We start from the raw sequence: 72,089 nt of genomic DNA on the forward strand, positions 1-72,089 counted from the left end.
GCGACATGCGAAACACATCCAAGTGTGCCTATGACTCTAATAATCTTTGTGTCAGTTTTATTTGTTGCACACAAGAGAGGCTATAATAAACATAAAACAAAGACATGAGGAAATCTTCATTACAGAGTGTTTGTACTAGTATCTTGTACTAATAAACACAGTTGTCTATTTGGAAAGATGCCTTCAATCTGTTGATTTATTAGATATTAGCAGTGCCGCAAATGCCGGCTTCTCTGCTTTTGTAAAGCAAGCAACGGAAAGAAGGCTGCCTCACAAGAGAGCTATGTAATGTTGGCTTCTCTCTTTTTGTAAACACTGTTTTATGCCAGTCAAGTGGGAGATTATTCTGAGAAATCAAGAGAGCTCATTGTCTCAGCCTTTCTGTTTGCTCCTGCCAGGCCCAGCCCCAGTCCTGTTTGAACTGATGGGAATCTTCTCGCTGACTTCAGTAGCACCAGGGCATGGCCAAAAGCCTTTGGGCGATTAGATGTGATGGGTTATGGCAGCTTGTGACCTCCAGGTCACTCTGAACAAAACCTGTCCATAAATCTGGGCGTGCTGCAGCAATGCCCAGGCAAGTTGCAGGAGAAGTCCCCAGCCTGCGGCCATCCTGCAGGGCAGGGGAAGTGCAGCAAGGCAAACCCACCCAGACACAGTTGTGTTCCCTGTACAATAATATTCAAACCCAATGGCTTGCTCACCCACATGTGGAAAATCTGAGTGTTTTCAATTTTCCTGATTGTTTTTTAAGCCTAATCAGATTTTTCTCTTGAAATGAGATAATGAGGCAGCTCTGGCAGCCGCTGCCTGCCTACATGATCACCAGGGTGCGAGGAACAGGGCTGGGCTGCCAGCTGAGAGCCTGTCCCCTTCTCTAGGCTGCTTGGAGAGCCCTTTCGTCAGACAGGCCAGAGACCATGCTTCAGTTACAGCACTGATGAGCTTTTTCTCTTCCTCACAGCTCTTGGGTGGCTTCCTCAGACTGCTCTCTACCTACTTCTGTACCTCTCTGCTTCAGAGGATGTGAGAACATCTGTGTATGCTGGTATTATGGGGTGTAAGAAGCAGCATCCCAGGAAATGCAATTGGCCACTGAGGACAGAGACTGCCTGAGGTGATGCCCTCAATCTGTGGTAGCTTTTATCAGGAAGGATCATATATTTTTTCAATCTCTTGCAATTCTACTGTAAGTCTGAAGAAAACTGCTGTTTTTTTTCCATAAGACCTAGCCATGGCTGTTACATCACCACCTTATTGTGTTCATAGTCATAGCTCATTGTTTGAGAAGTAAAGATATGAGCGTCTCTTGAAATCTCGGAAGTCACTTGATAAGGAAGAAATGTGATAAAGATGTCTGCATGAACAAACACAGGGACAAGTGTATGTTTGGGAAATCCCTGCTAGACCTCACCAAAGTAACTAGTTTTCTTTTGTGGAAGATATGTTAATTTACACTGATCTGTTGGAACTGAAGTGCTCCCTGAGACAGACCTCAGCTCAGCTGCTGTGATCCCATCAGCTGCTGAAACAAAACTCAACCTGCTTCCCTGGTTCTATGTGACTACAAAACAACATCATAAAATGTTGCAACCTACAAAAACTGGATTTTTAAGCTAGTTTGTCATCCTACAGAGGATTTGAGGTCTGGGTGAGGTTTGCAGCTGATAATGTTAAGTGTATAAGGTTGTCTTTTTGCCCCTTGTGATGGTGGTCATGATGTCAATGGCCTGTGACAGCCCTTCAGCCTGAGAAATCACAGCTCCCAGCTGAGTCTGCATGGTGAGCAGTAATGCTGCCGGCGGGGAGCCCAGCTGATCACAGAGTGCCCCATCTCTAGCACTGAGCCGTCTTGAGTCAGAAGTAAGCAGTATAATTTCCTGTTTCTTTTCCTATTATCCAGATCTGGAAAATATTATTTGCACCTGAAATCAAAGAGATTTAACTTAGTGGGCTGGCCAGGTGGGCTTGTCATTAACCACAGTGTGCATGTGGAAGAGCAGACCACAGATGGGGCCCTTGGCTATAGCCTGAAAAGAATAATAATTTTATTTATTGTCCTAAATTTCTATCCAAAAAATTAAGACAGGGAACAGGTCAGATTTCTCCCATTTCTCCCGGGATAATGATGCTCAATCTCAGTTGTTTTTTTGTTTGTTTGTTTGCTTTTGTCTGAAGCTTGTATAATGATTTTTCTGGTGCCAACATGCCTAAATGCACCAAAATGATATTCCCTTATGCCACCACACAGGGAAAAGGTCCCCTTTGCAGTGCGCAGACCCACAGGTGAGCCTGCCTCTGAGCCCAGGAGAGACTGACATTTCCATTCATTGCCTTCTCCACTGCAGCACCTGTTCCTACAGTAATAGAGCTCTTTGTAATCCTTTGCTTCAATTGTATTTTTACAGCTGGATTTCATTATGTGTAATTCTTCTCTCCTTGACGAATATTAATTGATGCTATCTCTTCTTTCACAATTCCTAATACCCAATGTCAGATAATAAATCATGACCTTCCTAAGGTTTTTTTCATATTCATTTTTTTTTTCTATTATTTATTTTTTCTACAGTGAGGAAATTTACAGGAAAATTTCAATAACAGCTTCAAGCACTTTTTTTTTTTTTTTTTTTTTTTTTTTTTTAAGTGTGATTGCTTTGGGCTCAGAGAGAGAATGAAAGGACCCTATAAAGCACCCATATGGCAGCAGTGCCAGGCTGCAAAGATCAGGGCCTCCTGTTGCAGATACAGTGTGAAGACCGCGGGAAGGACAGCATCAACCCAGAAGATCGCACAGTTCAGACTGCTGCAGCAGGTGGAAAAGGGCTGCAAGGTTGTGAAATGGTGTGCTGGGTTTGTGTGCTCAGTGGCAGCATCAGGGATAGATGCAGGTGGAACGGAGGGAAATGGTGTGAACTGGGATGCCAGAACATAGCTGATGTTTTGTAGTTGATCCAGTTGAACCTTTACCAGCTCCTGAGCTCCCCAATGGGACATGATGTAGGTACATGGAGACTCCTGGGTCTGTAACCCAAAATTGCTCCATCCAAGGCCTTCCTTATGCCAATACCACAAGTGACTTTGGTAAATAGACTTAACCCTGATTTTAACTTCATTTCAGCCTGAAGGACTTCTGAGATAGGAAGCATGGAGTGGTGGGTGGGGGTGTTTGAAGGCATGTTTAAATATAGCTTTTCATACCTGGGCAATCCCAGAAAGCCATATAGCAGGTGATAACCTCAGATGCCAAACATTCTACTTGGCTGATTAAAGCACCCGGTGCATCAGAGCGCTACACTCATCCTGCCCTCCCTGACAGCTAATCTGCCCGCACATCAGGGCAGGGAGGAGCACAGCCACAGCCAGGGCCATTTCTCTAAGCTCTGGTTATGGCTTAGCCAGCACCTGGGTACTCGTGGTGCTGCTAGAAGAAGAGCAGAGGATACCTTAGTGGTTATTTGACACAGACCCCTTCATATAGGAGGAGTGCACACATGGGCTTTCCCCTTAGGTGCTATCAGGAGCAGACCAAAGCTCCCATTTCACACTCTAGGCCATCTAACCTTTTCCTCTGAACAACACCCACCAGGACAAAGTGTCCCTTGCCACCCTGGGCCTCCAGACACTTTCACCTGAATGCTTTAAGCACATTACACAGGTCAAAGACATGCATGATGTGACCTACCCCAAACTCCTGTACAGTGAATGAGGCAATGCAACCCAAAGGAGATGCTGGTCCAGGGCTCTGGGGTGGGTGACGGGATGCCTGGGTTTGATTTCCAAGCCTGTCGTTTCATGGCAGGCAACTTCGGGCAAGCCACATTAGCATCTTTCTTGCTGTGCCATTGATGAAAGAATTAAACAGTGGTAACGCATTTTTGTAGGGATCTGCCAATAAGAGAAAACATTGTGTAAGAACTCAGCATTGTCACTGAAAAGGAACTCAACGCAATGTATTTAAGTGCAGACACTTAGGCATTCAGGTATATATATATATATATAAGTTGATTATAGTCAGAGGTATAAAGTGCACATCCCTAGAGATAACTGTCTATCACTAATAATAGATGTGCTATAAGGTAATCACATTAAATGTTCATCAAGTAAGAGGAAGGTTTTAAAAAGTCAGGCTACAAGATATGAGAAGTTATTTCAAATAAACCACCCAAGTACATCTGTTTCCTTCCAAATGTTATCTTAAACTTCAGTGCTGGATTCTTTGGCAGAGGAATTAAACTTCAGGCGGACTTTGAACACTCAGGTATTATTTTCTTTTTGTTTGCTGAGCATGACCTTTTCTTATGGCAGTTTCAAGGAGTCTGAAGAGCTATATTTTGCTCTGTAATACCAAAATAATTATGTTGATTGCCACAAGGTGAACTCAGCCTTATTTGTTACATGACCTGCTTACATGGATGCAGAGGGCTGCCCAAGTGGTCAGTCCGTCACTGCCAGTAACATGGCTGTGGACACAGTCTTCCTGGTCCTGCAATTCACAGTCATGCAAACAGCTGGAACAAGTTGAAACCAACTAGGAGACAGTATTGTTACTATGTGTACTAATTATCTTGACTTATTTTCATTGAATAAGTCTTTAAAGGAGTTTTTAAGAATTCAAGGGTCATCAAGGACTCTGTCTACTTCCAGAAAAAAACAAAGACTACAGGTAGAAAGGGATATTTTAAAACAAAGTTTCAAATATTGTTTGTTTACCAGCTGGCATTCAAACATGATATATTTTTTCCTGTCTCTTTTCCTTTCTCCCTCCCAAAAGCCAGGATCAAATTCTAGAGACAAAACTTATAAGGAATAGAAAGAATACTCAGGCAAAATCATCTGAAATATGTCTGTTCTGTAGCCTGCTTCCTAGGAAGCAGGAAAATCTGAGACGAAAATCTGGGAAAATTTTTGTTTAATAAGTTGCTGGCAGATATGCTTTTGTCCAGCAATTAATGTAACTCTAGTGCAAACGTAGGGAGAAGACAAGTTGAACATCTTTAGGATCTTATGACAGTATATGATAGGCCCAGATCTGTGGATCTGACCAACAAAGCGTTTGTCAGAGCAGAAGAGCATAGAAGAGCACCAGGCGATATGAAAGACCCTTCCTCTTGGAAGTACAACTTCAGAGCCCATAGTGAGATATGAAAAACAGGATGAACCCCTACCTCCTTCTGGAAATTTAAACCGTGGCTCCAAATTTCAACTCATGGGGTTTCACTTTAAAGCTGAGGGCTCTGGGCTGTATTTCAGGACCCACAGAATTAACCCACAAGCTGGGCTTGTTTCTTCTCCCAAGAACAAAGAGGAAGCAAAAGCCTCGGGTGCAGGCGTGGGATGAGTCTGATGGGGCAGGAGGAGAGCCAGAGATCCACAGGGTATGAGAGGGAGCAGGACAGGAGATGAGAGCTTGCTGGTGGGGCTGCAGGCTGGTGCTCTGGCTGGAAAGCAGCTTTCTCCAGCCCTGAATGGAAGATGGGTCTTGATGCCAATGGTTTTTAGGACTAGAACAACAGATGCAGGAAGCTACCGCCACTGAACGTATGTGATGGTTTTCTGGGGACGTGCAGCCCCAGGGGTCTCCCCTAAACTTCTTGGCATTGAGCAGATCCTTGGGGCAGGCACTGCCACTTGGCCCAGAGTTTGCCCAGGAGCCAGTGCTAGGAAGATCTCACTGGGAGGAGGCCTAATCCTGCTGCAGGCACACGCTGAGCAGGCTGCCGTACAGACTGCTGCTGGTTGTACTAGGGACAGTCCTTCCCTTCTTCCAGAAGCTTGTTTCATCCTACTTGCACGTCTTACCCTAGCTCTCCACCAGAGCCACACTTTTGGCACAGCTACAAGTCAGGGGTTTGGATGGAAGTGCTGGCGGTGACGTGCTAGACCCCTCCTGCTCTGCTCTGTGTGAGTTAATGGGCGGATTCACCCTGGGGTTCCCTTCCTACCCTTGTCTGCCTGCAGTAAGGAGGTGAATTGCCATCCTTTTTTTAGGCTGTTTTGAATTAAGGGGTGCATAGACCAAAGCAGGACACCTCCCTTTTTCATTGTCTTCTTGCAAATCTGATATCAGTGGCAAGCTACTGCTGCCTTAACCATAAATAGGGTTTGGTCCATTATAAATAGGAGTGGTGTCAGTTTTAGAAACAGTCAGAAATGCTTCCTTCCACAGTTTGCCAAGCTTTGTCTCCTATTTTTAAGCTATTTTTCCATTCCAGTCACTGTTTTATCTTCTCTTTAATGTCTTTGTACAAAAGCCATTAATCTCCTGTATGGAAAACTGTCAAATGCTTCTGGAAAATCAAAATATTCTGCTACCCACTAAATTGCCCTTATCTGTCGTGGCAGTGGTATCTTCAAAGAATTCCAGAAGAGTAGTTAAGCATGACACGACCCTCCTGTGTTGATTTCCTCTAATCAAGCTGGGGCTTTGTCGCTGCTCTCCTACCACATCCCTTGAAACAGCTCCCAGGACTTTTCCCCAGAACAGATGTCTAACTCACTGGCCGTATTGCTTCCCAGATTGTCTCGTTAGTCTATTTTATTTTATTTTCTGAAACAATAGTCATCTTTGCCAATTCTCAGTTCTTGCATAGCATTTCCCCCTTATTGGGCCTTTTACAAATTTTACTGCTTCCCTGATTCCTGTGCACACTCCCTCATATACCATGGGATGTGTGATATGGGATCATGGTGAATTTCTGCCACTTATTAAGTCCTGGGGGCACTTCTAGGCAGAGCTGTCTTCTTTACACCTGGTCTTCTGATCTCAGACCTGAGCAGGCTTTTTTTCCAATGTAGCTTAAGCCCTGTACTTTCCTGACATAAATTATCTATTCTCTTAATCATTTCATGAAATAGCTAATGACTGTTTGCTTTTTTTTAGAAGACAATACATCCAGGGAAACTAAAGCCAACTTAAATGAGCTTTCCTGAACATCATTTCAATGCTCCCACCACCAACCAGAGGGTTGTCTGGGGGCGGGGAATGGTAATTGCCAGCCTATCCTGAAGCTGCTGCGTGGAGCTGGTGGCCCTAAGAAATCCTACACCAGACACTTCTGTAGATAGCTCTGTCTTGCTGCAAGAGGCCATGCTGGTTACTGGATGCCCAAGGCCAGACTGTGTTCAGTGCTCCATCTCAGAAAGTCCATCAGGGTGTACCGAGAGGGGAAAGGCATCAGTGGAGAACACTAACACCACTTGCCCTCATTAAGAATGGGGTTGCTCCAGATGATTAGCTCCAGGCTCCAAATATTGCTTAGTGCTGACACGAGTCAGGTGTGATCTTCCCCTCCCACACACGCATATTGCTAACATCTGTTAGTATTCTTCTGGTTCAGTTTCTCAACCCAGGAAGCGCTAACCTTGACACACATATTTAATTTCAATTGCAGCAAGATTGTTGATGGTAAAGCACTTACTGAGCCTGGCTGGATGAATACATAAGTTAATAGCTTTCTGTTGGACTCATGTATATGCATTATGTTAATGACAGCTTTGCAGGAATTCCTGTAGGGAAAGAGTGCACAGTCCATACGCATATACCTTCTCCATTGGAGTCTGCAAATTCATGTATTAATTGATTAACAGCAGCCAGGAGGATTGAACAACAAGAACATCAGGCCAGTTTTGGAAGTGCTGGCCTGCACATAAAGTGCTCGATGTATCTCTGTCTGCAGTGGACCCAGTCTTGACCTTACTGAAAGTAATGGTAGTTTTGTGCTTATTTCATCAGGAACAAATGGAGGCCCAAGAGCTGTACCTCAACAACAGGAAATCTAAAGAATGTGAATACCACAATCCCCATGCTTCCTAACTGGAAGCAGAGACATCTACATCAAGATCTGCTTGGCCAAAGCCCATTCAGAAGTATGAAGCTAATATTCACAGTGATAGTCACAAATCCAAAAAGAAAGAAAGAAAAAAAAACAACTCACACACTAAAAATAACAATAAAAAATACATGAGCTAAAAGCAAGATAGCGATTTCCCTCGTTTTAAACTAGTCTGTACCCTCCCCACACTCTCAGCAGACTGCTTTCAGCACAGAAAGCAGTTCTTGACACTTAAGCATACAGATCTGTTAGCAGTTTTAGATCTATTTTAGTATGGGAACATTTGCAGAATATGTATATATACATATATATGTATACCAATGTATACATATGTTGGTGTACACATATGTGCACAAATACAAGCACACATATAAAACCTTTTCCAAATGCCTGTAACAAGCAAATTGCTCTATGTCCACCTCATTAACTTTCCAGCTCATTAAAAGTCTGGAAACTGGTGCAAAGGCTTCAGTCCAACAGATGGGTTCAGAAGGAGGGAAAGTGACTGATGCCTCACCCTGCTCGTGGTGGGGCAGGTGGGGCAGAAGTCTTCAGTGGGGTTGTTTTCACAGGAGTGAGCTCTCAGCCCATCCTCAGCGCTGCCTTCTCCCAGGGGATTTGTGTGGTGCAATTTTCCTGGTTAAAATGAGTCAGCTGCAGGTGAGGACACTGCAGCTATGTCCATAGAGGCCCTGGGCTGGCCCAGGCTTGCCGTCTCAGAGGGTCACAGATAGGGAGCAAGCAGACGAGCTCACGAGCCTCCTGACACTCCCTCACTGCCTTTTTTTTCTAACCACCAGTGCCCTGCTGGAGCTCCCAGAGCACTTCTGTAATCCCTGAGGGCTCTTTTACACAGGAAGAGACCCTGGTTTATCAGGGTGAATGAGAGCCATTTTAGCCACCAAAACACAAGGACGAGGCCTCGCACGTCAGTGAAGCTGGTGTGGTGATTTCCACGGAGATACAGGTCTTCTGCCCTGGTGTTGAAGAGGGCACCATCCTGTGCTTGAAGCAAGCAAGTGCATCTTTTCTCTTCACCAGCATGCATCTGTTTGAGGGCCATCAACAGCAGAAGGAGCCTCTCCTGCCTTTGTTCAGTGTGTCTTCAGTGGCCCGTTGGTGGGGAATTAAAATTATGGTGCTGAAAGGTTTCTGAGTCAACCTCTTGCTCCTCTGCTGATCAAACCACTTCACAGCTCAGAAGGTTCTTCCAGCACTTCACAAACAGGGATTGTCTTCTAGAAGAAAGGTTGTGTATAAGGATTGTGTTGTAAATCATCTTTTTCATTACATGTCTAGTAAGTATGAGTAAATCTCAGGCAGAAATATTCTGAAAAAAATAATTAAGTGCCCCGTAGACTATTACTGGGCTGTTCAGGGCTTGTGATTGGGGTTTTTAATGAGATGCTGCCTTTTTTTCATCTCTTCATTCTCAGCCAAGAGCTGTAAAAGGCAGAAGACTTAAGGTATTTCCTTCTGAGGTTTGTGAGTTGTTAGTGAAGGCATAGGCCAACACTTTCTTAAATGCATAAATCCATCTAAGTGGTCTAGATGTTTCCCCAGCTTTTTGATTATTTCATTTACTCCTTGCTTACAAACTTTGCAGTTAGTGTTGGGTAGGTTTGGTTTGGCAAAGCTCTTTCAACAGATGGTTTTCAGTAAACTGTGAGCGTGGGACTGGCAGGATCATACAGTGGTTAAACACTGGACTGTCATTGAGGTGGGCAGGCAACAAGGTTGCTCTGCTGCTGAATTCCTCTTTGGCCTGGTTAAACCACTTACAGCCTGTCTACACTTGCAATTTTGTATGGACTAAGACAGGCTGAGGATTTAACATGTTCCTGAAGGACCTCATCTGTGACCATCCCAGTGACAGACAAAGAGCGTGTGTCCAGGGTGAGCTAAGCAGGCAGCCAGAAAGCCCTCTGGCTGCCAAAAAGGAAGGACACAGACTAAGTACATCAGGAACACTTCTGAGTTGCTCTGCTTCTTCAGCTCTTTTGGTCAATAAACAGAATAATGAGCCCCTTTTCTCCCATTCTTCGTACGTCTGGTCTGTACACACTGCAAGTTCTTCTGGATACAGACCTGCCTTGCAAGGGGGCTTTGATTTCACACAGAAGCTGGAATACAGATCGTAACAGAAAGAGCTGGCAGAAACTCTTAACCTGAAAAGGGTTTTTTTCATGTCTGCTAACTCTTTTTGTATGATGGGTGATTATGTTCTTTTCACTCTTAGCCTGTATGAAAGAAACATGCATACCTTTTTCTTTTTCCTTTTTTTTTTTTTTTTTTTTTTTCCTTTTAAATCCAAAGATGTGTTGATCCCTAGGAACTGTGGACTGATAAGCAATTTCAAGAAGCTACTGTTTTATTTTGATACTGCTTTCTATTTTATTGAAGGAAAGGCTTGCTGCTGGCTGCTGTTGGACTTCCTTAGTGACAGGGCAGATACTCTCTTTGTACAGGTAGCAGTGCATTAGATTTCCAGCTCTGCCTGCCCCATCTCCAGAGCAGGACATGCTGGTGAAAGCTTCTGGAGATCTGACAAGAGGGCACTGGCAGCAAAATGGTGACCAGCGCGCTCCCTGAGCTTACCACACTAGACCCTTCAAGGAGATCTCCAGCACTTCAAAGGCTCAGCTGGATTTCTTTTCAGCTACCACTTTTCTGCTACCATTTCACTTGATTCATGTTTTCTCAAGATTTAACACAGCCATTTTAAAAGCCTCTCCCCTTTTACAGTGGCTGAGAGTAGCTGCAAACCAGTTAATTCATTAGACTTGGCTGAGCTATCAGTCATTAGCTGCCCAGTGAACTTTTGGGTATACTTGGAGTACCTGTGTGTGCAGTTGCCATTAGTGCTAATGGGAGTTGCACATGACTGCAGGATGGAGAGCAAAAAAACTAGTCCTCCCAGAACTAATCCTGCTGCAGCAGAGGCCAACAAGCCTCTTGCCCGTCCTGTCAACAGTGGCAGGATCCAGCCTTGTGTAGGGTGAAACCATCATTTTTCACAAAGAGCACCGTGGCAGCCTGGCTGAGCACCAGCTGCCGACACCCAGCATCAGGGCAGGAAAGGTGAGCACTGCCTGTTTTGGGAAAGGCACAGCGACAGGCCCCACCAAGCTCAGGTGCGCTCAGACAGGCTTGTTTCACCCAGTCTCTGAACTGCCTGGTTTGTTTAGGTGGAGCAAAGGAGGAAAAGGAGGTTCTTCTGCCAAAGAATCCAAAAAGGGGGGAAAAAAAAGGAAAGGAAACCCAAAATGCTAATTAATAGAGCTGTTTCTGGGTTCTGCTGTAAGGAGATATCTCGTGACAGGGAACACACATACTTACCACCACTTCCTCTATCTTGGAAGATGACAGGAAGGACAAAGCCATTTTGCTTTGAGGATGCGCTAAGTTAAGCCCTTGAAATGAAACAAAGGCAATTTGTAGAACTCAGATAAAAATCCCTGCGTGTGGTGTAGAAACTTTCCACTGCAGACCAGTGGCTTTGTTATAATCTTATCACCTGCCACTGACTTATCCAAACAGCTGCCTCCTACCCACTTATCTCTCTGTAGAGGGGTGGGGAAAATCACAGTATATAACAAAGAGCTGCGGACCACACACACATGCACTCGGAAAGTCCTATATGTACAGGACTCTGAATTTCCAGGGTCAGAAAGTCTCCGATTAAGAAATGCAGGATTTAGCCTCAGCTTGTTCCTGCTCCTGCTGCTGATGCCAGATATGTCACAACCATGTGTTTACTCTCCACTAATATTTTGCCCAAGCAAATAAATAACTCCTTACCCAGCTGCTGGTAGCACAACTCCTACTTTTCCAGCTTTCTGGGAATTTGTTCCATGTAAAACCTTTCCTAATGGAAGCACCTAGGAAAGGGTGCTCCTAGGCCAGTTGCAGAAGTGGAGAAATTCACCTGAATGTTGAAAGCACATCTCCTAACCACGCTGCTGTGCAGAATCATGCCTCAGAAGGGATGCTTTGGGATGAAAGAGACATCCAGTGAGCTACCCAGTTCAGCCTTGCTTGGAGTAAGTGCTGGTATCTCACACAGAGAGATTCTCCTAGCTCAAAGTGAGCACAGGGGGTATGGCAGGCAGGAAGCCTGTTCTATATCATTGGTTTACAGGTTGCCCAGAGGGGAAGTTGTGGAGTCTCCAACTTGGAGATATTCAAAAGCCATTTGGATGTGGTCCTGGGCAACCTGCTCTAGGTGGCCCTGCTTGAGCAGAGGGTTGGACTGGATGGGCTCCAGAGGCTCTTTCTAACCTTAACTATTTTGTGATTAATTCTCTGGTACCTGCAGGGCCCTTGCAGAATTTTCTGGGTGACAGAACAGCTCAATCTCTACTCCAGCAAATCCCCAGTGCTTCAATGGCTTGAAGATTCTTTGGTGCAGTGCATAATCCATTCAAGTTGGCTTTGTGGCTGTGGGTCATGCAAGAGTGCCAAACACAGTTACGGCAAGCTAGGACCCACAGAAAACTGGATTGGGTGCCAGCAGCAGTGATAGTGTTCCACTGGGAGTCTCCATTAAGTGCTACCATTGAGCCCACTCTGACTCTGTGGCACTCTGCAACTTGCATTTTCCTTGGCTCAACAAGAAAAGTTTTCCTAATGTCTAACAAAAACATCCTTAGTCTATAGCTTTTTCTTCAGGCCTTCTTGCTCCTCTACCTCCTGATAAAGAACCGATGTAACCTGTCCACTTCATGTAGTGATGGTGTCTTTTTTTTTTTTCCCCCCATATTATTTACCAAGCCCAAGTCTGATACTTTGCCTTTGTCTTCTTTCCCAAGCTTTACTCCTGGGGTTCCTCTGGCAAACAGACTTGAATCCACTACCTCAAAACACAATGTAAAACAGTTCCCATATTTGAGACCTCATATTTTAAAGCCACAAATCAGTTTCCAAAGTCAGCGTAAGTCTCTAATGCAGCATGATTTCTCTCGGTCCCTCAGGACCTACATGCATGTGGGGCGGAGGTCAGAAGGGGGCCCAAAGGACCCACTCGTTGAAGGGAAGACTGTCAGGAATGCACATATGGTCCAGAACACCCTGGTGCACCCCGAGATGCTGCTCCCAGTCCTGGGGATCCAGTCCTATATATAGCCTATACAAGGTGTATCCATGTCTCTGGAAGCAGAAGTTGGCCCGGAGTGTTGGCTTTGTTGGGACAGCTGTACATAGCTAAGAGGTTTTCAGCTCATTATTCCCTTAAACTTCCAAATTGAATTTTACCCAGGCCAAAGGAAATTCACTGCTCTGGATTTGAGCATCACATTACTCCTTCCTGAGCAAGGCACTTCACAGTCCTCCTTTTTTAGCCCTTTCCTCTAAATCATCACAATCTATTTGACAATAAGGAGAACAATGGAGCTTTTGGGTATTTTTCCACACAGTTAAGTCATTTGCATCAGCACAGTTTGCTTTATGAGAGACACAGACTTCTGCAAGGTGCTGCTTAAACTTCAGTCTTTTCTGTGTGTCTGTGCTGTTCAAGATGACTCAAGTCCCATACTTTTGTTTTTGTTAATCTGGGAGCAGCTCCAGGTTCAGTTTAATCCAAAGGCAAAAGCAATCCTTATCTCAAAGAGGACTCTGAGCTGAAGAGCTGCAGCAGTCTCTTAGTACACAATATGTTTATTTTCCATATGAAGTGCAACAGATAAGGTACAACTTCTGATAATCCTTACTCTGAATGGGTGAAAAGACCAAGCTCAGAGGTGTCAGAGACTCCTTTAGTGATCTAGAATATAAATGCCTGATCCTGAGCTCTTTCTGAAAGACTCATGGCTTTTTTATTGTTTTCCTAAGAAGGTGGCTCTACAGCCATGTGAGTGCTCAAAGAGCTCCGCTTTCTGACTCCTGTGCATTGGGAAGAAGAACTAGCAAATATGAAACCTGAAGTTTCAAATGGTAGAGGACAAATAGAAAGGACCTTCAACCTTGTTATCCTAAAATCTCCTGGTTACTGGCCCTGACCCACTTGCAGTAAGCAGCACTGTGAAGGTTTATTCAAAGTCTGGACTTAGACAAATCCTCTGTAGAAGTCTGGTGTCTAGAAGGGTGCAGCAGGAGAGTGCAACCCCCTTCAGCCAGAAAGGTGATAGTGAACCTTACCTGGAAGGGCTTTCTTCCTTGATTTCTGCACTCACATTCAAGGGAGGAATACAGAGGAATTTCCAGCTGTCTGAAGATGGAGATGCTGTTTCAAATCTTTCACAAACATTGGATTTAAATGTTTGTAAGAAACATCTGCACCTATAAACTGAGTTTAAAAAATGGGAATGTTCAAACAGATCAGCAGAATCTAATAGGTTTTAAATTAAAGGGTTTGATATCACTGAAAATCTGCACAAACTGATGGGGAATAAGGATCCTCCCAGCAGGTGCTTTAGCCATGCTAGACAACTCTGTGAAGTGGAAGCAGACCTTGACAGTGCCATGCAATAGGCAGTTCTCAAAAACAAGTATTTTTCCCTCCCTGAGTAGTAGGACTATTCTACAGGTCAGCCTTGCTCTATGTAAATGTTCTCAATCCAACACCCTTTTTCTTAACCAAACCCAGTGTTTTCCTGATCACCGCCTTTTTAGCAAAGCTCTACAAAGGGTTTGCTGTGAAACACAAATCCTTCTGAAGCCCGCCTGGTTTCAGATTTCCTTATGAGCTCGAAACTCAACCCAGGTTCGTCCAAAAGTTCAATAAGGGTTCGTGAACTTTCCTAGCCAAACTGGATTGATTTATGATTTTGTGTCACAACTATACAAACCACGTGGCTTCAGCACACAGCAAAACTCGGTGAGCCTGAGCACCGAGCCAAGCAAATCAGAGCAGCGGCCTCTCCCCTTCCACCCTCTCCTGTTCCCATAAAGGGCGGATGCTGACTGTACATCCCCAGTGGCTTTCTGGGCCGCCATCTAATAAAAGAATCGATCCTTAAAAAGCTTCAAGGCATTTAGTTATGCTGACCTGTCAGAAAAACAGTCCAATATCATACGGACTTGTCCAAAATTAAAAAAAAAAAAAAAAAAAAAAAAAAAAAAAAAAGAACAAAGCAAAAAACAGATGCTCATTCTCAAGCATCTTAATTCTCATTCTGTAGACCAAATAGCTGGGCTGATCTCCACACGCAGCCATGCATACAGCAGCTCCTAGCTTTCATCAGAGCTATTGCTGAGATAAGCAAGTACAAAGAGGGAAATGCCTCACCCTGGTGCTCCTTGAACAGCCCCGTCCCTTCACTGTTGGCAGTGCTCCTGCCTGATGGCGGCTGGCACTCTTCCTGCTCACCAGCCTGGGGTGCCTGATCCAGGCAAAAATTGTTTTTGCAAGGTCACAGTGAGTGTGGAGCACCTCTCCTCCCTTAGGATGCTCTGTGATGTGCTCGGTGTCTCCACAGTAAAGTAGTGAGAGCTCACCGTCCTGTTACACAGCACCGTGTCACACGAAGCAGTGACACCATGGCATCCCAGGCATCAGCAGCCCTACTGCTATTTACCCAGCTGTAAATCTGGAAACTGCAAGTGGTGATCCTTGCAATAAAGCTGAGGTGCAGCATGCTGGTAAACGCTTATGGTCAAGCAATTTGGACTTTCTTGTAGTGGGCAGCTTGTGCCCCTGCCCCAGAGTCATCAGGCTGATGCTGTCCTTGCAGTGCTGTGGGCTCTGTGGGCTGCAGCCACTTGTCATGTTGCTGTCAGCTGCTACAGCCTCATGCGGGGTGGGTCAAAGCCAAGACAAACACATGTCATGAGCTCATTATGTCTTAGCTCACGCTATAGCTGGTGAGATATCTCCAGCTCAGCCACTGCCTTGGGGGCCTTGAAAGCAGTTCAGCTGGGCTTTCCAGTGTGGATTTTGGATTGTTTTGCTGTCTTCCCTGAAAAGAAATATATATATATATATATTGATTCAAAGGAAAATGTTGACTTGAACCACACTGAGGTCAGGGTATGATAAAAGCTTTGTGTGCAGAGCTCTGTTTATCTGCAAACTCCAGAATTTTTACGCAAGACCCCAGGGAATTAAATAAGAGAGGATTTCCAGCACTGGTACACTGAAAAATGCAGTATGCACTCACACATGTGAAAGGCCTGATCTTTTCAACGTGTTGGGGGGCTCCAGGGCACCCTCCTGACCACCTGTTCTGTCCAGGACCCTGGCACCCCACCTGCCAGGGCGGGTGGGAAGGCTGCAGGGGAAGCCTGCATGGAGGCTCTGAGCTGGTTTCTCCTGCTGGGTGTCAAGAGAAGAAAGCCTAATGGGAGCCACAGGCATCACTAGCATCGCGGAGTAGCCACAGAGACCAGTAAAAACAGCAGTAAAATGTCTGAAGATTTTGAGGCCTTCAGACCCAGTATGGGCATAAAGAAACAAGAATGAGCAGAGCTTGGAGGTTCCTCTGTATATGTGCAGACCGGTGCCTTGTGTGCAATGTGTTTGCTGGTCTCTCCGCAGCATCTTTGGCTTCCCAGAAAGAACCACGGTGGATTTCTGCACCATCTGAAGGGCTGCCTGGTCACATCAGAGGATAGAGCAGCTCCTTCTTACTCACCAGTGCATTCTGACCATGGGAGGAGGCGGCAGAGCAGGGAGAGCTGGGCTCCCCGTGACTGCTCAGAAAGCGAGCAGAGGCCATGGCCACCTGGGCTCCTGGGCCAAAGCCTTTCCTTCCACAGAGCACCCTGAATCTTTTCTCACACATTAGATTAAGGCTAGAATGGAATTTAAGCCTGTCGCTAGCCCAGTTCTGGTTTATTCTCTGGGCTTCTTCTCCTCTGATGGTACCACAAAGCAGCGTCTGCCATGCTGCCAAAGGTGGAGGAGAGTGGGCTCCAGCGTGCACAAACACAGGGAGCGGTGTCTTTGGCAGCTGGTGGAGCAGCCGTCTCAGGTTTCCTTTCATTTTAATGGTTCACATACCTCTCCCAACGTCTGTGTCTGATTTTCAGGGCACGACCTTGATTTTACATCAAACATTCCCTATGTCTCTCCTCATCCCACTGCTGTCTGGCTAGATTACCAATCCTAAAGCTGATCTTTCTATTAAAATGTTTGGGTTTTATTCTTTTCTAACCCAAAGCCCATCTAAAATGCAAAGACTTGCTCATCCTTTGCTCAAGGGCTCCTGCGCTTTGATCCCTCTTTCTCACCACTGCTGACAGATAGATGTGCAGAGTGTTGCATCCACAGGGGTTGCAGCTGAAGGCAGATGCCGTCTGCTGTGTGCTTACCAGTACCATAGGTAGCTGCTGTGACCCTCCTCTTCTTGCTCATAAATCAGCTCATGAACAGCCAGCATCTGGAGTACTTCCTATGGCATTGGTAGCCATTGCAAAATGAATGCTGCTGTTAGAGAAGTCCCGCTGACAGCACAGGTATGTCCTTGCCTGTGGGCACCTCGAGGCTTCTTGCAAACAGGAGCGAGGAACTGCCTGGCTGCGCACAAGCCAGTGGTTTTGCAGCTGAACATTTGATGCCTGACAAGGGTGAGGATAAGACAATTGGGACACAGAGGGTAAGTGTGGGCTGTTCTGTTTCTAACATAGGTTTCAGTCTCATCCTAGAAAGCTAGGTCCTTCCACACTGTGATGCCTAGCACCACAGCATCATTCAGAAGTCATTAGCACTGTGTTACTTCTTCAGTTTTCCAGCTTGAAAAACGACTGCCCCAAGCATGGTCAATGGAAATATTGGAAAACAGTGCTACCTCAGATCTCTGTCGCCCTCCTAACCCTCAGGCCACCTACTCTCATACTCTCCATAGTCTCCATCTGGGCCTTTACAAACTAAGCCTATCTCTGCCCCTGTGTGGCTCTTATCATGCCCTGTACCATGGAGGGTTGTACCCAGATGTCTCATGCAACAACATCCCTTTTTCCCCTGCCATGCTTTGAGCTTCTCTGTGCCTTTGCACAGCGGTGGTGTATGCATGTGAGTTGTGAAATGCCCCATGACCTCCTAGGGTGACAGGTCCTCTCTGGGAAACTTTCCTCCGGTTTATCTACCCACTGAGCACTTCCAGAGTGGAAGATGTAAGGAAGAGGCTCACAGAGCTAAATTTGTGCTGTTTACACATCGTCAGTGTACCTATATGAGCATTGCTCAAAGAAGTCTCCACTAACAAAGCCCCATGGTGAACTCCTGGTGCTGTAGCCCATGGGGTGACCTCGGTGAAGTTTAGCCTGGTGCAGGCAAGATGTTCTGGGCAGATTCCCCTCCCTGCCCCTCGGGGCCCTAGCGTGCTGTCACAGGCCCTTAATAATTGGATACATCTGACCTACCGGTGTCTTTGAAAGTTCTCCAAGGATCTGTTTCAAGAAACACATTTGGTTTCACACTGAATTTGCAGAGTGAAAGTTTTACCAGCTGGAGCGGTCTGAACCAAAGCTGATCTTTCCATAACGAACAAATCGCATATTGGATCCAGATCCCTCCTGGTTTCAACTTTCCTCTCCACTTATTCCACTCATTACCTTCAGGGGAAGAAAGAACGGAAACTGTAAAGCCCTGAAACCCTCTGATGAGGGAGAGAGATTATTAAAAGATAAACAAGCCATCACCCTGTTTTCTTGCTCCAAAGTGCTTGTGTCTTGGATGGATTTTAAACAAATTTCAAGCCAAAAGCAAATCAGTTAGCTGAGCTACTGCAAGTGTGAAGGCGAGGTGGCACCCAAAGAAGAGGCCTCCACCAACCAAGCACACATTAACCCAGGCCATTTTAACCTTCTTCTTCAAAGAGATGCCTCTAAAACCTCCTGAGGGCAGAAGGCTTCGTTCAGATTTCCTCTTCCACGAATGCTGAGCACTTCCTAGAAGAAGGGAAGCAGTGGCAGGGCCCATCTGTAAGTCAGGATGCTGAGGCACAGAGAGCCACAGACTTCCCAGGGAACGTCAGTAACAGAGCTGATGATAAAACCTCCACCTCCTGTACCCAGGGATAATCCCTTATCTCTCAGATGAAGCTACATCCCTGGTCTGTAGGCAGCCTTGTTGTGTGGGGATGGTTACTTTCCATTTCAATTAACTTACACTTACTAAAAATGAAAAGAGTGGTGTCTCTTGTGCTTTAAGCCTCATCAGGATGAGATTATCGACCCAGGCAACAAAACTCTATTTGAATTTCATTTCTGCTACTGAGCAGCATCCTGAATAGCTTGTGTTTTGCAAATTATGTACCTAAGTGATGCATCTAAAAGACAACACTGATTACACACATTCAAACACCATGAAACATTCAGATAATTTTCATGCTGATAAATAAATTCCATGAGTCCCGGTGTGGGCAATAAAGTCATACATTGTGAACTGAAAAATTAGCCTTTGCAATGATGTTAACTTATTTCTAGATGAAACCACTAATGATAATGGAGAAGTGTTCAATTAATACTTTTGTGCTGTATTTGAGAAGAAAAAGATGATATGTTGTGATCACATAAGGATGATAAAGTGCTCCCCAGTGCATCGCTGAGAAGAATGATAGACAACAGCTGTTAGGGATAAACAATTTTCAATTGCAAAGCCCAGATAACCTCTACTCTGCAGTCCTTACAGAGCTGGCTTTGGCCATTGGCATTCATTTTTAATAACCCCGGGGGTGCCAGCATGGTTCCAGGGGATTGGAAAAGGTGTAAGTATGTGCGAGGGTTTAAAAAAAGACAGATGGAAATATCTGACATCAACCCCAGGCCAGGCAGTGGAGGAGATGACATGGGATTTGAGTACGACAAAAATAAAAGAGAGAAGCATTGCCAGTCAATAGAGTCTTGTGGAAAACATTTAATTTTTGGTGAGCACATAAATACGACTGCTAACAGAAGCTGCCTGAAGGTGATGCCTGGGCGAGGTGTTTTGCAACAGCTCCAGACAAGACGTAAAAAGGCTGCGGGGCTGGCTACCTGGCAGGCAGTAACAATGATGATGCCAGAAGAGGTCTAAAGCTGTCGGTGGTGAGAGTGCTGAAAGAGTTGAAGGTGGGATCTGGCAGTGCTGTGAGGTTGGGACAGTGCAGATAGATGAAGGGAAATGTACTGGGGGAGACGAAATGGAGGATGCTGTAGTTACCAGTCCACTGGGTTCAGGCCCAACACCCTTATTTTCTGCCTTAACCATCTCATGGCAGAGTAGAGTCCCTCACCGTCACAAGGATGGTGCAGGCACATATGGACTCCTCACCCTCCACCCACCAACACGAAGCACACTTTGCCATACACAAGAAATGTGTTTTGCATACCAAACAGCAGCCTGGTTGTTCTCTGAGGTAGGATGAGCTTTGCCTCTGCGGCTGCATTGCTCATCTGCTAGGGCTATTTTCGGTTACTGTGCAGTGTTAAGCCCCTTCATCCCAGCAGAGAGGTGTTACTGGGTGGGCTGAGTCACTGAGGTTAATACCTGTTTTCATTTGAAAACAAAAAAAAACAAAATGCCACTGACTTGAGGAGCTACAGCAGCAGTGATGCCAGGGTCACAGCAGTGCTGCCACTGCAAGGATACCTACACACCACAGCCAGGAGCCAGATTTCCCCCAGGGTTTGTGCTCCCTGCTCTCACAGCCAAGATGTGCACATCTCTGGTCTCATGGCACATGCAGGAATCATGCAGTACTGTCAGGGCTTGGTGCCCTGGCATCTGGAGGAGCTTGGATGGAGGCACTGTTGCCTGATCCAAGCCCTGCATGCAGCTGATGGAGTATCCAGCAGGCGACCTGGCAGGATTCACAGGGCCAGGCAGTAGGTGATGAAGAGGCCGTTACCAAAAAAATTATGATGTCATGAATTGCAAAACAGGAAGGAGGGAAAGGACTTGCCTGGTGTGGATGAAATATTCTGCTTTGGGGAAATATGCATTTGCCCATAGTTATTTTGAACAACTCCCTCTGCAGCGCTGATTGCACAGACTCTAGAGATGTGCCACTGCACGAGGAGTCAAGGGGAAAACAAGAACCAAAAGGATGCTGGTCTGTAGTGAGGGAAGGCTGGGATAAAACAGACTGCTCAGATTGCTCTAAACTGAAAGGCCTGTAAATCACCCTCCCATTCCTCCCCACAGAAGATCTGTCCCTTCAGTGACAGCACAAATAAGCATTGGTTTTCTTGCTGCTTACACTAACCTGATTTTGCTGCACCAGAGGAAAGCTTGTGGTGGGTCCACCTGTGGTTAGAGCCTGTCAGTGTGAACGAGCTCTCTTGTAAAGCTTAGATAATAGAAAGTGGATGTTTATTATTATTATTATTATTATTATTTATATATATAATTTTGGAAGAGAACCCTCCTTTCATTCATTTTTTGAATGTGTCTTGATAGCATTCCTGGAAGCAATGGGAGGATTTTTGTCTGGTGCATTACTTAAGCACTGTCCTGTTTATTAATATTTCCAAATTGGCCTAAGCCCCGTACACATCATTACACAGGCAAACAATAAACAACCCTGCATTTAGCAAATTTGACACCCACCACGAAGAGCTGGCTATTGTACTGCAGGATTAGCGCCGCACGCTGCCTCTTGCTGCTTTCCCATCTCGGCAATATTGAGCCCTTACAAAAGCCCTGGAGACTCCCCATGCCCCGTCTTCTTTCCCTGTCTGGCAGATAAATGTGTGCAGGGGAAATTGGTGTAAAGCATTGTGTGAACATGAAAGGAGAGGGAGAAAGGAGCTGCTTGCCATGCCCTGGAAGAGCAAGAGCCTGAGCGATCAGTGCACCCCACCTGCCCCGGCATCCCACAGTGCTCATTGAGATGCAGAGCCAGGCACAGCAGCGAGCCTCGGTGATGGGTGGCTCTGAGCAAGCACCTGCTTCCCCCTGGGATGGGATCCAGCCAGCACCCGCTGCTGCTGCCATGAAGACAGAAAAGCCCCTTCATGACACCAGATGAAGTCATCTGTGGGAGAAGAAGGGAGCATTGAATTCCAGGGCTCTGCATCAGCAACAAACCTATTAGGAAAACCTGCCCAGAGCAAAGCCCTAGATCTTAGCATGCCATCCCCTCTTTCTTAGGACCCCTGAGCTGAAGCTGGGGATGAGGAGAATGGGAATAAGTGCTGCCCTCGATTTCCAGAAGATCCTCAAAGGCCAAAACCAATGGCCCCCTCGGCTAAGCGGCTGTGCCTCTGTTCACAAACTGCAATGTAATGGTGTTATTCCCATTCCAGGAGCCCAGGACATCGGGTACTATTTCAAACCCTTCTGCTGTTTCCCTGCGTGACCTCTAGCAAGTCACTTGCTCCTTTCCTTCCCGCTATCAAGCACATTGAAAGCATTTGGTGCTCCCCCCGGAGGCTGTGAGCCTTGACTCAATAGTGGCTGTAATTTGCAGTTTCCCTTTCTGCGGGCAAGAGGCACTTACCTGCACAGGAAAAGCTGGAAGGGACAGCTCATGGCAAGCAAAATCCTTTGCCATGGTGTTCCAAAAGTCCTTGGAGTTGGCCTGCGCTATGCAAATGAATATTAGCCGCTAATCCTTGTTTGTACTCATGCAGTCCCTTGAAGGGAAGAAATTTGCATGAAAATCAGAGTGTTGCTCCAGCCTTGTTTGCTCATTTGGGGACTTGTTTTCAAGAGAAGGACGCTTATCTAGTCTATAAATGCTCTTTGTTAAACAGGGTTTTTAAAAAAATTTTCCTCCCCTTCTTTTGTCTAAACAAGGGGATTGATTATACCCAGCTCAGAGCCAATTAAAACAAAAAGATCCGAGTTAGCGCTGGCTCAGTCCCTCTGTTACAGCCCACAGCAGTGAGCCTGTTCCTTGTCAGCCCCATTTCCCCGACCACCAAAGGCGGGAGCAGCCTGAGCTTGCACCTCCCCAGCTCCCTCAGCCTTGGGGTACTGGGCTGCCCAGGGGGACCAGGTCTCCTGTGCGTGCCCCACCACCCCAGTGTGCACTTCAGTGCCCATACTGTCCTTCTGATGCTCTCAGGGACAGGCCAGCCCCCTGGGAGACTGGGGTGGCATCATCATTTTTGGTGGCAAAACCATTGCAGCCACCCAGTATAAAGTGTGGGCCCAGGCAAGTTACCTAAAGTCACTGATATCCCGCTAAGGGATTAATTTTGCTCCCATAGGCTTTCTGGTATCCCCCTAACCTGTCCTCTAACTGTCACATTTACTCCAGCAGCAAGGCTGGCATAAGTTATCAATGCTCTCTGCTGCTGCCTCCCTTGGAGGCCCTGGAGAGCAGGCAGTGGCTGAGGAGGCCAATGGTCAGTGGTGACAAAGCCAGCCCACAGCTCTGTCACTGGTGGCTGGCCTTCAGTGTGACAATATACTTGTCATTCACACTGCTGGTGCCACAGCGCTGGGCCTGACAGTGCATTAACAGCACATTAACTCGCCTAAACTGACAAAATTCGGGAAGTTTTCTTCGTTTGCTCATCCCTCACCTTCCTCCAAACCCACCTTTGCAGATCATGAGGACAGCTGTAGCTGAGAGCAGAAAGGTGTAACTCTCAGACAGAAGCTGTATTTGCAGGATATCCAGAGTCCTGAAAGCTGCAAACCCTGGCATCCAAGCAGAAAGTCCTTTCATGTGAAGAAAGGGCATATTTCTTGACCAAGAGTTTTGAACAGCTCTGGATAAATAGCCACGGTAATGTTGTAGCCCCAGTGCCACAGCCTTGGAGCACCAAGATATTTTGCCCAGGCTCCTGGAAGTCACCCATCACTCCTGTGAACTCCTGAACTCTCAGCTGCACGTATGCCTTAGCAAAACCACTGGTGCAGCTGAGGAGGAGGCAGCACCTGCTGCATTGTCTGGAAGCTCAGCTCGCAGCTAACTGCAAGGCCAGGGACTTCCTCCACCTCTCTGGTATCGAGGTGAGGATCATAGCCACTGAGCATAAACAGGATGGGGTTTGTTTAAGGGTGCCATTGTGCATATGAAAATAAACGAGCATTGTGACAACTTAACCCCCTTGTGGTATATTGTCTAGCCAGTGTTGGACCCAAGATTTGATATGTTACCATGCTGACATGTTAGTAGCCTTTAACTTGATAGCTAAAACTTGCCCTTGCTCTAGCCTCCCTATCTTGCCCATTCCCATTGCAGTAAAACCAAATCCTGGCCACTTGTAGCTATTGAACCCCCCCTTCCACACATGACTGGCCCCTGCAGATCATTTTTGGACGAAGAAAGGTGAAAAAGCACCTTTCTGTGTTTTCAGACATGCCCCATGCAAAGCCTTTGTACATGCACTGTGGAGCACACAAATGGCTTTCTGCTCCTGTCGGCATCATGGCATAAGCCCTGCGTGCCCATCCTCAGCCAGTTAATGGCTGTGCTGCAGCAGCTTCCTCCACGACCAGGTTTCCTATGTGCAAGCACACACAGGTCTGTCTCTGACTTCAGGCCACCCACCAAAAGAACTTAAAACTCTGTCTTCCCTGACCGTGAAGAAGACCATGGTCACAAAGAACATTGGCAGCTGAACCAAAAACCAATGTAAAATCTTCAAAAGCTTTATCCAAGTCATGCTTCTCCTCTACACGTGCCTTCTTCAGCCACTTTCCTCCCACCTTAGCCCTTCGTTCCAGCTTTGAAGGGCAGCAGTCTCACACAGTTTGTACAGGAGTTCTTGTCACTAAACTCAGAAGACTTCAGTTCCCTTTGTATTACGAGGTTCTGCTGTTGCTACAACAAAAGCAAGAAGAGATTTTTCTTTTTATTTTTACAGAAAATGTTTTGTTTTTAAAAACTCACGCCAGATTTTTTATACCAAGCTTGAATGAAGAGCAAATGCTTGCAGCAGTTGTTAAAACAGCTTGTTTTCAAAACAGCCCTTGTCATATGGCTGTAACTAAAGCAGCCTGAGGCCACTGCTGCAAGAAGTGCTGGAAATTCACAACCATCCCTGCTTGCCAGGTGATGCTCCAATGCTCTGCCTGGCTGAGCACCCCCTTGTACCCCAACTCTGTGTTTTACACCAAGCCAAAATGGCCGTAAGAGAATCACACAGTTCACCACCTCTTTTGTTCTACTTAAGGAAGTAAATTAAATTGGGAACTCCTTGTGAGAGGTTCAGTTCCAAGGTCAAGGAAGGCGAGGTAATAAAGATTTCTGTAAAAGCTCATATCCATCATACTATGAAAGTTGTGGTGTGTATGGTGGCAGCGCCCTTTGCTCTGACAGAATGAAGGCAGAGCACTCATTCATCACTTGCTGAGAGCAATTTCATGCTGGGAAATGTCCAGGGGAGTGGTGAATCAGCCAGAACACCAGAGTGTCACTCAGTGAGCAAAGAGGGGGGGAAAGGACAGATCTGAACAATGAGGAGGGTTTTGAACGTCACAGGCTTGTGATCAGCCAAAGATTTCCAGTAAAGACCAGGAATAAATTCACTTGACCCACTTTTTCAGAATGGCAATGTTACATCTGAACTGGGGTCCCTCAGAGTCAAGAGAGAGAAGGAGACGCCAGCAAAGAGCCATCCATCTGCCTAGTGTTAGAGGTGTGTTCTAGTCGAGGTGACCTGTGCACAGAAATGCCTGTTCCCCTCTACCGACTGCAGTTCAGCCGTAGACATTTACATTACATGTATGTAAAGGTCAATAAGTAAGCCTCACCAGGGATGTGTTTGTGAAAGAGGGCTCAAGCTACCACACCACATCTGCTCAGTGCAGGAGTTGCTTGGTGGCATTCTGCAGCACGTGTAAAAGACAGGGTGTAGGATCCCTCCCTTAAAATATAGGAAACCAGTGTCTATTTCTGAATGTGCCATGGCTAGATTTTTTAAAATTTCATTTTGGTAGTGTTCATACTTGCTCTGCCTGCCTCCCATGAACCTGTAAGAAACTGCTTTCTCCTCTGCCCAGCTTGCACATAGAGGGACGTGTCTGCCTGTTTGTCTCAGTCAGGTACAAAAGTGCACTGGCTCAATGTTCTGGTGTGAGCAGGAGGCAGAAATACCACCACAGGGCTTGTGTGACCACACTTAACACAACCTGCTACTTAATAAAGAAACGACAGACATCCTGCGAAGGAACACAGGTATGGGAAGTCAAGTGGCAGAGAAAAATCAGTGCAGGGAGCACTCAGTGCTGCATCAGGTGGGAGCTCCTTCCAGGCTGTCACTGCAAAGAGCCGAGTGCCTTGAAAGTGAGTGCCTTCAGGATGTGGACGTGTGAGCATCCTTCTGCAAGTGTGCTGTCTGGGGGCAGCAGGTCGACCAGTGCATCCAGCTGAAAGCACATCACCGTGCTGCTGCCACCTGCTTTTTGTCACCTGCCTCCCCCAATCCCCAGCATGGCAGCAGGATTTTTTGTCCCTGGCCTGAGCACAACTGAGCTCAGGCCCCGAGCAACCTGTGTTATTGTGAATGCTGGCTGGGTTTATTTATGCCTGTGGCATAAATAGTCCTTCCCTCCACGGGACACGTAACGCCTCTGGAATCCAGCCCAAGGAGGCTCAGGCAGAGGCGGCCTCTGGCAGAGCCACATGCAGGTACACAGGGAAGAATGGAGGATAGGGATGCACCATGGTTCCAAAAAAAAAAAAAAGTAAATATCCTTTAAGTAGAGGGATGACAGGAAGGCTGTGCTGCTGCTAGAGCAGCCGGAGTTGGGGCAGGGCTTCCTTGCACTCCCCTGCTCAGCACATCCCATCCTGCTGAGAGCTCGGGGTCTGCTCAGCACCCAACACCACAGGGCCACAGCCCTTCCTTTGGAGAGGTGACCCAGCAATGCTAAGTGCTCACAGGCATGTCAGTACCTATAGTTAACCGAGGCTGCAAAACCACAGGTGCATTTTTTAAAAAACAAAGCAATTTTAACTACCAGGACCAAAGTTGCTGAAGGAAAGGCAGCTTTTTGCAGGCAGCTCTCCACCCAGGCCAGCCCATCACCCATGGAGAGGAGGACAAAATGGAGGAGCAGCAGGAAGAGAAGCAAGGTGCTGGCTGCCGTGCCAGGGTATCGGTACCGAGCTGTGCTACACCAGGACCTGGTTCTGCTCCCTGGGAAGGCAGCGGCTCGGAGCGCTGCCTCCAGCCCATCTCACGCCCGGCGGGAAAGCTGAGTCTTCTTGGCAAGCCACCTTGTTCTCTTAGCTGAAAATAGCACTGTTTTTGCCAAAATATACACTCAGGGCTTGGATTCAACAATGCTGCATCAGCAGCTCGTAATCAAGTCAACACGGGGCTGATTGTTTATTGAAAAGAAAGAGGAGAGGGAAATTGTGATTTGACCAGATTCAATAAAAAGCAAAATAAACCAGGGGAGAGGGGCTGGGCTTCGTACATGACAGGAAATCTTTTTGGGGGACTTGTGACAGCTCAGACCTTGACCTGCCACCTCCTCCTGGTGCAGCTGGGATGGTGGGATGGGATGTGAGCCCGGGGAAAGACGGGCCCGGGGTCCGGGCAGGATGCGAGGGAGGAGCGGGGCGCTTATTTGTGCAGGGCGAGGCGTGTGTGTGAGCTGTCAGCAGAGAAATGGGGAGAGAGAAAATACGGAGGGAGGAGAAGAGGAATGCTATAAAATGTAATATGTAAACTGCCAATCACGTCCGTGACGGTTTGTGCTTGGGATACGCGGCTTTCATCTTTGCTCTTTGTTTTATATGCATTTCTTCCCTTTTTGGCTCGGGCAGAGCTGATTCCCCAAGGGCAGAATATATTGGCTTTCCAGGCTCTGTTTACTGTCTTGGGTTCCTAGCTGAAGCTGAAGCAATGCCTTTTTATTTGCTTGTTTTCTTTTGGTTTGATTCCCGGGATTTTGGACGGCTGCCTTCCGGAGTGCCTGAGACACTGCTGCCCTTCCGCTGCCGAGCCCAGGCCTGACCCCTCCTCAGGGTGTCAGGGACCCTCCCGCACCCGGGGGTCCACCTGAAGCATCCATACATGTGTTTTTTTCTTCAGCACAGACATTGTTTTTCAGCATTCAGCCTTCCTTGGTCCTCTGAAGATCACACAGCCTGGGGCATGTGAAGGTGGCGTGGGGAAAGGCTGCAGGGAGAGGCTGTCCTGGTACCCTGAGGCACCCAGCAGTGGATGGGACCCCCCAGCCGGGAAGGGCACCTGTGCTGATGGGCAGCAAAAGGAGACATCTGGAAACCATCAGGGGAGGGGTGGAAATGGGCAGTCACGTGCAGAGCATAGCCCAAACCAGGTACCAGTGCAATCGAGATGGGCATTCACACCCTTTGCACGGTTTGGCCTGGAGCTACCACTACTTCTGCATGGTCCTGGGTTTTTATGTGCTTTTATTGCTGTTTGCTGGCAGCACAAACACCAGATTGCTTCAGGGTAGAGAGACTGCAGCCCCCAGTCCAGGCTCTGACGGAGCCCTTGGGGTGGCTGCAGTTTATCTGACTGTGCCCCCTGAAGCACGAAGCTCCACGACACTGAGCTGAAGGTGGCCGAGGGCTTTCCATTTATCATGGTGAATGCATTCTTCACATTATCAGCTCAGCCCCGGGGGCTCCGCTGCTGCTCCGTAATCAGCTTAATCCCATGCTGCCGACAGAGTGCACCTCCAAGTGCCTCCTGCATGACGTAACCTCACCCTTCGTCGGGCTAGATGCAAGCCAGGATGGACAACACCTCCTGCCAGCGTGACAGAGGCAAACCCCGTGCACCCCCTGGGTCATGCTACTATGCCGGTATAACTTAAGCCAATGGGCATTCCTGTTCCCAGGATCCATGCGGATCAAAGATTATTCCTCTCACTGTCAGGACAATTCAATTTAAGGCATATGGGGTGGGCTAAGGCAACTTACGGACCTACCTGACAGAGAGCACTGAGCTGCAGCAACCAGATCACAGTCAGGCATGCACCAAGCTCTTACTGGCAGTGGATGGCATGGCCCACTCTGCCAACAATGCAAGGAGCTGTGGCTAACTGCCCTCAGCCTGAGCTGCTAAGGAATGTTCCTGACATATAGATATCCAAGACCTTGAGCAGCCACCCCAGGGAGGTGATAAACCATTCCAAAAAAAGCAAATTTCAGGCTTCCTGGTCTAAACTTCACCTTTGTAATTCCTTGCAAGATCTGGGAGTAGCATGGTGCTTGTGCTGAGCTATTGAAAGACTTTTTTATTTTTTTATTTTTTATTTTTTTTTAGTTTGCCTTTAATACAGTCCCTCTCCATAAAAGTGATGGAAAATCTCATTGAAAATGAAACAGCTTCATTTTCACCATGTAATTCTGTGGCAGAAAATAACTTCTGAGTTGCTGATGACACTCAATACAATTTGTTCTACACAGCCACCAAAACACTACAAAACAAACTTCACCAGTGATACCAGGTGGCACTTGGGGCCTGAGTGTCTAGATCTCAGTTCTGCAATTGGATTTGCCCATATTTTTGGTTATCTTCTGCCACGCTCTTCCAAATTCCAGCTAAAGCCCACAGGCTATGAAGGTGGAGATGAAGCCTCGTGTTAAGTCCTTTGGGACCTCTGGGTTGTTTTTTCCAAGTCTGTCTGGCATCATAGTCTCTGCTGGACCTACCGTCGCCTGCCAGCAAGAACCATGCCTGTCCCTGGTAGGACCAATCCAAGCCCAAGGAAGCAGGCTGGCAGCACAAATACATCCAATAAAAGAACACTTTGCATCGGTAAAAGAGAGTCAGATGTTTTAAGGTGTGATACCTACCTGAAGAGCCAACTTTTGGAGGAATTAGTCTTTCCAAGGCCAAGTTACGCAGGACACAATTAAACTGCCCTGGCTGCCCGGGGACAGGGTTTATGAATGACACTGGAGGTGGGGCCTGCTGAGTCACCAGCTGGTCTTGTTTAACTTGGCCACAGCTATGGATAACCCCTTGTAACTTGGCCCTCTTTGGCAATTTCACACCTTTAAAAAACTGCCTTTTTTTTTTGCTAACTTGTCCCCTTAGCTTCACTTCAGATTGAATGGTTTTGGTCTGCTACATTTACTTTTCCTTCAATTTTAGGCAAACCAATAAAGGGACAAGACTTTAACCACCTGCTTTCCACCTAGTGATGATTAAAGCTAAAAAGGACTCCTGGCACGATGCAAGTAGGAAAAATGTTTGCATTAGAGGCAGACACCTCATCCACTATTGTACTTTTGGTTTATAGCACACATACCAGAACTTGCAGACATCTGGAAATGCGCATTTTCCCAAATCGATTGCCAATAGCCCTGAACACACCACAGGCACGTCTACGCTCTCCATTTTTGTCAGCACTGCTTGTGAGTAAGCGAAATCTCACAGATCGCTTGGCATGACGGAGCACACAACTCTCAGTCCCTTTCATGTCTCCCAGTTAACACACAGACAGCATGGGCAACAGGGCATCACCACCACAACCCTGGGGCAAGAGGGCAGGGCTTAGGGCCCCATCCTGGATATTGGACCCATAAATGCTGTTGTGGCTACGTTATTTCTGCCCAACCAGGTATAACTTAATTTCCACTGGGAAATCTGCAGTGCCAGCTCCCAAGGCAGAATGGTTGTTGGCTGTTCAAGCCTTGGCATTTTGGATGGGCTGCTTCCAGATTTCTTTATGCAATTGTTTTCTGTGCTTTGCAACATTTACAGGGGGAAAAATGCTTTTCATTAGCAATGTGATATCAACTTTAGCTAGCAATTTTCCACTTTAATCATACCTCAGTAATGTACTATGCTGTATTTGGATCTCTTTTGGGTGTTTATATATACTTATGCCACATAGCACATAGAAGTTACAGTCAAATCTGAGGGGTTTGGTCCCTGAAATCTTTCCCTTGGTGGTGCTGCACTGCATTTGAAAACGGGCCTAATCAAGATCAGATTTCAGTTAAAAGTATAAGGGGTAGGGTTATGGCCTCAAGTCATTTCTGGGATACCAGATCCACAACAGCACCCAGAAAGTATGCTCTTTTTGTCTGCCGGTCCTGCCTATATTGTTACACCAGGAGCAGCTAGATCAGCCACAGCACCCCTAAGAACAGGTGCCTAGCCAAAATATGTGCTTTAGATAACTGCTGTACATTGTGTCCACATCCCAGCCCAGCTGTTTGAGGGACTAGACACCTGGAGCAATCTGTAGGATGCTTCTACTACAGGATTTGGATGTAGTTCTCTAAAGCCTTTGGATGAAACGTTTCATGAAAATGAATAGAAATGGCAAAGAATATTTATTTACTTGATAGCCTTTGAGACACTGTAAGTCAGGACCAAGACCCTGCTGTGCTGGCTGATGCACATGAATAGGAAAGCCGCAATTTGCATTTCACTCTTTCACAGGAATGAGAATTAAGGCAGTCCTTCCACAGTGATTTCCCTGACATGCTTGAAATGCAGATAGACTGACTTCTCTTTGCAGATTAGGAAATACCACTTGTGTCTCCATTTCAGTAATCATTTTGTCCATTTGTCCATTTATTTATTAGTAAAAATAGAAGGGATATAACAAAAACACAGCATGTAATCCATTATTCTTTATATCTATCTGTCTGCATTAAGGTAAAAGGTTGTACAAATAAAGGTATTAAAAAATAATTGAAATCCTACAGGAAAACTTTTGTTACAAAACTCAACAGAGCTTAACAATAATAATAATAATATGTTGTGTTTCTTTTGCATTTTATAAGAAAAGCAACTTAATATTTATAATATATGTGCTGTGAGACCTTAATCTCAATGATCCATTTTTTCATGTATGAAGTCCTTGTTTCTTTATGTAAGTGGTATGTTGCTTGGTACACTTAGCCGCCAAAAATACCTCCTCAAACATGCTTTGGAGAGAGAAAAGGATGGCGTGGACTTTTTGTACAGCTTGATGGATGTCTTTGGCATTTCAAAATGAACAGCAAACACTATAAATCATGTCAGCAGCACAGCCAGCATCCAAACCCCAAATGCACTGGAGCTCTAGGCCCAAATATCAGCCACCAGTCAAGAGCACATCTCTAAGCTTATTTTGCTATTAAAGGTGGTGGATGTGAAGAAGTAGTGGATGGTGGGCTTGGCCTAATCTTTGCAAGGAGCAAGATACCCTGATACTCACTGGCAAAGGCTGAGAAACCAAGCTGTTACATGCAAACTCTTTTCGCAATTAATGGCAGATTTCATCATTTTCTGTCTGACTAGCTGTCTTTAAACTTTGAACACCTTGGATCACTTGAGTCCAGCTTGACCTAGGTCTCAGACAGTTAAAGTTCCTGTGGGTTGGCTGGATGGAAAGGAGTCCAAGTGCTTCTCAAGGTAGAGGGGAAGGTTGCAGCATAAGGTGAACAGCTATTTGCTGTTTGCTATTTGCAGCTAAAAGATTCAAAGGGGTCACACTTTACCCTCAGGAAGAGGAATTTGGATATAGTGAAATCAGTTAAATCACTGGATTTTTTAAAAGTTCGTAACATACAGAAGGTGCAGATGGACCATGTGATTTCTTGCCACACAGCCAGTGGAGACTCTAGTATTAAGATAACCTAATATTCTTGATATAAACTACTCCTGTCAGGCACAGTAACCCAGCATCCATGTGCTGGGCACTGATTTGCTCAGCAGTCACTACAGTGACTTTGCAGAAGCTGCTGCTATGCTGCGTCAAGCTATGCACTCTGAAGGACATAGCAAAATATTCCTCAAAGGCCTTCTAGTCCCACTCTAGACATGCACTCAGGCTTCAGATCACAGGGGCCGTCCCTGAAGGTCTTTAGACTCACAATTTGCATTTTCTTTTGATAAATTCCATAAACAATATTGAAAAAGCACTGAATTGCCTAATGACGCGGAGACCTGAGTTTTCAGGAAGACGCTACAGTTATCACAGCCTTGACTATAATTGCACTAATAGCAATTACAGTTTAACCTGCTGTAATTCACTAATTGCAAACCTTGTTTCCTCTATTAAAAATTTTGGCGGATTTTAAGACTTCCTAAAGGGCTGTCAGTACAGCTTAACATCTGCTTTTCTTTCCTTAATTCGGAAAAGGCAAGTTGGCTTTATTCATACCTCAGCCAGGGGAACACGGTGTTCGTTCTCTGTGTGGGGAGCACAGGCTGCCTTGAGTCTTCCTGAATCCCAGGAGAGGCAGAATGTGTTGTGATGTTGTCTTTTCCTTCACCTTCTTCCTTCTTTTTTCGCACTTGCTTGGTCCCTCATGAAGCTACGTGGCTCTTACAGCCTGGTTGGGACTCTGCTGTATGCATTCACAAATATTTCTATATATATGTTTGTGTATAAGGGTGTGCTCACCTCTTTTTGTGATGGCCCCACTGCTGTGGTAGCTGTGTGCCCCACTCCAGGTCACCACGGTCCCCTGCAGTGCTGAAAACTCCCCATTATCTTGAAGTGTCAAAAGTTCACTGTCAGCAATGGACATTGCACCAGAAACTTTTGCTTGCACTTTAAAAACCAGATTTATGCCCACAGTGTTGTATCCCCAATCACCCCTCAGCCACAATATGTTAATACCTCATCATCCTTTCCATTGCCCCCAAAATCCACCTGCAACTGCACGTAGGAGCGTGGAGGTGAGCTCCCTCTCAGCCTGGGCCATGTCAGCCCAGGTACTGCCTCTCTGAGGGTCCCCAGCCATGCATTTCTGAAGCCACTGCTTTTGGTGGAATTACCCGATAATACAGCAAAGCAGGTAAGTGGAAAAAAAAAAAAAAAAAGTGGTGTGATACAGATCTCCTGTGCTGAGGATAGATCCGGTCTCCAGATTCCTTCATGCATTTCAGCATTTTTTACTCTGACATGACACAGCCTGCCAAGATAAGGTATTTTCAGTGAGGTGAGATACGTATTACCTCCAGAGCACTTTGCACCTCCCTGGAATTTATGTTCCAAACACCAGTAAAACAGAGCCATGTCTGAGATTTTGAACATTCGGTTAACAATATTTTTCATGTTCTTGGCTTTTTGAGTTCTGTCTGGGGCTAGAAACTCAAGTGCTGAAACACATCAAGAAAAGTTGGTCTCGTTTATATGAGATTTGCCATCCAAATTTTAGGACCAAAGGGGTGCAGGCATTTGTTATCTTACTTTCATAAACAAAATTAAACACCTAGAGGGAATCAGAACTAGTTCTGAGAGCAAAAGAAAAAGAGAACACTGAAATATTAAAAAGTAGACAATAAGTCTTGGTGGGAGCTCAGGAGACTCTTCTGTGTGAAGGCTTCTGTACCAGCCTCACAAAAAGGCAGCTGTCCAGCTGCCAAGCCTCTCACCTTGAAAATTTCTAGGTTCAGTGCATCAGGGTTGAACAGTTACATTTGCTGTCAGCTCTCGTCAACAAATGACGGCTTTCAGAAGGCCTCCTACCAAAGGGCCAGAGACTCATCTGATTAAAGTTAAGTTCTGGACAGTGAAACCTAGCCAGTTCATAACATCTGAGGGCCTTGTTCACAGCAGTCATGCCAGTTATTACATAAATGTGCCTTCAGTAAAGTAGAAGTTTTGTTAAAAGTATAACTGCAGAGATTAAAGTAAGTAGGCAAAATATTTGAAACTGTTGAATATTTTCTTAAACATTTCACAGAAAATATTATTAGATGAAGTGAGGCTGGTTTTGGCAAGGTTTCTGTCTTTGTGCAAGACCTTGCTATACTGCACTGGTAACCCTAAAGGTTTCTTTGTAATCAGGGAATCAAAGAGTTTGATTTATAGGGAATTAATTGTTTCACTCAAAAGGTATGTTAGCCTCAGCTCAGCCTGTACTGGAGAACCAATCCTACTGGCTAAGTTACCTCCTCTCTTTTGTCCAGCTACAGAGGCTAAAGTTTCTCTGTTTCATAATTTCACTCAGCCAGAGCCTCAGAAGAACCCAGCCGCATTTGTATCACACCAGCTCTTCCCCCATTCAGCACAGGGGGTACCAGCTCTCGGGTGCCCACGCAGGCAGCCAGGCTGTCTGGTGACACCAGGCAGCAGCTCTCTGTCCCCATACAGCCACCCCACTGTGTGGGCTGAGGACACACGTGCAGGCTCTCAGTTTATGGATGTCTGTCCTAGAGGCAGAAAGTGCCGCCTGGTGAGCCGCTCCAATCATCAGAAAGAGATTGATTTTTTTATTCCTTTTTTAAAAAGATACACATCTCATTTCTGCTTACTTGCAATTTGATCCCACACTGTGCAGCCTTTGAATTAAGCACCTCTCTGAGAAGCAACTGTGCTATTAGCATAATGTATAACATTAAAACATGGGGCTCTTCCCATGGAATGCTTTATTGTGTGCGTTGTTCATCTTTAATATTCATGGCCAGCTCTTTTTAGAACATCCTTTTGACAGAGCAGAGGCGCCGAGATAAGCCATTGGGATGGTGGTTGTCCTGGAAACAGCAAGATCCACTTATTTTTAGCACAGAAGTCATCCAGTTAAACAAACTACATTAAAGGAGCATTGTGATTATGACACAACAGTAAAAAGGCGTGTGGCATATTTGCAGTCGCCGGGAGGGTGTGACACTTCTTGCCCTGCTGTTGGCCCTCACTGCCAGCAGCCTTGCCCCCACGCTGGCAGGACAAAGCATGTGTGCCCTCTTCTTCTGGGTGAGGGTAGAAACCCAGGCATGGCCAGGTGGGGTTGTAGGAGAAGCATAGTTTGTGCTTCCCCTCTGCCAGGCCGTCAGAGGAAGGTGGTTGCTCTCGGAGGGTAAGGAGGATCCTCCTCTGCTCAGCGGTGCAGCACAAAACAAAGGTATACTTTTTCAGCAAGGTATGCTAACAGGAATGTATAGATGAGAAGGAGATAGGCCATGAAATATGGGCAATCAGAGTAGAAAGGGGTGTGTGGGGTGGGGGTTGGATGATCCCTTTACCCTCGCTTCCTAGTGCTGATGGCCTCCATCCCTGCTGTGAAGGACCCTGGTGGTCCCAGAGTGCCTGGGAGCTCCACCCAGAGGAGTGCCCCCACGCCCCAGAGCCAAACCACAGGCACAAGAACCACACCACCAAAGTGTCTCAATAGGAAGGTTTCCTCCCCATCTGCGCTGGGGCAGGCCCGAACCACAACAAGCAGCGCCCTGCTGCTGATATTTTGATCCTTATCCTTCAGGATGCACAGCAAAGCCACAGGTGTATGAAACCAGAAAAAAAGCAATGAAAGTTAACAGCAGCTTCTCCAAGGCTAATTGGAAAAAATCTTCGGGCCAGAATAAAGCTTCAGTAACAGTTTAAAAGTGGTTCTTGCTTTGTCTAAGCCAGTTTGCCTGTTCTCATTCCTTCAATTTTGTGGCAAGAAGGCCCGATGTGAAAAGAGACCTGCTATCTTCAGCAAAAGCCAGGCAATCTTTACTGACATAAAGGTCCACCTGTCACAGTTTGCAAAACGCTGCACTCAGGCAATGATGTTTGGACAGGAAAATGGGTGCACTTTGGGAAGACTTTGGTATGGAGAAAAGGGCAACTTTTAACTGAAGGAAGCATATAGGGAAAGGCATAGACACAAGGGAAGAAATGGAGCTATAGAGAGAGCCCGTGTATGTGTATATGGGAGAAATTAGAGGTAGAAAGAATGGCTGCAAGAAGGCTTTGGTATATGCAGCAAGCTTGGCTGCTAGCTCAGTAGTATGCACAGTCTTACATCCAGTGCAGTTTGTCCATAGCACTGCTTCTCCTTATCCTGGAGTTGAATTTGGGTGTGGAGATGTGCAGAGAGAAAAAAACAAAAGCCACTGCTCTTCCATATAACATATCTTAGCTTTTCCTGTGCAGAATAAAGAATGAAGATGAAAAAGAGAGAAAGATGGGCATAGTCCCTCCCTGTGGGTAGAACAGGAGGGACTCAAGGCTTCGCTATGTTTGTTTTATAAACAAAAAAAAAAAAAAAAAAAAAAAAAGTGCATATCTGAAGTGCATCCTAACTTGTTCTCAGATGTGGAAAAATGACTCATTAGAAGTTCAGTGCCTTCCTGGCCCTGGTTAAAGGGACAATTATAAATCCGTTGGAGCAGAGTGACTGTTCTGGGAGCGGCCATTCTAGCACAAGCCTCTCTCTCTGCTTTCAAGTAACTGCTCGCCCCCACAATAATTCTGAAGAAAACCCTTTGTTGCTTCTTCAGCATACACCTGCCATAGCACTGTGGTCTCTCGCCTCGGGGGGGGGGGGGGGGGGGGGGGACCTCCTGCAAGCAGAGAGAGCTGGTGAGGAGGAGGAAGGAGGACCAAGTTGACTGATCATGCACACTGCACCCAAGGGGCTCTAACACCCCCTTAACACGTAGGGTTGTCTTCTACAGTCCTGGAAATGCCAGGAAAGATTAGATTTCACATTTGTCATAGCACTAATGCTGTAGAAAATGACACACTAATGCTTTAATTTATTTTGTTCTATCTCTTGGAGGAGTACAATAATGGACTGGCCATTGCACACCTCTGCTATCAGCAGGATGGCGAGCCGAGGGCTTGGCTGCAGGCTGGGGCAGCTAGACACAGCTGTAGCTCTCCCCTGGCTGAAGGAGGTTATCTGTCATTCCACCTGAAGGACGTCACCGAATCCTCTCTGTCCTCCGTGTGGATGCAGGCACAGAGCACCACATGTGCTCCCTCCCAGGAGAGGGCTCACAGACCTGCCCCACCACTCACCTGCAAACACCGCCTGAAAATCAAGGCTCGCCTTGCAGCACTGCAAGCAGCGTGGAAAGAACAGCACCCCATCAGCTCCTGCAGTCCTGCTAGGTGTAAGCCCAAAGCCCCCCATACAAGCATGAAAGCCCTGAGTGTTGCTGGCTGCCTGTTGATCCAGCAACACTCCACTCGCCAGCTCTGCCTTCCCAAGGTAGGCTCGGATATCTCTGGGCTGGGCGTCCCTCCTTTCCTCCCGCAGGAATGTGCTTCTGGGTGCAAAAGGCATCAGGCAAAGCCAAACCACCACAGCTCTGCTATCTCGTTTTGTGGCTACAACTATTTGCTAAAAAAGTTTCCTTTTTTCTTTTACTCATAATAAATGGTGCTTGTTTTCAAGCAAGAATTTCTAGGTAATTCCCATCTCTCCAGCTTTTAGGTACTTTCTCCCCTTAAAAAGTCTTGGTTTTGCATTCTTTGCGTTTTCTTTTTTTCTCCTTGTGTCTTTCTTCTATTTTTCTACTTTGTCAGATGGGGCTGGGAGAAGAAAAAGGGAAAAAAAAAAAAAAAAAGTGAGGGAAAAAGGAAAGCACCCTCCCCAGTATTTTTATTGCTTTGAACTCACCCAGTATATTCACTGATTTTTCTTAATTAAAACCCCAGTAAACTGCATTATTCTTTTTTTAAAAACAAACAATTCCTTACAGCCCTCTCCCTCCCACCCTCCACCCTTCATGGCTTTAGCACAAGCAAGCCCCACGCACAGAGGCTTGGCTTTGCTGGGCTCTGGCCATGGCTCAGCAGCCTGGGGACCAGTGCTGGCCCTGTGGTCAGCATCACAGCCAGCTGCTGCCCTGGCCCCAGGTGCTGCCGTGCCCTTTTTGACTGCCAGAAGCCATGGCAGATGGTGGTAGCTGTCAGCCACAAGTAACCACAGCTGGAGTCCAGCCCCTGACCCGTAAGTCGCTGGTCAATCCATTAAGCCATGCTTTCCTCCTGCAATCAACTTTTCAATATCTCAGCTTTTGGGTGAAGATAACCACGTTAGCACTAACATACACAGCAGGACGTGCCAGGAGCTGTATTTGCCCTCTCTCTGCTTTTGGGCAAGAGAAGGTGGAGAAACAGTGGAACACAGTGGGTCAAAGCCCTCTGCTATCTGGCCCGCTAACCTGACCCCAGCTGCATAGAAACAAACAAGCAAACACAGCATGGAGAGGGAAGGATTCTTTCCTATGGTATCTTGCATTTTCGTGCCGTGAGTCAGAGATAAAAGCAGCTGGAAGGGAGTGCACAAGTTCTTTCAAATCTTCCTTTTGAGGAACTGTCTCCAGAAGCCTTGATTTCACTCTGGTATCTCCAATGGGAGTGCCGGGTACTGTCACATCGTGTTTTCTTTGATAATTGGAAGAGGGGAGAGGACAGCAAACCAGGCCTGTGCGTGAACACCTTGCTGGCTGGGATATCCCCACTTCACCTTGGGCGGGCAGACTCCTCACCGGTGTAAAGCAGCCTTGCTTCAAAGGACCTCTGCTGTTTTCCATTATCTGCATCTCCAGCTGGGAGCAGCGGCTAACCAGATTAGGGTGGGGAACAAAAACAGCACCCACAACAGAGGGGGCACCCACCCCAGGCATGCAGGCATTGAGGACATGGGCCACAGGTGCTGTGCGAGATGAGAGGGAGAGGGCACTACCTTGGATGCTGCACGCAGCAGCTCCAACAACTAGCAGCAGCACCCGGGATGCCCTTCAGATCTGCTGCTCAGGTGGCAGCAGGACAGCCACCGGCGACAGCCACATGCTCCAGCCCCCCGGTTGCGGTGCTGTGGTGAGCTGCCTTCAGGAACTGGGCAATTTGCCACCCCACGGGAAAACAAACCCAAGGAATGCGAGCTGTCACTTCGGGAACCCCGGCACAATGGAGCTGCCCAAACCATATGGGAGAAATTACATTTTCATGCCAGTAGCAGTCCAAAATGCATGGACCTTTCAGTGGATCATAAAGCAAACTTTTGTCTGATTTTTCTGTTATATTTTAATAACAGACTTCAAAAAATGCAAGGCACTTCCCTCCTTGAGAACATATTTCCTTTACATTTAAATACAACCAAAGACTGCTGACACTAAGGATGTGTAGGAACCAAACCACGTCCTCCCTTCCCCCCCAAAAAACCCTCCTACTCATTTTTGTGACCCAAAAACTCTTTTCTGAAAAATTCAGGTTAACGTTCCTTAATCCTCACATTCCAGGGCGTATTTACAATTGGTGTAGTATTGGAGCAAAAAGACTGAAAGATCAAGCAAAGAGCCATTATACACACACACAAATGTATGTGAGAGTGTGCTTATAGCTATATAATTCTCTGTAAAAGATACCGCTTTTCAGATTACCCAGAAATTGGTTAAATGCCTGGAAAATATTCTTTCCAAGTTTTCAGGCTGGCCTCTGAAACTGCACAAACAAATCTTGTCCCATTGGAGCTAGTGGAATAATTCATGTTTGGCTTGGACTCCGTCTGCGGCATGCATACGAACTCGTACGTGCAGATACTTGTCTGAGACTTTGAGCCAGGTAGATAACTGTGCAAATTTCTTATTTGCATGCGATCTTGTCCAGCTGGCCCACAGCATTTGCGTAGGCTGTACAGGCAGACATGATCGCTGTATGCACTCCTGCTTTTCCTGCCCCGTTTGGACAGAAGTTCACTCCGCAGGCACACGGGGCTGTGGAGCTCTCAGGGAGTAATGCGTGCAGTCGTGGCACCTGAGCACATCGCAGAGGGCCCTTCAGGCTCTTTTGGTGGGCCATGAAAGGACCATGGGTCCCTGCCAAATGTCCCTCTGGTCGTATCCTGACTGCAGCCTGGGGCAAGACCCAGGCACATGCACTCTCTTCCTATCCCTCTCCCCCCTCCTTCCCCAGTGCCCCATGGAAGGGCTTCCTGGCACATCCCCAACGACCAGCAGGGAATCACCACTGGATCACAGAAGGTCTGAGGTGGGAAGGGACCTCTGGAGCCCACCTGGTCCAACCCCTGCTCCAGCAGGGACACCCACAGCAGGTTGTCCATCTCCAGGTAGCTTGTAAAAATCTTCAAAGAGGAGACCCCACAACCTCTCTGGGCAACCTGTGCCAGGGCTCAGCCAGCTGCACAGTAAAGAAGTGCTTCCTGGTGGTCAGAGGGGATCTCCTGTGCTCCAGTTTGTTTCCTCTTCCCCAGGTTGAACAGTTCCACCTCTCTCAGCCCCTCCTAGGAGCAGTGCTCCAATTGTCTTTGTGGCCCTAAGCTGGACTCTGCAGTATGCCCACAGCTCTCATGTACTGGGGAGCCCAGAACTGGACACAGCACCCCAGGGGTGGCCTCAACAGTGCTGAGTAGAGGGGAAGGATCACCTCCCTTGACCTGCTGGCAACACTGCCTCATGCAGCCCAAGATACCTTTAGCCTTCCTAGCAGCAAGGGCACGTTGCTTCTTCATCTTCATCTTGGTGTCCACCAGGACCCCCTGGTGTTTTCTGCAGACTGCTTTCCAGCTGGGTTGCCCCCAGCATGTCCTGGTGTGGGACTTTGCGCTTCTTGTCAAAATTCATGAGTTTCACCTGCCTGAACCCAAACTCTGGGCTTACCCCACAGCACCCCAGAGCTAAGCACCGAGGCTGGTTGTTACTCAGAATTGTGTTTAGGACTGGTTTCGAGGATGAACAATCAGGGCAATTGCACTGTGCTGTGGGCTTTGATGGGTCTCATTAGAACAGGATAAGGAATTGGCCAAAAGAGCCAAAATGAGGGCTAAGACCAGACTAGCCCTTGACTAAAACCCTGCCCAGGGTCACCTGAGGCACTACTTGCACCTTGCATCTCAGGAGGCTTGCATTGTGATCCAGAGCATCTCTGAGGGCGCTGACATGCTACAGCTACTTCAGGAGCACTGATATCCTGACTTCATGTAAAACAGACTGAAAATAGGTGCAGCAGGGATGAGGGAGAGAATAAAATCCATGCGTGCAAGGAAAATTCCTTTGGGGAATTTTGTTGTGAGAGTCACTGCTGCCGATGGAGTGAAAAATGAGGGGGACAGCAGGCAAAGATTATCATATACTAAGAATGAGAGGGCATAAAGCAAGCAAAACCTGTAAAACTGTAACACTGAAAATAGAATTTGACTTTCATTTTAAGTGACTAGATTTTACCCATTGTCTCCTTCTGGCTTCTCATAAACTCCCATGACATCGATTGATGGAGACACAGAGGATTAACTTCCAGACAATGAGTTGCAAACTTCAGTCACTCTGTAACCACTTAAGCAGATAACTGTTTTTATGTGGGGCAACTGGTGAGGAAAATGTGTCACCGTCTCCTTCCCTGCTTCCTTTGAGTGGTAAGATGAGAAGCAAGCACACTCTGGACCCTGTGAACTCAGCTTCCCATCCCCATGCACCAGGGCAGCCTGGGTCACTCCCACAAAAGCCAAAAGCTCTTGGAAGCTGGAGACACCTCGTAGAATCACAAAAGCAGGGTTTTCTTAAATGATCTAAATCCCCACTCAGCTACCTAGAAAGATTTTTCCAGGCTCACCCTGAGTAATCTCACTCACTCTGTTTAGTCTCTTGGGGAAAGCAGCAGGTCAGCTCAGCACAGATTTTGGCTCCTCTCTGGCAGGAGCCTGGCTGTCCCACCATGGCATGGCAGCTAGCAGAGGCTGGTGCTCTGCCTGCCTGTGCAGTGGGATGGCAAGTAAATCACGAGAATGTAAATCACGAGAATGGAGCAGTTTCATACTCTGTGTCCAGCCTGCTGCCCCCAGTTGGCTCACAGTAGAGCAAGTCCAGTGATTCAGTAATCTGTTTGCCATGCATTTTTTGAAGCAGGAACATAACTTAATTCCCTTCAAGGAGATCAAAACCAGGAAACATTTAAGTAGGACTTCCTGCCCAGTGTGAAATACAAATTCTTTTCATCATGGAAAGCTAACTGAGCTTAAACAATAGCATAATGAAAGTGGTTATGCAATGAAGTTGCAGGAGATCAAAGCTGATTTTGGTTTTTAATTAAGATAACAAGGTACCTGGATTAAGGACACTGGTGGTAACCCACTGCCTAACTGCCTAAAGAAACACAAACACTTCCCCATTAATTTGCTGCAAGCACAGAAGAGAATTTGCCCATTCTTAGAGTCGGTATTTGAAACTGGGAAATTAACTGCTTGAATTCATCTATGTCAGAAACCTTTTATTTAAGAAGGGAGAGGATCCCACAAATCTTGCTGAATATTGTCTTCTCTCCCCTCTGTCTCTTTTGGTCACTTCTGTTGCCAATCCCTTTAAATACATGCCTGTGTGTGTGCCGAGAGGTTGTCTGCCCGCCCAAAAAATCCCGTGCTTCCTCTTCCACCCATGGGACTATCTAAAATTCACAGTCTTGTAGGTTGTTCCGGTTAGGAGGAAAAGTCAGTTCAGGACTCAAGTAGTTGTTGGAAGCAGCTTTTGAAAAGGAGAGACACAGCAGGAGTCAGGCCATGGGAGCAGGCTTCTCTCTTCCCAGCCCCCTCCTGTTTTGGCCGAGCCCCCCACCCCAAAGCCCCTGCTGCCTGGGCTTTCCCCAGGGCCACACACCATGCTACCTCCAGCGTTTGCCTTCGCTGGTTCTGCTCCTGCTCCCTGCTTCCCTGCCTTCACACCCACGCTCACCTCCTCCCAAAACAGCTCAGCCCCAAAACTCCCCTTCCCAGAGCTCCGGCACTCCTGGGGAGAACAACGAGCCCGTGGTTTGGGCAGAGGCTTCTGCACAGGGTGGAGGTTTATAGCAAGTCATTATTGTGCTGCCTGCTTTCCCGAGCTGATTGAAGGGGGTTTTTGAAGGAAAAAAATGAGAATGGGTGTTAATCTGGGGTCTACTTTATTAGTAAAGTCATAAACCCTTTCAGGAAAGTCCAACAAAGCAGGCTAGGGCTGAGGCAAGCGGTTTCTGTAGAGGCTCAGAACATTTACAGGACCATGTTAGGAGTGAATATGGTTGTTGGACATGAAAGAGAGTTCGGCCAGACTACCACCACAGGACAGTCAGAGGGCTTTATCTCTTCTGCAAGGTTGCGTGCACCACCCGTACATTTCAGCAGTGGGTGTACCGCTCCTAAGAACTTTGGAACAGTTCATTAAGTTTGCAGGAATGTTATCATTTTCCATAAGGTTTGATAGGATTTTCCAGGACCTGTGATGCTTCAGCATAATGCATTCTTGGCTATCAACAGCCATCTTGGGCCCCACGAGAGTGCTCTGCAGGAACTACAAAAAGGCTTTAAACATGCATTTTGATTTACAGCAGTAGTGAGTTCCCCCCTCCATGTGACTGGGCTGGGGATCCAGAGCATATTTCTGGGATTCATTCTATTTCCACATTCCCTTTCCCAATCGCTTTTGAAATTATGTTCACTCAGCGTTAACTTTAGGTTAACCCGTGCTCACACCGGGCTGTGGTCTCCGGCCCTGTCCCAGGAAGAGCTGCTATCTCCAATCTTTTAAGGTCCACTCCATTTTTTTGCGTGAGTATAGTGCTTATTCACAGCCTGATCTGTGGTGTGCTGAAGGTAGTGGGAGCCTCTCAGTGGCCTTGGGATCTATATTGTGGTGACAGAGCCAGCAGTAGCAATCAGTGCCCAAAGTCTCCTGTTTAATCACAGATGGTTGGCAAGGGCAGGCTAACCTTCACTACACCTCACTGCTGGTCTGTGAATGCCTTCTTTCATCTGGAGAGGACAGATCAATCCACAAACTTTCTGGGACTTCCACCCTCATGCTTCCACCCTCCAGTGAAATGCGGGTGCAGTGCTGACAGTAGGGACAATTATCGTCTCAGGAGAGTATGGAGACCTCCTGCAATACCACTCTCAACCCTGGGTATCGCTGGGCACAGACCCTCATCCCCGTGTCCTGGAAGCGCTCTTTGGGACTTTATTCTAGGCCATAGCTTAGAAACAGTCTGCAGAACAGGTACTTCATGCCCTTTAACCTAAGACAACATTTTCCCCTCTCCCTTTTTGGAGCCACAGCCTGGCAATTTATCCATTTTCAGCCCTGTATCAAGAGACAGGTCTGCTCCAGCTTCTGCACTGGGTCATAAATCCAACCACCTGCACCCAAAAAGGGGATGTGTCCCTGATCTTATAACCTGCAGGGACTAGCTCTGAACCACTGGCCCAGGGGTCTGTATCTTACTATCATTTCTTTAAATCTTCTAGGAATGTTTCTTCTGTCCATTACTAACAAACTTTTACATTTTATTGCTGCAAAACATTCACCCTGGAAATAAATATAGAAATAGAAAGCTGAAAACATCACAGTCAAGCAAGAGAGATGTTTTTAACCATCCCCAAAGTGACATCTTTGTGTTTGTGAGTAAGGAGGTTCCAGCAACCCGGGAGTCCTTGTGCAGAGCCCTGTGAATAAGCAAACTGCAGATCAATACTGGCCACAGTGTGCGTTACTCATTAGCATGCGGGGAGCTGGGAGCGCAGCGATGCTATCAAACATCAGCCCCCCCATCCCGTTCCACTGAACAGAGCCTACTGATAGGGCAGTATGTGCTGCCAACAGTGAGTCATTCATCGCTCTGTCCTGCTTTCACAACAGCGTGATTCAGTGTTTGCAAAGGAAAGCCCTGACTGCAAACATTGCCCTCTTTCAGGCACCGCTCGCCCCGTAGCAACATACAGCAGAGCTTGTGCTCCGCATGACATTTGCCAGGATGGTAAATCAGTGGAGGCAGAGCATCCCCCTGTGATCTGGAGGTCTGTGCAAAGCGGGAGCAGTCTGGAGGGGGAGCATGCTGTGAAACCAGTGCCCTTGCCATGCTGGACCTTCACTCCCTCCTCACTGCCCCAGCGCCAGCCCCAGCAGAGAAGCCCAGCTGAGCGCTGAGCCTGCCAAAACCCAGGCTGAAGCTCAGGCAAAAGTTTCAAGCCAGAAGGTGAATTTTCTAGCTGCCAGCCCTACAGATCTAGCCTGGGGAGAGGGAAGGAATTAAGCAATGCCATGTCCTTCCTGCCTCTTCAGTTTCTGGACGTTGCAACTCCGTGACTGCACACTGACAGTTTTGCTGATAAGGCAGAAAAGAGTGGGACTCACCTTGCTTTTCCCTAACCACAGTGGCTTCCTCTTGCCAGCAAGAGTGAAAATCAGCAGTCAGAGTCTCTCAGGGTACAGATATGCTGATCAAAGTGATGCCTCTATAGCAGGGAAGGTCAGCTCCATAGGATCAGCAGAACTGGTGTATGGCTGTGCTTTAAATGACAAGAGCTGTAGTAAGCCAGAAAGGGTAGGGAGGTGGAGGTTCTGCCTTGTACAGGGTTCTTTAGGCTGAAGAAAGATTTAGCTCTTAATCAATTTCCTGATCTTTCTAAGGCCTTCTATACTCTACTTGCTGTTTCTGTAATTCTTCCATTGGCTTTCCTACAGCCAGCAGTGTCAGGCAGCAATGCAGCTACACTTAGTGTGGCCTCTTCCCATCCAGGACATGCACAAAACCTAGATTTTATTTGTAAGGTAATTTAAAAGTCAAATAAAATGTTTTCTAATAAGTAAACAACCAGTAAAAATATTTTCTATTTTTCTTTTCTTTCCTCATTTTCTTTTTCCAAGTGGGAGTAATGAATGCTTTTCCGATTTAGAGATACAGCCAAAGCAGGTATAAATCAGCAGAGTCCCACTGGCATCTGCGGTGCTTTGTCAATCTGCACAAGTTGCAGATAAAGCCTTTAATGTTTCCACAGAGCAGATTTATCAGGCTCCTTGTGGGCTTGTGTGAGTTAACAGAAAGAGCTTTCTAGCAAAGTCATCTATCACTTGGCTATCTACAGTCACCAGTGTGCAGGTAAATCACCAGGGCTCTGCTACCAGATGTTAAAAAGGCAGATGACCTCCTTGTATATTCCACACATGAAAAGAGCTCAGTAAATTATTTGACTTTTAAACAATAATATTCAACAATTTACTACAGAGCCCATTAACTGGATGAGGTGTTAACCTGGACATCCTGACCAAATTCCAGCTGGGTTAATTATATGTTGCCTTAGTGTTCCCCTCTCTTTCAGCTGTGACACTGTTCGATGTTATTTTTGCTCTCCCCCCTAAAGATTATGCTTGAATCCTGCTGTTGCTGTGTTGCACACTAAAAGTGTATGTTCTACAACTGCAGATGGAAGATCTCTGTGTGCAGAGTTTTAAAAGCACTCATAAATGCATTCCTTACGAGAATGGGAGCTCCAATGCATGAAAATGATTATTTTCGTTGGTTCTATTGATGCTATTATTGCTCCTGCTGTTTCAGATGCTATTTACTGCTACAATTTTTTTTCTTGTCAAGTCTTGAAATACAGATTCGGATTAGCATTAAAATTAGAACCTGAATTTACCCAGAGTGATGTGGTGTTCAGATTTTGGGTCCCAAATCAGATCCATTTTAAGGCAAAACCTTCATTGGGAAATCCATATCGAGATTACAGTGTGAATTCCCCAAATTTTGTGGGCAGCTGCCGCTGCCAGAGCTGTGAGTAAGGCTTACTTCAAGTCAGGATTAGACCAGAAAAAAAATCAAAACAAAAACAAAAACAAAAAAGAGAGAGAGAAAGGGAGAAAGAAGCGCTAATAACTACTGCACTGGGAAATCTTACTGATGTTACTTAGGGCTTGTCATAGAAGGCATAATTAATAAATACACTGCAATTGTTCTGTGAAGGCTGAAGACTAGTAATTCTACATGATTCTCTAGGCTGCTAAGTTTTACGTAGAGTTTTCCCTGAGTACCTCCCTCATTCCTGTGTATACCAAAGAGTTCGTATTCTTACAGTAAGAAACATCAACAGACAGAAGCAGGATGAGGAGCAAAGTTCCCTTTGGTATGGGCACATGTTGTGGCTGTGAGGCTGGGCTGTGGGTGAGACCTGGAAGGGAAGGACTCACTTGAATTATCAAGTAAGTAAACTGTCTTGATAAGGAGAAATGCCTGCGATCTGCCAATCAAACTTCTAGGTTGATTCAAGGGCCTACAACTGCTGAAGACTTTTCACCCAGCTTAAGGCACACTCAGTACACTTTGATACAAAGACAGTGCATTTGAAAGAAGGAGAACAGCTGAAGTTTTTGTCAAAATCTGCAGCTATGGTAAATTTACAAGAAGGAGCAGTAAGGAGCACAGGACAAAATTCTGCCTAGCAGGACTATGGGGCTCCTGTGAATGTGCTCCATACAGACACCATGCAAACCATTTGCTCATATTCACCAGGAATATCCTGCACATCAGTATAATCTCGGCAAGGTCAATTTCAACTTTAGAGCATCCACCCTACAAATGGATTTCATATTACTTGGTTAATCATGCATAGCTACCCAAATACAACCCGTTGACTTAATTAGCAAAAAATGTCAGTTTGTTTTACTTAGTTACGTTATCTCATTAACTAGACCACACTTCTAGACACAGCCTGATGCATATAGAGACCAAAGTGGAGCTAGCTGAGTCTGTTCAGTCCTTGCCCCCCTTGCTGAGCCTATGACCTTCAACAAAGTGCCCTCCAGGTAGGAGAGAAGCCAGCAGGACAGTCTGCCCTAGCCTTTTTATCCAAAAGGATGCACTGGGCTTTGATTCATCACAATACATTTAATATGCCAGATATTAACTTGTGTCTTGGGCTTTTCTATAATTTAGTGTTAATTCAGAACAGCAGAGCTGACTGCTATGTACCTGTCCCTCTCCAAGGGGATGCAGGTCCTCATTTATTCCATGGAGACCAACAGCCAGCCACCACCCTCAAGTAATCTTGAGGGCATGCAGGATTAAACTGGAACACCTGCTAGCACAGTGCCCATGGTTTCTTTTGCCTGCACAACACCTCATACCAGAAAGCCCTGTTTCCGTAACTCCCAAAATAATTCTGACCGCTGCAAAGCCATCTTACCAATGCGGCTGGCACCATATAACCATTTAACCCATCAAGCACTATTTTTTCTCCCCTCTTCTGCTCAGATTCAGCAGAGTTCATAAACTCTAACAAAAAGCCAGCTGTTCCAAAGTGTGCATAGCACATACCTGGGAGGAAAAGATTCACATTCTGCTCCTTGCATGCCCATAGATAGTACAGGAAAAGAAAGTGCCCCAGCACCATACACAAGCCTGTAGCTGCAAAGAGAAATTTTCAGCTACTGTTCATCCATGATGTTGTTTTCCTCACTGTGACATTGAATGTGTTTTTTGGTACAGTAGAGACAGAGTTTGCATTCAGATGGTAGTGCTGTTGTACCTTCAGTCTTCCCTAATTATATTCTATAAAGTGAGTTATTTGCAAGAAATTTCCATAACCTCCCCTTCTTCCCCCTCTCTTCCTACATTTACTTCAGCCTCTCAGCTGCTGTATCATTTGGCCACAAAGGCACCAGTTTGCTAATCTAGTTTCATGGTCTGATAAACCTGGACAGTGATCAGTTTGCTTCCAAGGCCTTTCTGCAAGAGGGAAAAGAGCTTTGATCCTTATTGACAACTCAAGCTAATAGGATTGTTCTTCTTATGCCTCAACCAGATTGTCACAGTATCCTCATGTGATAGTCTGCAGTAAATCCCATTCCCAGAAATTTAAGCTGCTGGCCTCTAGGTCCAAAGCCATTAACTTTGTGATGATTAATGGGCTGACAATACAGTCCCCTTCCATGTAAAATTCAAAACAAAAACAGGTTGTCAGACATAGCCTCTTTCCAAGGCTAGCGGACCCTTTGTGTAAATACCACGCACCTCTTAGCCTGAGCTATGAGGTAATGGAATATTTGAAAGACCTGCTGCAAAGAGATGAATTTGGGACATCTTATCTAAATGTCAGGAGGAGGATTTAGTGATATCCCTTAATCCACAAGGCATGAGATGAGAGGGTACCAAGAGAACAGTGCGTGGGGGAAGACCATGATTTGGAACCATTCCATCGCAAACTTATGTGCAAACCTCCCCATCTCCTCTCATTTGTGCTTCTTTGACTCCATGCTCTACTCACAAGGAAGACAGCTGCACACTGAACTGCAAGGTGCTTTGGAGCCCACGTGAAGGACAGGACTCAGAACATCTCATTGCTTGGCAGGACTGCGATGCTCAAAGTCAATAAGCTGTCCAAAACAAATATTACCGGAGGGGGCTTGATGGAGATGGGCTGGGAGGGAACAAAATATGCAAGAGACCATCAATGTTCATTTTATTTTATAATCAGGATATATAAAAATGCACCTGCCCTTAGCCCTAGACATCTTTGGTATAAATTACACATCATCAACATAAATACGAAGAAAATGATCCAGAAGCTCTTCTGCAGCCCAAAGCCAGAAAATAATAGGCGAGGACAGAGCCAAAATGTAGCCATGCATTTTGGGCAGTCCTCAGTGTCTGGCATCCACCTTGCTGAAACTATCTCTGTACTCAAGAAAGCAGGTCCTGAGTGACCCAGGGATTCTGGAGAGAGCTAGCAGCCTTGCAAGCACCACCTCAAACTATAGAAAGCAGAAGATGAGCACTGAGTCACAGCCCCAGTTGTCTATTTGGTAACTGGTGTGCTGCATTGTCTCTGCCTCTGTAAGTCTTTTGGGTTTGTTAAAGGCTCAGTCCTGCATAGGGCATGCCATTGTTAACACAGAGGTGATGAAGCCCTTCAGGCAGGTAGCAGGGTTCACACCAGAAAGATATGGTTGCATGTCTCCAATTTTAAAAGATCTGCGAAGCTAGTAGCTGACACAAGAGAAGCCTAGCTGATCCTGGGTAGCATGTCAGGGTCTTCCAAAACACTTGTCGTTTATTAAAGCAGGGTCTACACTGGAACAAAAGCACCTTGATCTCAAAACGCCTTCAGGTAAAGCCATGAAACCAGCCTCGTCCTCAACAGCCTCACCTCCGCAATGAGGCCTGCCATGAGAACGGGCCTAGGGTGACACATGATGATTGAGGGGCTGGGGAGTGCTGTGAGGACATCTCAGCCCCTCGGGAAGAGGTAGCACCCCAAACCCAAACAGGAGCTTTGGCTACAGCACATCCCTGTTCTGCTGCCTTCAAAGGCTGGCCTTCCTGAGCCACACAAAGGAAAATGTATTTTCATGTCAGCCTGTTCTTCTAAACATTCAATTACCCTGTCAAATACCAAACACCTCTTCTTTATGGGAAATTCCTCTGGCAGGCTCCACCTCTTCCTCCTGCCAACTGCTCCTTGCTTTGTCCTTTTAAAGTGGGGCTAGAGGCAACAGTTTATGCCCTTACTTGTTAGCAAAGGCAATTATGACCACCTTCTGTGAGCAATTACCCATTCCTATCTGTTTCCTACGAAAACCTAGATTTTACACAATTACAGGCTACCCGGCAGCCCTGACACTGCTGGGATACACAGCAGAGCACTCAGCACAGGCCACATTTCAGGCAGTTAAGTGCTGTATATATTACTTTGTGTTGTCTGTCAGACCAGAAGTGCCATTGGCAGCAGCCTGGCAGCTGGGAGAGCTGTCCCCTTCCTCTCCTCCCTCCTCACACCATCTCCCAAAAGCCACACCAGGCCCTCGAGCAGACAGTGTGCCTATCTGTGACAAGTGGGCCTTGGCCTCCCACGTACCTACGGAGCACCTGCCTGCCAAGACCTCCCAGCTGGCCAGCCATCTCTCGCAATTTTTCACATATCCCCATGAGATTAGCGATCCTGAAACACTTCTGGAAATGTCTAGCTAGCCATTACCCAAGAGGGAAAGACTGAATTTGGGGGCCAAGTTCAGGCAGGTGGCTGAGCTGAGGTGCTGGAGACATAACAGGTTTCTTGCTCTTGGTAGAACACTGCATGACGCCTCCCATAAAATGGCAATCTTATTTATTAGAGATATCAGATCCGATTCTGATCTCAGCCTACTTGACTTGTATCTATCTGCCTGTAGTGAACACAAAATGCTCCCTCCTTTGAAAATGAATGCCGTCTGCCTCCTCTTGTGGAGGCTGCAACCACCCAAGGACACAGCCCATCGGCTCAGTTGAATTTATACATGTTTTTTACTGAGGAGAGTTTAAAGTGAAAGGTCTGAACACTGAGCCCAAGCCCCTGGTGTAACACAGGGGTAGTTTCACTGAAATCAAGGCATGACATAGATGGGAAGCAAATTTAAAATCATAATTAAACTATACATCAAAATGGCACTCACCCATGAAGAAGCAACCGCAACTCAAATTACTAGTGAGCTGCAGCGGTGTCCCATTCGTTCCTCACATCTGCCATCTGCATCAGGTCTTTGTGACTAAATAAACCCTGCAAAGGACAAAAATTGTGGCACTCATTCAAATGTCCCTTTGGTATCAAGAGTTGTGTACATGTCGGAAAACAAACTAATGGCTCTGTGGAGGGAACATTTTCCGTGGGCTGACAAAGCAAGCTGCTCTGTGAGCAGCAGCGCTGACAAAATCCAGTCTCCCACAGACCGATGCCTTGTGGCCATACTTTTTCACTGCAGTAACCTCTAGGCCATCCAGCAGGCAGAGCTGAACAGATAACGCCGAAATCATGCTGCAGCTTTGCACCAGTTTTGAGCATACCATATAACTAGTGCCTGCTGAATAACCCATCAGTTTCCATGAAATTTGAAGGAATGTAATGCCTTATTGATCTCTACCCCTATGTCAAATTTCGACTACGTTAGTTAACTGGCTCAAAGATTTGGGGGGTGAGAGGGGTGAATTCGAGAGAGAAATGCACAGAGACAAATGCAGTCACATAAGCCTTTCTTTGTTAGGAAAAGAGGAGAAGAACAACAAAACAAGAAAAACAAAGCTGTGTATTTAGCTGTTACAGCCCAAAGTCTGAGGACATACATTGTCAGAGGGTGTGACCCCATAGGATTAGTTGTGTGCATGATGGAAATCTCTGTCAGAACATTAAAAGGATTAGAAATTGGCCCATATTTTCTTTTTGGCTCCGGAGATCTAAACTCTCCAAGTTTTGACCAGATATGTAAACACAAAGCAATAAATTTACAGTTATGCATTGCCTCCCATTCCCAGAAGATTCCCAAATACTGTAGAAAAAGACTGCCTCCCAAATGACCCAGCCAGCCTCTCAGTGCCACGCTGGGGCCATGATTCCTCCCCATGCCCTGCTGGCCCTCGTTTTCCTCTCTGAGCTTTTGTTAGCGACCACCACATTTGTTGCACTGCTGTCCTTGGAAGAGCATCGAGCTGCAGGAGCCCCCTGCAGTCCCGAATTCCAAGGGTTACAATGACAGCGTGCCGTCCGAGCGCTGCTTCCCTTTCCACGATCTGCATTTGCCAGCTGTTAATTTCATCAAGATCCTGCATTGTGAGGGAGTCTGAAAAAAAACAACAGGGCAGATCTGTTTTCTCCATAGCCTCTGCGGGAAGGCTGTCAGGCTAGACCCGACCCTGAAAACACAAGAATTCAGGCAGGGCAGAGAATAATTCAGATGTAATTTTGTAAGAGCCCTCCCAGCTCAGGAGCAATTCCCAGCAAGTTCTGCTTCTTCAACATCACCCTTCCTGATACATGCAGGGAACAGAAATCACATCCTCTTTTCTGAAATAACCATGGCTTGGCCTAAATATCAGCTGCCCTGGGAAAGCTGTGTCAGGCACGAGGTCACGGGGCTGCCGAGATGATCGCGGCTCAGTGGGACATCCCCGCGCCCTGCTGGTGGGGTGACTCAGCCCACAGCTGTCCCTCCCACCCTGACGCACAAGTGATAGCTCTGACCTTTTGCTCGTGGAAGAAATGACAGGGAAGAAAGGTTCTCCATGGCTTTGGGACAAAGTGCAGTGTCGCTTTACTGGGGGATGGCAGAGCTCTGGGACAATTTGAGAGAGGAAGTGAGGAAGGACTTGTGCTCTGACTAGGATGGCAGGTGGCATTTCAAAAAATCAGGGCAGGATTAAGCAAGTCGGAAGAGGGACAGGATGTGAGCATGGTGAGAGCTTTCATGTCCCGAGCACCCTGGCACACTTTCCATGCAGTACATCTGAAAGCTGGAGCGTCCTTCCCATGCCCCCTTCCCGGAGCACTGCCTCCCTGGGGAGCAGCCCACCTAGGGAAATCCCCAGCCCTTTGCACCCTGCTATGGTTTCTTGGGGCTCTCCTGCCTTGCCATGCCCTGACGCTGACTGTGCTTTGTTCAGGGAGAGCTGAACAGCTGAACAGCTACAAATATCCCGTGCATGGCATTGAGTATCCTGCCTGTCCTGCCACGGCAGCCAAAGGGCTTCAGGCTGGAGGCAGGGTCTCAGAAGGTCTGCGCTCTCCTTGGAGGTGCTGGTACAACTCCTGACTACTGTCTGCAAGAGCAGGTAGGGCAAGCCTGAGCACTTCGGAAATCCCTGCCCCAAAGCAGTGAAAGGATCATTTGAACAGAGTCATTTAATTAATAAAACCAACATCATTTAATTATAGCTAATCCTCTTACTGAGAAGGCAGCCATCACACAACAGTTCCTTAAAGCTGTCAGGGTCCCTGAGCGACCACTGCTATGCACCTTTCCAGTGTGGGGGATCCACAATTATTAATCCCAGATCTGTGCCCCACCAGCTGTCCAGGATTTGATGTGGATCACATGTGAGCCCACAATAGTCTTTTTGTTGAATTAACCCAAGGACACATCCTGTGCTCGTGTCTAGGTGCACCACAGGGTGGTATCAAGGGTTGATTACACAGCATCCTGCCTCCCACTCCACTTCCCAGTGGTCTCTGTGTGGGATGTCCGTAGGCAGTTCCCCAAGGAGAGCATCCTTTTGTTTTCCACCATCTGCAACCGCTTCAGAAAGAGAATCAGCAAAAGTACTCGTGGCACCAGGCTGCCATCTGCACCTTGGCAAAGCAAGTATGCGTGCCTCTACTTTGGCATCTCCACTTTCTGAAAGGCTTTTGCCAGGCAGTAGTCCTATAAGACGTGATGCAGATGCCTGTTAAAGGGAATAAGCACCATGGTTTCTTGATCATCAGTGGCCACACACAGAGACAAGAGTCCAAGTGGAATGAGGGGAAGAAGGTATGTCAGGTTACATGGCTCGCTGCCCTTTTTTCTGGCGTAGGAGTAGAGGTGTAAGGTCCACGGAGCATCCGTGTGCCTGTGAGAGCAACAGGGTTGTGGCAGGGGGCCAAGCTCTCATCTCTAAAGTGTCTTGTCTCACCCTTTCTCACTGTCTGGTCCAGCAAGGCCCAGGATACACTGTTTTTCACATGCCTGACCAAAGTATGTCCTTGGTTCTCAGCCTGTGTCTGTGGCACCGCTGTCTCCAGCTCCAATGGAGGGGACCACCAAGAGGCGGAGAATTGATGTTCACACCTCCAGCACCTTCCCTGAATGGACAGATAGAGAAACTATCTGTTCTCACAAAAGCAGATTTGTGGAATAAACACACTGATTCCCAAATACCTTTGGGCTAAGTGGGAACAGAACCTGCCTCTGCAGAATAAGGCCTTATTCTCTGTATAAGTACATAACTATCCCCAAGGGTCTGGGCTTTTTATTATTTATCTGGACAACAGTGAGTTTTTACCAGCCTTTACTTTGCTGGGCTATTTCAGACAATGCCTAATGATGCAGATTTTGCTCCCAAACCACAACTGCTTCTCCTACCTAATTCAGCCAGAGTCACACAGAGATATCTGAGGAAAAAAAATCTACAACACCAACTATAATAATAATAATAATAAGAAGAAGAAGAATAAAGTATTCATAATTTCTCTTCTATTCTTCCTCTTTATTCTTACCTATCCTCTGGTCACACAGCAGTGGGCAAAGTATCCCATCCTCTCCTGCACAGTCTGCTATTTTATACTGTTACTCATCTGGTTTTGATCCTTGGGTTCAGTCAAACCTCACCCAATACCAGGACATGAGCTAGCTGAGGACAAGGGCATTCTTCTGCCACCTTTGTCTTGGCACACAGGGCCCATGGTGTCTCCCCAGGGAAATGGGCAGCCTTTCACTTCCAGCCCCGTATCATTGGTTTGGAGCCAGGGTGCTGGATGAGACTCAGCTGGTGCAACTGCAACAAGTCAGCGGCTGGCGCTAGCTAAAGGTAAGCTTCATGGATGCTCCAGGAATGACTCCTGATTTTCAGCAGCAGCCCAGCCTGTGGTCACACCTCTCAGTGACAGTGCTAGGCTGAAACTCAGACAACACAGGAAATGAAAAAGCAGCTCTAAAAATAGCAGGTTGCAGAGACACCTGCTAGGGAGAGTTAAGATCAGAGCTGCGGCCCCCCAGCTCTGGATTCCCATGGGTTTTGTCATTCCCACTTCCTGCCCAAATGCTACCACACACTACTCCCCTGCTCTTCTGTTGCCCTGAAAGGGCAGGGGTTGGATCCTGGCAGCACAAGTGAGAGGGATGCAGGGAAGAGTTGTGTGGGATGGGCAGCCTGCACAGCCTCCGCCTCCTCACAGGGAGAACAAACTGGAGGGCAGGGGAGGAAAGTAAGGCTAGGAGGAAATAGCGAGGCATCAAATAGCACTCACTGGATCTCTTCTTGGTAGGGATTACCCTGCTCCTAAACCCTCAGTTCCTGGGGAAGAGTAGAAATGAGGGGGCTAGAGGAAGTACAGCTGAACTGGTGGGAGCAAAATTTACTCCACCCACCACAGGCTCCTGTGCCCTATGCTGAAGTCTGTGGCTCTGCAGAGCTCCTAGCAGGTGGGAAATCTGTGCCTCAGCACCTGGCCTGACACATTCCCCAAAGACGTGCATGCAGTGATGGTGTAAATAACCTGCTCAGGATCCCACAAGCCACCTTCAGGGTGAGCTGGACTGAAGAGCCCCCGCAGTGCCCCCTTGGCAGAGCCCATCACTCTCCCCTAGACCAGGAGGGCTGGGGTTTCCTGCTCCATCCTCCAGGCAGTAAGAAGGAGGCAGATCTCCATCATCCTGTGTTTCTTCACCTCTTAATAAGGGAAAGAGCAAAAATACATAGTGCATGGTTGGTGTTGTGTGTGATCATTGCTAAAGCCAGGAGCAGTTCCTTCTGCTGGAAATTACTGGGTGAGACACTGTGGTTTTGCATTACACCAGGGGTCATGCCAGACAACAAAGCTGGAGTTAGAAGGGGACAGGGACAAGCTCAGTCCACCACAACCACAGGCAGAAGCTCAGACAAGTCTCCAGAGCACCCACCCTCCCATCCACAGCTACAAAATGCTCCCCAGGGCCCGGTAATGAGCTCAAGACCAATAGCAGAGAACAAAACCCACAGCTCTTGTGTGCCACAGGAAGAGATCGGTGGCAATCACAGACACAGTGTCCTCAGTCCCTGCTGTAAAACTCGCAGATAATCCTTGGAAATTGTCCAGGCCTCACATTACAAAGGGAACAAGAAAAAAAATCCAGCATCCAGGGGAACTTCCCCATCTGACATAAAGGGGCAATTGCAGGGGTCAGCGTGACCCCGGGAGCATGAACAATATGCAGTGAACAGGACAGTGCAGAGGCTGACCCACCACTGAGACAACCTTCTCCTTAGCTTCAGCCACTTCTCAGAGTTTCTGTTAGTAGGGAAAAGAGATCTGGAAGCCAGAGTGTGAGACAAGTTGGGGAAAAAAAGTCTTTCTTGTATTTCTCGTTGCCTCCTATTCTGGCCTTAGGATGCATAAGTCTGTGAGGGAGGCCTGTTTGTTTTGCCAAGGAACTGGGGGGCTTTGCAATTCCCTTTATTCTTACGAAAAGATAACGACCTTTTGATGGGAAGATCCAAGCCTAGCCAAGAAATATATTTTGGCAGCTTTCCAGGGGCAATGACAGTCAGAGGCAAACAGGCTTCCCTGGAGAATGAAAGGGGCCGTGGAGCTATGTAACCCTGCCTTCAGCTTAGGCTTGGCAAATTCTTTGGATCCACGAGGCTGTGTCGTAAGCAAGGCTGCTGGCTACCCACTTGACCCTAGAGGAGAAATTAGCAGCACGGGCACCGCAGCCCCCAGGCATGCAGTGGGCATGTCCAAACCACAGTGCAAAGGCATCGCTGCGTTTCATGCGCACATTCCCAGCTGGACTGAAATTAGGTGGCTCAGGCACTCCCATCCCTGGCAGCACGGGCTCCAAGCCAGCTGCAAAACTTGATCAGAAACTCGTCGGTATCACTGAGATCCATATTGGTGGGAATAACTTGTAGTCCTTACGTAACCTCCACGTGTCTGCGGGACCTGTGGTGGCACCTTTGTGCTGTAGCACAGGCAAGCTTCAGCACAGCCCGCTGATCCCGTGCATGGCCCCACAGTCATCCTGGCCTGACGGAGCTCACAAGGTGCTGCTGCTCCTTGCCATCTTCAGGAGGTCCTGCTCAGAGATCTGCTTGCCCAGTCTGTCTCTGGATGCACGTGTTGCTCGGAGGGAGCAACATATATGGATATCCCAAAGGGACCGTGAACTCATACATAAATGGGGAGAGGCATCTGTTTCCCCATCAGCACTCAGGTCTGACGTTTTCCGAAGTGCAGCTGAGAGCACAGGTCATCGCAGCGGACAATGCTTCCCTCACAGACTGTGACCTGGGCCATTTCCTGAAGGAGCACGTGGCTCGGCACGCTTTTGCTTCCAGGGATCCCCGGAGACCCCGGAGAGCTGCTGGAAGTGTCAGTCATTCCCCAAAATCCAGCCTCCAGCCTTCACTGCAGGAAGTGAAGTTACTTTGCTCAGCACGGCAGCTCCTTAAGCATCTTTGCCCAGCAATTTCACACAGAGGGACGGGGCAGTTCCTGCCCTGCTTACCCCCAGTTTGTGGCTGAAGAACAAAGGTCAAGCAAATAATACCAGGTTACTGCCATGAGTGACACACAGGCAACAGGATAGGTGTAAGGACGATATCCTGAGAGGTCTGGGTAGCCTCTGCTCCTCACCAATCGCCTTCACTCACAGCCTGTTTTGAAAGCTTTACGAGCCCTCAGCAGCCACAGATCAGTTACCTAAACTCTGTTTTCTGAACTTTTCTTGTTATCTTTGGACAGCTGGGTCTGTGAAATTGCCTATCAGGAGTTTGCAGGGAGATTTGGCTAATCTCAGAAGAGTGTGTGTGAATCTAGCAGCCAGATATAATGGCCTGACAGATCAATACAGCACATTCCAGCTCTGTGGAGTCTAGACTGGCCGGGGAGGGATGGCGGGGTTTTTATAGCAAAGTCACCAAAAAGTTATGCACGTGTTTGTGCAAGAGGGAAGGGAGAGAGGCAGAGAGAGGGTGATGTATTCAACCAGAAAATGTTTTGAAGAACCCAGGGAGGTTTTATTTTCAATCAGGACATCCTTGCCAGCCCATTCTGAACACTTGTGCTCTCTAATTTCAGTGGAGCTGTACTTCCATGGAGCTTTCAGGCTTTGCACATCCAGGCTATGCGGCTAGATGTGTGTACACATAGGTCAGCATTGCGAGCACGTGTGGCTGTGGGGAGCTTGTTGCACGCACAGACAGTAGTGTCTGGGCTTGGCGAAGCTCCTGGGCCAAGCGGCTCTTACAGATGCGTGTTTCTGGCAGCAGCACACACAGCACCGGGCTATCCTGAGGAGACCAGCGGGTGCCTGGACCACCCCACATGCCCCTCAGGTGGAGAAGAGAGCCCCTACGGTATCTCCCGTCACACCCTCTGTCCCTCTGCGGCCTGTCCCAGCAGCGGGGCTCCTGCAAGGCTCAGGCCCATCTCTGCAGACGAGCTGGGCTCAGGGCCCGGCCCCAGCTGCCGTCAGAGCCGTGCAGCGGTGCTAACGTGCAGCAGCTGAGAATGCGTGCCATGAACACTGCGCTATAAAAAGACGGCTCCTCAGGCTCAGCTGTGCTGAGGCCTCCTAACCAGAGGTGTTCCTCAGCGAGCTGCCGGAGGAGCTGCTGTGGCCTCTCCGCTGGGTTTGGTCTCCCCGTGCCATTCCCCAGCCCCAGCACGAATCACGGGCTCTCTCTGCTGCCATGGAGCCCCGCAGCCTCTTTCTTCCCCCCGCCAGTCACTCAGCACGCACTAGCAGCGGGGATGAAAGAGGCTTCAGGAAACAGCCTGCTGAGATGTGAGGCCTCCCAGGCCTCCAATCAACCCCCCTGAAGGGGAAAAGCCTAGGGCGAGAGACCAAATTCTAATTATAACAACAGATCTGCAGTCATTCCCGATTACGTCAAGCTCTTCAACAAGGAATTAAACAAGTTATAAAACGGGTGCGCTGTCTTGCTCTCCCCTATAGCAGTAACAGTGTGATGTTGTATAAACATGGCCAAATCCAAACAAGATGTGAAGGGAACTTTAAAGTGGCATGTGAATGACAGAGGAAAACAACATCCGTGTGGTAGATGCAGCCTTTCTTGCTCCGCAGGCTTGATTTACTGCTGGATTACATTAGTTTTAGGCTACAGTAACACCTCTGATTGCAGCGAGGACAATTCTTAAGTGAAGCCAACAAAAAGCTAACAAAATCTGACTGCTGGAAGCTGGGAAGCTGTGACGATTGCAACATAAAGTAAAAGGAAATTTTCCACTTGAGAATAAGGATAGCTAACCACTGAACACCTCACCAGGAAGCATCGTGGGTCAGTCACTCTGCACCTTTGGGACAAGGCTGAGCAACTCTCCAAGGCACAGAACCTGCGACTGTGCCTCAGACATGACTTCCATTCTTAGTATCAAAATTGCTGGGAAAATATTAATATCACAGCTAAATAATAATAAAATCACAGTAGCCCCTTCCAGGCTGAGGATTTATGAATCTTGTCAATAACTGATAGCACAGAGGTGAGATGGGGCAAGTCATAATGGCAAGAGCACAGTCTGAGCCCTGCTGTCTCAGTAGGTGCTCCTCCAGAAGCCTTCGCTGGCACTTCCACATCCGCACATCCTGGTGTGCAGCTCTGCTGTGTGACTGCACAGAGGTGATGCTTCCCTCCCTGCCACCTGATTCCTACCTTCACTGCCTTTTCCATCTCTGCAAAGTGGGTGGCATTTTACACTTACTGTGCCTTCCCCTCAGTCAGATGGGGGATGGCTGTAAGAGGTGTAAAACAGAGCAGGGCTGGGGGCAAGGGTATGAAAAACAGCCTGTGAGAAAGTTATTTCTCTTCACAAAATCTGCTTCTTGCCTCTAGTGTTGTAGCTGGAGTATGACTGAGAACATGTCAGAAGAATATTCCTACTGGTTTAATAATATGTGTTTGTACAGTGCCTAGCATGGTAGAATGGTAATAAATAATTTTTGTTACATGGTACCCAAAAGAAGCCGTGAACGTGATTTGTAAAGTGATTTTCCGAGATTCAGAAAGGCAGAGAACTCAGGCTGAGGGAAATATCTTATGCATGAGCAAACAGCAGAGAGCACAGGATCCGAATGGAAAAAAAATAGCAGTGCTTTAGCTGTGGTAGCAACAGCACGCTGCAAGCACAGAGCACTTCACTTTACATACATCAAACCATTTTGCATTTAACCTCTCCTATCAACTGGCAATTGAAAGGATTAGCCACCTCTGCTCTCATACTCATCTCACATCCTCTTCCTTCACAAGCCATTTTTACCACGCAAAGCATTTCACAGGGCTGTGGAACAGACAGCATATGAGTTCTCACTGAAACCTTTCTTATTTGGCAGTGCAAATTGTCTGCAAAGACCTTTAAAGCATGTATTTTTGTTTTCTTACCTGGGAGCAGTTAAACAAGGTACTATCTACTGTAATGCCAGTTATCTGCTGTTCTAGCTACTGTAACATCTACCTGCACATGAGTGTAGGTCAGCCTGAGTGAAGGTGACCTCCAAGGAGCCACACTTGCACATTGTGCCATTTGTACCTCCATGCAGACCAACAGGGCCATTCATACCACAAAATGCCCGACTCAGAGTCCAGCCCACTGGGACTGTGCTGTCCTCCGACATCTGCCCTCCCTCCACCTGCTGCAGGGTGTGTGGATTCTTCCTTCTGCACCCCTCTTTGTACTGCCAAAATAAATGCCCAGTGGATCTCCAGAGTTTGCTTCAGGGTCTCTTGAGATGGTGTTGGCTTGATACAGGGGGAGATCCCTACACTGCCATTAAATATCTAGGTTGCATCTAAAGCATTGCTCATCCAGACAAGATGTTGTAATGGATCCAGATTTACTTGGGGGCTGAGGGGCCTGCTGTGACAGCTTAATCACAGAGAAACCTGTCTACAGCTGCCCTGCTTCCCCTGGAGACCCACAGAGATTATGGGGCAGGTTTTGTCAAGGAATTGCTCCCTGGAGGCAGCTTAGGGAAGGGGCTTCTCTGTGCATATGAGCACTGCAGAATCAGGCCTGTGGTGCCTGCAGAGATGGACTCTCCTGCAGGTGTGTTGGGTCACCCTGCAAGGGAGGTGCCACACACCATCCTGCCCCTGGGTGACCCACCTGGATGGGACACTGGACTTCCCTGCAATCTTTATTCTTACGGGAAATAAAATTAAATAAAAATAAAAATAAAAATACAAACAGAGAGAAAGAATTAAAGTGTTTATCTATAACACCAATACATGACCATACCTGTCCTTCAGTTTTGCAATGTGTACAATTTAAGGCCAGAATGGACCTTCTTACACACCATTTGGTCTGCCATCTTGCATACATGTCACAGATTGTTTGATTTTAACTGCTTCTCCCTGCACTGAACCCAAGAGATTGTGTATTTAGAAGGCCACTCAGTCTTTATTTGGAGCCATCAAGACATGGAGAACCCATCACATTCATTAATTATCTCCATTAGAAATGGGAGCCTTCTGTCACGTGAGTTGATTTGGCTTTGGTTCGCCATTGTTTCTCATTTCATCTTGCTTTGCCAGGTTAGGTAACCTTTTGGGGTCCACCGTTTTATCCCTGTGAAGTTACACACACATCTTAATTCAAGCACCATCCCAGCACCCTTCTGCCAAGCTAACATCTCTGAGTCCCTCCCTGGAAGGCATTTCCTCTGGCCCGTGAATCATTTCGTGACTGCTTTCTGTACGCTCCATTTTTTCAACATGCATTTTAAAGCATGGACACTAGAACTATATGCTTGTCTAGTCTGGATTTCCCATATGCTGAGCGCTATGAATTACACTCCTGTCCCTCCCCTGCTCTTATCAGCTGAATCATGTATCAGCATTTCCAGTATTTCATTCAAGACTGATGTCAGGCTAGCTGGCATGGAGGAACCCAAGTCATCTGCTGGCCTTTTTGGAATACTGGCACAAAAGTAGCCTTTGCCCAGCTTCCTGGAGGACATCCAGCGGCCAAGAACCACTCACTGTTGATACCGATGAGCTAATGGTCTCTGCAGCCAGGTTTTCAGAGTCCTGACCCATCAGTTCTCTGGACATACGGACATAAATATTTCTCTCTCTCTCAAAGGTTACTCAACAGTCACTCTGCTTGCTAATGGAAAGTATGTACTGTCCTCATTGAAAATGTGGATATAAATTATTTGTTTCCAGTTGTGAAGCAGAAATATTTACCCAACACATCCGCCTTTCTCCATCCCTGACAATTTCATCATCTCCCCATAATCACGTTTCCCATCATGAGCTCTTTTCTTTCATTAAAAGCAAACATTTTGGTTCTTAATCTGCTTTCTTTTTTTTTTCTTTTTTCTTTTTTTCTTTTCTTTCTTTTTTCTTTTTTTCTTTTTTTTTCTTTTTTTTTTCTTTTTTTTTTCTTTTTTTCAATTTTCTTTTTTCTTTTTTCCTTTTTCTTTTCTTTTTTTTTCTGATATCTTTAGCTTCCCTTAGCTCTTCCCTGCATTTTGTGCTTCTTGGTTACAACTTCTTGCCATCTCTCTCCTGTTTTTCCATTTGTCCTACACCAGAAAGAGGAGCACACTTTTCCATATTGCTTTAGCTGTGCTTCTGATCCAGCATTTGAGGTCATTTGCATCTCTGGATTTCAAAATGTGAGCATGTTCAGACATAGGGAGTCTAGACTGAAAATAATAATTATTCTGCTTAGAGAACTATAGAGGATAAAAGCCACACCAGTGACTGACTACTGATATTCAATTATTTTTGTTGTTTAGCTACAATATTGTTTACTATTATATAATGGATTTAACATTGAATAATTTTACACTGCAGCTCTGCATTTTCATGTTTTGCAGCTGAACCTCAGCTTTCCAAAAAAGCTAAGCCTAGCTCAAAGGGTAGATCTGCAAGTTTTTGTCACGCTCCCTGCTAATTCCCAATTACCCATGGGCGGGAACAAAGCTGCCACCCTTGACAAAGGGAACAAAACTTACTCACCAAAATAAGCTAGTTAATGGCACACCTGTGTGACTTGGGTTATTTTCCCTCTCAGGCAGTCAGGGCTCCATAGGGGATCCCCATGGGGCTTATTGGAGGTCCCCATGGGGGTCAGCACCACCACCACCACCAGCAGCAGCAGGCCTGAGGGCAGCATCCCTGCTACTCTGCTCCTCCACACCTCTGCTGCAGAAATCAGCCCCAGCTAAGGGCTGCCCTGCCCTTTGGGTGATGCTGGCTGCCTAATGTCAGGCATCTTAAAATTTCCAGTAGCAGAAATGTAGAGCTGGGCTTGGAGTGCGCCATTGATGCTTCCTTGACAACATACAGACACACACCAGTGTTTTCTAATTCCCACTTGAGCTAGTTAAAATGGTTCTGTAGATCTCCAATAGAAGAGCATGTTTATTTTTAGCTTGGATTACCAAGCCTCAATGGTCGAGATTCCTTAGCCAAGCTTTCAAAAAACTCAGGGAATTTCAAGGCTGAGGATTTTGTCGAGAATTGACTCTAATGCTTGTATTTTTAAAATATTTCTGTCTGACAGTTATGTACTATTTCAGTAATAAACCAAATATTATAACATGGGATGGGCAAACCCTGGGGCCAAAGGTCTTGTTAGGAAATCAGAAATTAGGTAGTCAAATCTTAGATTAAATAAATAAATAAATAAATAAAATCTATACACAAAACCCCAATTCCACAGCAGTAAAAGCTACATTCATTATTTATAAAAGCAGCATTTCTGAAGACTCAGAGGGATGATTCTACTGCAGCATAGTTTTGTTTAATCAGGCTTTGAATTAATTAACGTAATTAGTCACTTTGGGGGGGATAAGTTGGACTGATTTTATGGAGTCTTTTGTTGTGCTGGTTCAGGTCTTACAGCTTGATTTAAATGTGTCTGGAGGGGATTATTTACAAGAGTGATTAATGCTGCATAAAATTGATTACAACCTAATTTTAGCTGCAAAACCACGCTGCCGTTCGCTTTCACCACGAGGAGCTGCGATGGCTTCGGAGGGAGAGCGGCTGGGTCCGTGCCCACAGTTGAGAAGCAGCGATGGACGGACTGACAGCCAGCTGTTGGGAGCAGCAATCAGCTGGAATCACCTCATTTAAAAAGGAGCCTAAGTACAGCCAGGAATTGTGCTAGTAGGATCGAATTCAAAGGTGAAACTGGAAGAATAATAAAGTAAACCACAGCGGGGCCATTTCCACTTCTGCTGCTGTATGGGGACAGCTCTTTGCCTGAAGATGGAGATAGAAAAATCCAGCAAATCCTCTCCAACAACGGAGAAGTCAGCATGTGATTTTTATTTGGCCAAATTCTCTGCCTAAGCATCTGCCTGCTGCTTGCATCCCTTTTTTTCCAGAAGAATAAAGGCATGAAGGTCCTAACCACAGCAATTCCCATTCTTAACTTTCCTTATAAATAATCTCAGGGTCAAAAGAAATTTAAAATATTGGTGGGCTGCTGAGCTGCCACCTGCATATAAGCATATACAAAATGCACACAGACACGTATGCAATAGTTAGAAAGAATGGGACAGATCCTGACATGGGAAGCCGTGATGTGTGGTATCTGTAGAGGGTCCCAGTCAAGTCCCAGTGGACTTGTTCCAGAAATAAGTTACTATGCAAAGTGTCTGGCACTTGGCATTGATCTTCTGGATGACATATTTTTCTATTAATGATGGTACCATCAAAATGCAGAAGAAATCTAATTTGAATTGTATGTCCCTGGATGTTGTTAAATAAAGCAGACGTGAAGTTTCTAAACAAGATATCCCCGAGGTTTGGCTTTGAAAAAGAACGAAGACATTTCACACAGCCAATGACATCTCATTTTTTCAAAGGCTTAGCTCGACATTTCCAAGAAAAACAGTTCTTTTCTGATGAAAGACTGCACGGAAAGAAATGTCATGTGGAAAGGAGGAGCTTGGACTTGTTAGGGTTTTTTTTTTTTCCGTAACAAGGAAGAAGTGAAGATTGTGAAAGGAAAGAAAAAAAAAAAAACTTACAATTTAACAAAGATGTAGCACGTCTCCATAATGTCTAGCATAAAATTACCACAAAAATGTATTAATTCATGTCCCTTAAATCAGCTCCTGCAGCAAATAAGATTCTCTTCCTTTTCCAATAAGTTACTTGCTTGCCTGCAAATTTTCCAGTCTCATCAATGTGGTTTATTTTTTCCTCCTTTTCTTCCTTTTAAGCTAGTTCAAGACAACCAGCCTTGCCATGCGGGTGCCATTACCCCACACAATGTGAGGAAGGTGCCTGGGCTGTCTGGGACATCCCACCCCATCATGCACAATGATGCCAGGGGGGAGCTGGCTGTTTATTTGCACTGGGGGAGAAGAAGGAAGAGCAGAAATGATCGGCTCCCTCTGAGCTCACCAAGCCGTCCACGAGTGCCATGTGCTGCGTCTGCATTTCTTGTTGGATTGCTCAGGACTAGGCCTGGGTGAATATTATTTGCCAATATATTATTTAGCTAATGTTGATCTTCTTTACTGAATATCCTATTTGACTAATCATCTCTGCAGTACCCTTCCCGTCCTACCACCATTCAAACACTATTAGTTGAATAATTTATGAGATGAGCAAAGACAAAATGCATTGAATAATTTATTCAAAGAAAAATTGTTCCCACTATTTGGTTATCTCTAATTAGAACCTCTTTTCAGCTAAATTGCACACATACGTGCATGTGCTCAGGCATACATACACATGGGCACATGCGTGTGTACGCAGCAAGCCAGGTTCAGGGCTCACATCAGATAAGCACTGCTTTATTTCAGTCATTTTATGCTAAAGGCACATGGGCACAGCCAAGATCGGAGCAAAGTCTCATGGACAGAGTGAAAGAGACCAAGTCAGAAATTTCAGATCTGGGCCTGACATCCTCCTGCAAAGTGCAGGGCGATGTGCAGTGGATGAGGAGAAGGGGAGCTGACAATGCCACGGCAGGCATCTTGTGGCAAGAGAACAACAGACGCTTACGATGTGATCTGGGGGCTGCTGGAGCAGATCACTGTCCCCGGGTGTGAGAGGCCGAGATCACGTCCACACGCTGCAGGACAGCTTTTTCCCTAGCCCTCCTGGCATGTTTCCAGTTATCCCCTTTCAACTGCGGATCTTCTCATCTTTAGGAGAGGCTACGCGTGAGCTCCTGGGGCAAGGAGAAGCTTCACTGACCACGGTGAGCTGCTGGACAAAGGCATACTGGCATCTTCCGTCAGTTACCTGGTTTTTCACAGCTAATTTGGGGGCAGGTATTTCAGGTAAAGTGTCAGCTTTAATTCACAGCCCCTTCAAAGTTGCCTTCATACGGAGCTACATAACCTCTGAGTCTGGTACCTGCAGGTCAGGGCTGAGGGCAGCAGAAAGATTTTCCTGACAGCGCAGCTGTTTGCACCATACTTAACCACGTGGATAAACAAAGGGCTATTATTTAGCCAAGATAACCTTTGCGATAACCTTACAAATGCTGACATAAACCATGAGCACTGCCCAATCCCAGAAAGGCAAAGACAAACCTTACATAAACTCACAAACTTCACAAAACTTACATGGTGGCATACCCGGGGGTATGCATAATAGAGTGGGATCCCAAATTCAGGCCTACACTTTAAACCCCCTGCTGCACAGGGAGTAGAAGGTCAGCTCCAGTAACATAAATGTGTATCAGATGAGAAAAGTATCCAAATTAGGCTAGACGGCATTGTGTACCTGAGAGAAAAAAAGTCTTCCTTGACTGTTTGTGTCTACATCTTTTATTTAGATAGCTGGCAAGATAAGTGGGACAAATATGCAGAGCAACTCAAAATGTAATGATGAAAATAAAACAGAAACCTCTAATTGCCCATCTTGAAGGACAAAGCTGGATCTTCTGTGGTTAATTTGCTCCCAATTATTTTTGTGTCTGGTTCTATTTTTGTTAGAGCTCCCAGAGCTGCCCTAATGGTAGAGAAAAAGAGTAATGGAGGTAATTGGTAGCATCCTAAATAACCTAATTCCAGCGTCCCTATGGTATGACTAGACACCTACAGGATGTCTCCAGGACAATGTCAACCAGCATGAAAGGCTGCTGCAAAGGCAGCAGGGTGAGGTTGCTCTGTTTAAAAGCTTCATGGCATTTCCAGTTGAAAAGAAAATCACTTTGGAAGCATTCTCTTTTATGTCTGTCGGGTTTCTCTTCTTGCTCGTTATATATGACGTGTTACTGTGAATGCAGTTCATCCTCTGATTAATCACCCTCTCTGTTGGTGGTGCACAGATAATGCTTTGTTTCATATGTAGGATTTAAGGACCCAGATTTCAGAGAAAGTTAGCACTTGGAGGCTGGACTCAGGAGTGGAAGCTGGAGCATCTCACATCAGAGAGCATGCACAGCGGAGTAGGCAGCCATGGGGACGGGGGGGTGGGCTGCAAGCAGCCCGTCGCTGACAACTGTTCTGTGGCCACAATCACGTTGTCCCAGTGCCCCCTTGGAAAATGAACAGGATTTCATTTGTCTAAATGTTTTCAGGAAGAACACATGGACAACTGTGAAGTGCCTGGACCCACAGCATCAGCAAATGAGAGTAACTTGAGGAGGCAAATGGTTGGCCCGGGCTGTCCTCAAAACACAGCCCTGGCTGATTCATGAAGATCCTCAGTTCTGAAAATTGGCACCGGTCAAATACAGGGAATAGGACTGATTTTTAAATTCCCCACCTGGAAAGCAAATACCAAAGTCACAAGCCACTATCATCTTTGGTACCTGCAGGGGTTCTCTGTGACAAACACAATTAGCAAATGCAGGGATAGGGAGGACTTTTTCTCCCAGTATTTACTGCATCTTCTGGCCAGTGTCCCTTTGCAGCACTGAGCAGGGACGATGATGTGTCAGCTCCAGGGGAGACATTGCCATGGTCATGCCATGCTGCCTAGACACTGGTCAGTGTTTTTAATTCTACATGTGAACACAGATATTTTAGTATGTAACTATGTGGAGTGCCAAGTTTGGTCAGAGTTTGATGTTTGATTATTTTTCCATAAAGTGAGAGCTCCAAAAACTTCAGGCTTTAATTACAGCCTTTTCTTTTTTTTTTTTCCTACGGATTTTATTTACAAGAGCATTAGAATGAAAGTGACAGCAGTGGCAGCAAGAAAATTACCACTGCCTAATTGGGCCCAAAGAGAGTTTAGGGCCTGAAACGTCCCTTCATGTAGATTGACAATGAAAAGAAAAGCACACTAGACACATGCACATTGGCTTTACCAGTCCTTACATTTCTTATTTTTCTACTAGACCCTGAACTGCAAAAAAGTGCTATATTCTTCCTTGCTCCTTATTCTGTATCCAGAGGCTTGCAGGATTTGCAGTTGGTGGCGTTTATTCACCATTAGACTCAGAGACAAAGCTGCCAGGCACTGTTTGTTGAGTTTGTTAAGTCCTGTTTCCCTCCCTGGTACAAAAGCAAGGAACCAGCCCATGAGCTCCACTGCTCTGTGTGTCCCAGGCAGTCATGCTTGGTGCTGGCTGGCTTTGGAGCTGCAAAAATGCCAGGCACTTGCTGCTACGTTTATGAATACACCTTGTCCCTTGACAGTGAGAGCCCGAAATGTCACGGGGTGCTTGTGCATCCTTGCAGAACTGTCCCTCAGAAGCAGCCAGCACAGGCACAGCCCTTTGTCACCATGGCATTGGTTACAGAACGAAAATGAGACACCTTTAATTATCTCACTAGAAACAAAACTATTTACATCTGGGAAGTAGGGAGGGGTTCACCAGCAAATTGTTCGATGCAGGCTTCTAACTGAACAGAAATTTCTGTCTTCAAGGTTGCGTGCCATAGCAGTTTAGATCACCAGGACTGAATAACTGCTTGAGATTAAACTTTTCCTAAGTTAAGGGTTGGTGCTCTGCATGTCTTAGAGGATTTGGTTCTAACTTCAACTCTTTTTTTAAAAAAAAGATATAAATGGAGATAATTCCTTTAGCAATTGTCAATCTGGTAGGGCTTTGCCTCACCAGGCTGCCAAAGCACACAAGAGCACTTGTGTGACTGTCCCCCACCCTCTTTATCCACTCTTACCTCAGAAACTGTGCATAATTTTCGCAACAAAGACTTCATAATATAAGATGTGCATTACGTATATGGAGATGGAAAAATACAGCCCCATCTTCTACATGGCATGGGAATATGTCTCCAAAAAGCATGAGGCAACACAACTTATCCTACAGGGTACAAGACAAAGTAAGGGTATGCCAGGCCTTAATGTTTAAAATAGTCCGTGACTGAATTACATGAAAAAGGCTCAGACACAAGAACAAATAGAGTTAAGTTAACAGAGAAGCTGTCACTTTTAAAGATGTAGAGTTGCTAGATCATATTTGTCATCAAAAGTCAACTTGGTGAAATTTACCTTGTTCACTAGACTAGCAAAAAATGAACATTAAGCATCATTGCAAAAAGAAAGCCTTAGAGAAATGCATAATCCTCATTTTATGGTGTTTTATTACAGAAAGGGGCAATTCTGCACACATTTTTTCTATTTCTATGAATAAAAGTGTTAAGCTTGAGAAGCTGGAGTCCATTATATGGTCCCATAGTCAGCGTAAGTCCCTATTGCCTATGGAGCTCTGAAATGTGTTATTATGCAGTAGAGATACAGCACAATTGCAATGAGTCTTCTCAGAAGGGTTGCAAATACAACAAGAAAGGCAAAATTTAATATTTTGTTAACCTCACTTCTGTTATTGACTTCTCCAGCATCTTAAAAGGAAGGCAAGAGAAGAACCAAAAGCAATGTGTGATAGAAAGCTCATTATTTCGAAACAGAATGCAACCCCACAATCCTATTGAACCCGGTGAGTTTGGAGTGCACCTTTCAAGTAGGAAGCTTCTTGAACCCACAAAATATGACTGCTCAGGCTGATGAGCGAACAGCGTAGAGCTGACAGAGAAACAAGATAATGCATGTATATACCTGCTGGAACCTGTGATCTGGAATGACAGACGTGATATTTTGGCTCTTTCTCACCACCAATTTTGCAGAGTACAGGGGCTCCTGGATCTGTTTAAACAGAAATTCATGACCTGTACCTGACCTACCCTCAGATTACCCCCAGCTTGTGCAGAGAGTGAGCGACCTTCTCTGCTGCCTCATTGCAAATTGTTAAAGATTATTGTTTTCTCTCAGGAAGTTCTTCAGGCATGCTTTGCTGTTCCTGTCAAAATGCACTGTGGCTTTCCCATTGATCACCAAAGGGCAAAAATGAGAATTTCATCCTTCTGGAAGGAAATGCTCCAGCAATTTTTTTCCTTCTGTTTGTTGTTGTTGTTTGTTTTGTTGTTGTTGTTGTTGTTGTTGCTATTGTTATTATATTTGTGTGTCCTTCCATCTAATTTATTGAAATCCTTCAGTTTTACTCTGCAAAATGTTTTTATTCAACAAAATTTTTATCTCCTTTCAGTCCATGTTCTGCTCACTGCCCTTTGTTTTATTCCTCTGTTGGCTGGCAATGAGGCCTGAACTCTGTCAAACAACCCTGCACACGCTGCAAGGCATTTAGCAGTCCCTCCCTGTGCAGCGAAGCACTCACACGTACGCCTCGTGGCGAGGTGTTGAAGTCTCACCAAGGCATAACACTGCCTGGGCTTGGAATGGACACGCCGTGCCAAGCTGGAGGGCTGGGCCAGGGATCCGAGGGATTTTGCAAGGTTACTGCACCAAAAACGAAGCAGGCATCTCCTAGCTGAACAAAGCACGGAGAGTAAAGGCTTCTCAGCAGACTGTGGCAATGGTTTAACTAAATGAGTACAGCTCCCTCGTGCAGCCAGGCTGCACTTATTTCTGCTGTACCTGTAGCCCTCCTTCATTTGCTCTGCATTTCGGAGTACAGAAGTTCACCCTGAGAATTTCAGCAATGCCATGCTTCAGTCCTCATTGCCTGGAGGGAGAGGTCCTTCCCACAAGGAGATATTGCTTAGCGGCTGCAGGAGAAGCCAGCTGCCCTCTCAGGAATGTCCCAAGGGAGGACACCCTGGTTATGCCACCAGCTGGCCCACACCAGCTCACATCCCAGAGGCCAGGGAAGCCTTGTGCCATGGGGACCGCACCCTAAAGAGACATCAAGGATACAGTCAACATCTCCACCCTGCAGACAGTGGCTGCAGGACTTACTGAGCTGCAGCCACATCCAGATTATGGTGTTCAATAAGCACAGCCTGGCATTAATCATGTTGCAGTGCTGCAGTCCGGACGGGTGCTGCACGTGGCCTTTGCGTAGTTAATCTCCTTGTGCTGTTGCAGGAAGGGGAACATGTGCTTGACACCAAGGGTGCAACCCTTGTGCACAGTCAAACATCAGGAACTACTCAAATGTGTGTACGGTTTCCTTTTTATGCACATCTGCGTGCTGACCTTTGTGGGAGAGACCCGTTCGTGGCCAGTTCATGCTGTTGCATCGCACCACTACCACAGCTGGGGCGATGGCAAAGACAGAGCCAGGAGGTTGAATTCATCCCTGTCCGCACGGGGCAAGGCAGGCAGGCTTGCTCTGC

The sequence above is a fragment of the Oxyura jamaicensis genome, chromosome 3, assembly GCF_011077185.1.
Source record: "Oxyura jamaicensis isolate SHBP4307 breed ruddy duck chromosome 3, BPBGC_Ojam_1.0, whole genome shotgun sequence".
In the NCBI taxonomy this organism is placed as follows: Eukaryota; Metazoa; Chordata; class Aves; order Anseriformes; family Anatidae; genus Oxyura; species Oxyura jamaicensis.